This window comes from Gastrolobium bilobum, unplaced genomic scaffold, assembly GCF_033153095.1.
Source record: "Gastrolobium bilobum isolate Gb01-03AN ecotype WA unplaced genomic scaffold, APGP_CSIRO_Gbil_v1 utg16366, whole genome shotgun sequence".
NCBI classification, from domain to species: domain Eukaryota; kingdom Viridiplantae; phylum Streptophyta; class Magnoliopsida; order Fabales; family Fabaceae; genus Gastrolobium; species Gastrolobium bilobum.
Genome location: NW_026897955.1, coordinates 314213 through 386002, shown reverse-complemented (window position 1 = coordinate 386002; position 71790 = coordinate 314213). Strand labels below are relative to the sequence as shown.

General features: G+C 34.9%; 8 protein-coding genes across 8 annotated transcripts in view; 4 read left to right on the top strand and 4 right to left on the bottom strand.

Annotated features, from left to right (window-relative positions):
* LOC133311687 (uncharacterized) overlaps positions 1-170 on the top strand; it is a 2204-nt gene extending 2034 nt beyond the window's left edge. Inside the window, exon 5 of the mRNA XM_061512762.1 lies at positions 63-170. Within this exon, the coding sequence (XP_061368746.1) occupies positions 63-170 (108 nt within the window). The remainder of the gene's footprint in view (positions 1-62) is intronic.
* A 12315-nt stretch (positions 171-12485) lies between these two features.
* On the top strand, positions 12486-12812 carry LOC133311686 (auxin-induced protein X15-like). The gene has a single exon (XM_061512761.1). It carries the CDS (start codon positions 12486-12488, stop codon positions 12810-12812), a length of 327 nt encoding a protein of 108 aa, XP_061368745.1.
* Positions 12813-14028: 1216 nt separating this feature from the next.
* Positions 14029-16036, bottom strand: LOC133311697 (thylakoid lumenal 15.0 kDa protein 2, chloroplastic). Its single transcript, XM_061512788.1, has 6 exons — positions 15494-16036; positions 15313-15419; positions 15039-15129; positions 14839-14907; positions 14418-14527; positions 14029-14322 (listed from the first exon to the last, which is right to left on the bottom strand). The coding sequence occupies exons 1-6, from the start codon at positions 15726-15728 to the stop codon at positions 14230-14232; spliced, it is 705 nt and encodes a 234-aa protein (XP_061368772.1). The 5' UTR covers positions 15729-16036; the 3' UTR covers positions 14029-14229.
* Positions 16037-20048: 4012 nt separating this feature from the next.
* Positions 20049-21958, bottom strand: LOC133311696 (uncharacterized). Its single transcript, XM_061512787.1, has 3 exons — positions 21755-21958; positions 20359-20437; positions 20049-20223 (listed from the first exon to the last, which is right to left on the bottom strand). The coding sequence occupies exons 1-3, from the start codon at positions 21904-21906 to the stop codon at positions 20155-20157; spliced, it is 300 nt and encodes a 99-aa protein (XP_061368771.1). The 5' UTR covers positions 21907-21958; the 3' UTR covers positions 20049-20154.
* A 2674-nt stretch (positions 21959-24632) lies between these two features.
* On the top strand, positions 24633-26339 carry LOC133311699 (transcription initiation factor TFIID subunit 8). The gene is made up of 2 exons (XM_061512790.1): positions 24633-25593; positions 25657-26339. Exons 1-2 carry the CDS (start codon positions 25008-25010, stop codon positions 26061-26063), a joined length of 993 nt encoding a protein of 330 aa, XP_061368774.1. The 5' UTR covers positions 24633-25007; the 3' UTR covers positions 26064-26339.
* A 1159-nt stretch (positions 26340-27498) lies between these two features.
* On the bottom strand, positions 27499-29482 carry LOC133311702 (membrane magnesium transporter-like). Its single transcript, XM_061512792.1, has 4 exons — positions 29349-29482; positions 29134-29186; positions 28952-29052; positions 27499-27714 (listed from the first exon to the last, which is right to left on the bottom strand). The coding sequence occupies exons 1-4, from the start codon at positions 29419-29421 to the stop codon at positions 27621-27623; spliced, it is 321 nt and encodes a 106-aa protein (XP_061368776.1). The 5' UTR covers positions 29422-29482; the 3' UTR covers positions 27499-27620.
* Positions 29483-42150: 12668 nt separating this feature from the next.
* On the top strand, positions 42151-46130 carry LOC133311680 (cell division cycle protein 48 homolog). The gene is made up of 9 exons (XM_061512753.1): positions 42151-42247; positions 42383-42548; positions 42708-42936; positions 43286-44052; positions 44138-44359; positions 44493-44564; positions 44651-44932; positions 45105-45464; positions 45587-46130. Exons 1-9 carry the CDS (start codon positions 42219-42221, stop codon positions 45881-45883), a joined length of 2424 nt encoding a protein of 807 aa, XP_061368737.1. The 5' UTR covers positions 42151-42218; the 3' UTR covers positions 45884-46130.
* A 7890-nt stretch (positions 46131-54020) lies between these two features.
* Positions 54021-54410, bottom strand: LOC133311685 (uncharacterized). The gene has a single exon (XM_061512760.1). It carries the CDS (start codon positions 54408-54410, stop codon positions 54021-54023), a length of 390 nt encoding a protein of 129 aa, XP_061368744.1.
* Between the last annotated feature and the right edge of the window lie 17380 nt (positions 54411-71790).

The following is a 71790-nucleotide window of genomic DNA, read 5'->3' as shown; positions in this document are numbered from 1 at the left end:
AACCTTTTTCTTAAAATTAACTTATGGATTAATATATGTTTTCTTTTTTCCTAATATATCAGGTTGTTGACTTGGGCTCTCCTGGAATCAGAAAGTCCTCCCATGCTAGTCATGACCCTTCTGATGGGCCAACTATATCAAATCAAGCACCCCAACCACCACAATCCTAATTTCACATGATTTGGTAGGTGTTCATTGAACCACTGTATTTTGGATATTTCAGTGGTTGTACATGGAATTTGGTCGTTTTGGAGTTTAACATTGTTGGTTGAATTCCAATGTTTTTCAAGTTAGGCAGTACCTGGATCTTTTTTTTTTTGATGTAATTGATGACCTTGGTACGTTCTACATTCAACCAGCTTGGTCTGTTTTGCTTTTGTATGTTAATTAAGCTTTGGTCAATATGTATGTCACTGTTTCCAAACTTAAAGAATGAATGATGTTTACTTTTTTGCATAAATATCCTCGATCCATGCATGAATGTTTATAAAGCCTTGATTAAAATAATACTATACTTTTTTGACAGGTTATCTATTTTGGTTTTGAATATTAACCTTTGGTAAATATGTTTCGGAATTTAAAGATTGGAGAATGTTTCTAATGTTTTTGGGGTTATGCCCTCCTTACCTAACAAAAAATTGTTTACTTTTTTCTTTACTATTCTAATGCATCAATGTTTATAAACCTCTGATTAAAATAATAGGGGATTTTTTATTAAAACAAAATAATAATTCAAATTAATTTTAAGCTTTTTTAAAAATATTAAAAAGTTTAATATTGGCGGTTATAAAGACCATCCGCGAACTCCAACACGAGGCGGTTCACCCACCGCCAGAAATTATTTCACATTTTTCCGTAAACTATGCTGACCGAGTGACAAGTCACGTTGAACGTTGCTGTATGGAAATAGCAGGCGGTTAGCCTAAACGCCATAATTTTTTGCCGACTACATAAACCGCCCTCATAAGCGTCGAAATATTGACATCTTTGGCGGTTAGTCTTACCGCCTGCAGCTGAGAATTTCATCATTTTTGGAATATCCTACGACGACCTTACCCGACGAAAGAACCGCCCTTGTTATACTGTGGCAGCTGTTCCAGCGGTTTTTCTAAACCGCCTGAGAATGACGTCTCGACCGTGGTAACAAAGGCGAATTGTCAACCGCCAAATGAGTTAAATGCAGGCGGTTTTGACCGCCTCTGATAGACAAAACAACCGCCTTCATTTGCACAGTTTGTTGTAGTGTATATATGCTACATACAAATTAATCTATGTTAAAATATTAGGTATAAAACACATTAGATATTCTTGAGCATTATGATGATTGTGACTTTTACGTGAAATATATTTATATCAGGTTATAAAAAAGTAAAAATCATTTGAATTTTAATTATTCTTCCTTGTAGGGGTGTTCATCAATCGATTCAAACCGCGGTGACCGAACCGAAAAACCGAATAAACCGAAAACAAAAAAAAAATCGCAAATTTTAATTGGATTGGATCGGTTTTCGGATGGGTTGATGAAAACTGATCCAATCCAAACCGATCCAATATATTAATTCCTCTCTATCTACTTGGGCATTTCCCCAATCATAGCCCAAAAATTTCTATACCCAATAAAAAACTTAATCAGATCTCATCAACAAAATTTCATCTGCGTAGAGTTTCGTATCTCATTGTCCAAAAAAAATTATATTGTCGTCTATTGATGCTTTTATATTTCAAAAAATTAAATTTATAAAGTCAATATATACAAAAGAAGTTATTTGCACAATAACCATGAAACAAATTCTAAAATTTTCAAAAAACCGAAAACCGATCCAATCCAAAACTGAAAAAAATTGGATTGGATCGGTTCGGATTTGAAAAAAAATCCAAACCGAATGGATGATTACATGAACAAACCAAAGAGATTGGATCAGATGATCTTTGCTTCCAAAACCGATTCAATCCACACCGCGAACACCCCTACTTCCTTGTATATAACACGGGTTTGGATTTAGATGTGACCACTATGATCAGACTCATCACAAAACTTTAACGGATTGGATTCATGGGTTATTTCATTTATATACTTTTAACTTAGGTCATTATTAATCAATGTGGGACTCATCTTGAATACTCCAACAACAGTAATTGATCTAAAATAAATAATAAATTAATTGAGCAAATCATAAGATTTTATGGTAACCTATTGTCCAATATTATAAACACATTCGATGAACAAGTACAAAGTTTCACATATCTCCATATATCTGGTTTTACCAAATCAACCATCACATTTTGAAAATTAAGTTGAATAGGAACAGTTCGTCTTATTCATTTTGCCGACACCATGCACATTTATATATCCCACAAGGTACCAAAAAACACCACGGATGAACCACCTCCCCTCCCTGTACACCACAAATGCCATGTACCGAGTATTTACACGCCTACTGTCTACACGAATCCAGAAGGATGAAAAAGACCTCCAAAATGTTGCATTAAGTTGCATGTTTCTGCACCAACATTAAGCACAGGCTCCACGCAGTTATTTCTCTCAAGAAATTTCGTGTATGCCTCTCCAACTTATAGAGCTTGTCATTATTAGTATCCATATTCTACAATAATGAAACTGCAAGCTAATCTAAACAAGCTTTCAAGCTCAATAAATGATCACTATATTGATTCTATCAAAGAAAGATATTAATTCGTTAGAATATTGAATTGCTTGTGTTAGGATTAGATTTGTTTCTCACTAAGGGTATAAGTCTTGCGAGAATACTAAGGATGAGGAGGAGGTGTAAGGGCATGGTGGCTTTATGAGTAGCTATATTCCAGCAGAGTGACAAGCAAGAAAAATGGTAATACAAATGTGTCTCCTCAATGGAGAAGATAAGTATTTATAAGGGTAGAAACCTATGGTCATGCTTGAGTCTAACCTTTTTTGCCCTTGTGAACCCCACTGGTGAGTGAAGTAATGCACCTTCACTCGTGGGAGAGGCGCATGTGCGCAGAAGTGGGGATCTAGTTCAGTATGAGAATATCTAAGAGATTTATTAATCTCGTATTATCTCATGCAACAAAAATAAAATTGTGAGGTCCACTACTTTTTAAAAAATAAAAAAAAATAGTGAACTCTACTATTTTGTCTCTGTTGATATGAGATAATTATTTTCCAATATCTAATTATCTCGATTTAGGAATGCATTAATTCAGACCCTATTCAAAAACAAATATACTGTTTTAAGGGAGAAAAGAGTGGCGTACACAACTTATAACCGTTTTTAACTATATATTTCTAAAAATACATATTTACAATAATAAAATTGTACTTTTTTTACTTTTCACGATAGAGACAACTTTATTTGAAAAGAAAAAAAAAATATAACTGTAATATTAGAGAAAACTTTAAAAAAATCCCTACAAGTTTTCTCATAATCACTTACCCCCTCCCCAAAAATTTTAATCATTTACCCTCTTACTTAAAATTTCTTTATCACTTATCCCCCAATTTGATTTTTCATCCAAAATTTTGTTAACAAAGTTAAATTTTTTAAAAAATATCAAAATTACCCTTAATAGAAAAAGAAAAATACAATTTCCTCACAAACACAGTTTAGACGAACTCACGGAATGTCTTCTTTAAGGTAGCCTTATTAGAATTAATAATTATTCAAATTGTTTCTTGCAAATCCCATTGCTATTGAACACCACACTCACAATTATTGGTGCCATTGTTCCAATAAAATAATTAAAGAGGCATTATCTTACCAGGTTTAGATCTTCCCTTTTATGTTATAAGCTTTTCCTCTATTATATGACCAACAAACTTGACTTTATAAATGTATTCAGAGCCGCACTTTATTTTGCTTGCACAACAACTGAAAACCTTTACGTTATGTGCTTCATATATGCCTTGTTTTTTCCTTAATCATATGATATTACCAACTTATACTATTTCGTTGTTTTCTGTGTCGTTGAGAGTAGAGGGAGGATTCAATCGTTGATTTACATTCATGTCTTGCTTACGCGAGTTTGTCTAAAACCGCGCTTGTGAGGAAATTATGTTTTTCTTTTTTCTATTAAGGATAATTTTGGTACCTTTTAAAAAATTAAACTCTGTTAACAAAATTTTGGATGGAAAATCAAATTAGGGGAGTAAGTGATAAAGAAATTTTAAGTAGGGGTAAATGATTACAAATTTCAAGGAGGGGGTTAAGTGATTTTGAGAAAGCTTGTAGGGTTTTTTTTGAAGTTTTCCCTTAATATTATAACTATGTATTTTTTAAAATACATAGTTAAAACTGCTAAAATGACATACTTGTGTTCTTTAAAAAAACACTCACTAAACCCTATATATATATATATATATATATATATATATATATATATATACGCACACACGATGGTTTCGCAGTGTTTGTTCCAAAGAGATCCCCTGCAATAAGCTACTTGAAGGAAGATCAACCGGGTACATCAACAGTTGTGTCATATGGCATTATGGAAGAACGTTTTGTAGTATTTTCTAAAAAGGGTGAAGAAACCTAAACGTTTCTTGTTGAGTTACACTTTTGACTGATCCTGAGTTTTTGGGACTGTTGGAGCGGCGAGCAAAAGAAGAGTATGGTTTCAAACAAAGGGGAACTTTGGTAATTCTGATGCACTTATAGTTGGCTTATTGTACATGGCTCAATCATTGATTCAAGAAATTCGTAGTCAACTAGAATTGTGGCCTAATAAGTATGGCCCAATTGTTGAAAGAAGAAATGATTTGAAATATAATAAATTACAATCGAACCCAAGTCTCACTAAAGCAGCAGATATGATTGTGATTTGTTTGGGAAGAAAAGGAAAGCAACATATTTGGCGTGATTTAAGATTAAAGATTTGTGATGTATTTTGAATTATTTATTTGTAACTTTTTTTTATTTTTAGATGTTAATTACTATTATATTTATTTTAGGAAGTTTTATTATGTTTAGAATTTTAGATTTAGAACTTTGAATCAATTTGTAATTACTTTATAAAAGGGTGCTTATGACCCTAATTCTAGGAGTTGAATTTTGTTATTTGATAATTAGAAATTGAGAACCTGAGGGTTACTCTTTTGAGAAAATTTCAACTTTCTGTTTAGCCACTTTTCTATGGCTTTCGGCATCAAATTCCCTTATACCCTTAAGAGAAGATTCTAGATGAACCATGGGAGGAGAGTGCCAAAAATGGAGGCAGTTTGTGCTCTGCTCGCAGATGTATATTTAGAATATATGGTCTTTTTGGTTAAATAATAGTTAAGGTGTATGTTAGGACATTTCCTCCAATTGAAAGAAATATATCGAGTTTACTTGCAAGTTAATAGATTCGAATCAACCATCTTGCTTGAGACCGTTAATTTAATAGTTTTTGTATTGTAGTATTTTATCTGAGTGTGAATGACATTGATTCGTCAACCGTTAGTGGGGCTGCGAGCCCAATATGTAACAGGGTGTAGTGTTCACTATAGGGGGATCAAAGATGACAGAGGTATAGATCCAAGCTAAAAGATGAAGTCTCAGGTGCAATGTGAGACAAATAAAGAGGGTGGGGGTGTTTAGGGGTACAACAGCTCGTCAATGCAGCAGGGTAACATTATATAAGTTGATCATGCCTCTTTTGTGGAGAAGGGGATATTTATAGCATGAGGTGATTTCTTGCCTGCGTGGCAGAGTGAGGCAGGTCAACTCTCCTGGGGAACAGCCAAATGTGCCATGCTTTGCTGTGGCAATGCACTTTGCCACCTCTATTACGCTAGTAATAGTTGCTGATATCTATTTAAGGGGCCTGGGGAGGCTACAAGGAAGAGGGAAAGTCCTAATGTAAGACATTCTAGTGCTTACGTTGGGGAATCTGTTGCATGGGTACCATGATAGGAGCGCTGTCATGGCAGTGGCTAATAGGGCTGACGTGAATTGATATTCTGGGATTGGGCCTGCCTTATTGAGCTAATCGATTGGGCTAACCAGAACAATTCCAATTCATATTGCATTGATCTTGATAATGACATAACTAATAAATAATAACATACATAAATATACCAATGCCATTGTTAACTCCAAGCGGGAATTGGTCAACAATGACATATACAATTCATGAAGCATCACACGACAATACTTTCTCTCAGCAAAAAAATTAATATATTACTATTTTAATATTTATTTATGAAAACTCAACTATTTTGAAACTAAATACAAACTTATTGCACTCACTCACGCCCAAAATTTGGCATGACAGAGCACGCCTAGAATCAGGCGTGACCAAGGAGATAGACACGCCTAGCATGGAGTGTGACCCGGGAGGAGAGAGACACGCCTAAACTTGAGCGTGAGTCAGGCAAGAGTACTGAAAAATTATTGCTGATTTTTTTTCTCAGATTCCAGGGCAGAAATATGACAGAAACAAGTAGGGATGTCAGAATATATGGGCCTCCAGATTTTGATGCGTACTAGAAGATGAAGGAAAAATCTGATAATTTCTTGAAAAGGCTGAGGGAAGAATGTCTTAAGTTCGTGATTAGCAAGTTTTGGGAAGACATCAAGGATAAGCAAGAAGAAAGTGAATAAGTTCTTTAAGAAGATAGAGGAAATTGGCTTTCTCCGCAATGCTATGGCTATGCTTGATGGTCTATGTAATGATGGTCCTTTTCAAGAAGCCTTAAAAAAATTTGGTTTCATGCGAAAGAAGGGAACCATTCCTAAGGTTGTCCTATACACAGCTGTAGTGGAGGGAAATATATGTAAAATAAGATGGGAAATTTTCTCCTCTCAAGTTTCTTTTCCAATCAAATGATATCAAAAAGAATAGTTTTCTCCTCTAATTTTCCTTTTACTTTCTTCATAAGCATTACCTTATGGGTACTTGTAAGCATGTAGTGTGTGTAATCGAAGTTTATGACTGACCTATTGGGAATGAACGTGTCTAACTGTTGCCAAAACCACAAAAAAGTGAGAAATTCTGAATGGGTGAAATCAAGGATTTTCTGTTTGGGTAATGTAATCACTCAATTTTGTCCTCCCACATACAAAATAAATAAATAAACAAAATTAGAAAAAAATAAAAAATAAATTGCGAACACCTTATTTTGACAGGATATGTTTTTATTTTTTAAAGATGTGTACAACAACAATTGTTTGTTTTAAAATAATAAAATCTATTCAAAAATATTTCTAGTCCTCTTAATTTATTTTTATCTTAATTTGTTTTATGTTTTTAGTTGTAAACGAAAAAAGATAAAAGAAAAAAGGGACACGGTGTAAATCTTGCTTTGTTTTACATAATTATTTTTTATAGAAAAATTATAAACAAAAAAAGAACAAAAATTAATAGAGGCTACAAGACAAACAAGGCCACCGCTCAAAGTCTCTGCAAGTCTACCCATACAAGGCACCGCCCAAGTCAAGTTACAGGATAAAGAGATTTACTCTCTGCAGTAAGATGGGCCGCGCCGCACTGTTGAATCAAAAAGCATATATGATTTGATCAAGGAGGAAAAAGACGCAGGAAATCCTCGTGTGAAGAAATCTCTAAGGATTGCTCTATAAATACCAAGAGGACGGAACTGAGAGAAGGGGCGAAGTTAGGGAAAAAAAGCTACTAAAAATTTTTGTGAGTTAGAAAACAAAAAAAAGAGAGGAGGAGGGGTGAGGATGTTTTAGAAGAGAACGAACAGACAAAAAAAGGAGAAGATCGATTCCTTTTTTCCTATGGTCATTTATCTAGATGCATCAAACCAGATACAAATTTGAAATCTCTCACGATAATATGATGACCAACCCAAGATCAATACATTTTTTTTTGAAGAGCTTATAAGCTACTGCTGCCTGTTAGTTTACCCCCTGCAAGTCTCGCTAACAAGGGAGGGCCTTTGACAATGTTCGCTGCTGCCTAAGCTTCATCCAACGCTGCAAGCAAGCACCAGAAGAAGATCGTCCCTTTCTGCGCTTCACCATCGTGAAGGTTTCACGTTGCTGGGGGACTGGTATGTTGTTTTGGTTCGAGTCATTAATATTGTCAATGCACTGTTATTTGTTTCAAAAAGCCTCAAAGACATAATAGTGGGTGAATGTTATGCTTATTTTTTATTGTGGACCGGAACCATATATCTGGAGTGTGTTTTAGATGCTGGAGAAACGAGTTGCACAGCGTTAATATCAGTGTACTATTTCTCGGTTTCAACTATACGTTACATGAGTGCATGCTTTTATTTTTATCATTTCTACTTGTTGCATTCTGATGTGGGGACTGCATGTTGATCTGAGTATATGAGCTTTGTCTTGTACCCCTTGTTGCTTTCGTAATGAGAGAAAGTATGCAAAGATATCATTAAGATAACATAGTTTGACGATATTACACGCAAAAGACCCCCTGTTGACGAAGCACACCTACAGATGTGGTTAAGTTTATTAGGAAATATGTACAAAGGATACACCATCCACTGTTTGATTATTGGGAAAAGATTAGTTTAATAGTATAGATTAGCAAAATCATTTTTCGGTTTATATGTCTCTGTACATTCACGGCATGTTCTCCTTTCTTTCAATTAACTTATACTCTTTCTCATTATAATACTGATAGCAATATAACACTTTGTATTTTTTTGTTTATTTTATTATAACATGAAGAAAGAAATATTGTAATGCTATAGATTAGTGAACTTTAATTTTGATGGTCTGTATATTCAAGAAACGACATTGCAATTTTTCAATTAATTTTTATATTATACTAATGGTGACCAATATTTCTAAATAAAAATTAACTCATTTAGATTTTATCAATATTTCTAAATAAAAATTATCATATTAAATTTACATGGGTAATTTAATCGTGACGGTTTGTTAATCTCATAGATTTGGTTTTGGATCATTTCGGCCGAGACGGGCCGGTGATTCAAAATTCATTTAAGGTTATCATAAAATAACATGAAATATATGTTAAAAGGATTAGCTGAGCTGTGACAGCTTGTTAATTCTTTAGAATCATTTCGACTGTGACTGTCCGATGATTTTAGACTATTTAGTAATAATAAACAAAAAAATCAAAGTTTTATTTAAAACTATTTAATTCTTGAGTTAATTAAATAATAATAAATAAATAAAAAAGATTAATTTGTTACCAATTGAAATGGGAGTCAGCTGAGCCGTGACGGCTTGTTAACCCCACACATTTTGTTTTGACTCATTGCAGCCGTGACGGCTCGGTGATTCAAAATTCATTCAAATTTATCTTAAAATTTATAATAAATAATAACGTGAAATTTAATTTATTTTAAAAGGATTAGCTGAGTTGAGACAACTTGTTAATCTTATAATTATCATTTCAGATTATTTTAGCTGCGACAGTTTGATAGTCTGAAATCATCAAATCCAAAACTTTCAAATTAAAACTACTTTCAAAAAAATAAAATCAATCAACTCACAATATTTTCTACAGAACGACGTAGCTTTGAGTTCCCTATTGTACCGAGGGATACGTCGGAGCGGGACTCTTCCCGTCAAGCACAAAAATAAAATTTCAAATTTAGTTTTCTTTTCCAACCATCAATTTTACTTATTTAGGGTGAAATAAATATTTCAAATATTATCAATAATTTGCACAACTAATATAAGGTAACCGTTTTTTTAACGGACGGTGTAGGGTGCTAATACCTTCCCTACTCGTAATCGACTCCCGAACCTATTTTTGTTTTCAAAGACCAGTTGTCTTTAAAAAAGGTTTTTCCAATATTTTCCTAAATAAACTTTGGTGGCGACTCCATTGTTTTAACCATTCAATATTCTCTCGTCTTCACGTCGCGATACAGTTGCGGTAGCAAGAAAACAAAAAGTCTATCAAAGTGCCAAAACCACTCCTCAGATGGGGCGTGTCTCTCTTTCTTGTGTCACACATGGCTTTGGGCGTGTCTTTCTCACGCCCCATGCTGGGCTTGTCTCTTTCCTGGGTCACGCCTGATTCTAGGCATGAGTGGTCACATTTAAATCTAACGCAAGTGAATGCAATAGATCCATATTTAGTTTCAAAACAGTTATGTTTTCGTAAATAAATATTAAAATAGTAATATATTAATTTTTTTTACCACTTTCCCTCCTCGATATCTTCATGGTTTTATGATATTCAAGTCTTCATGTATACATCTGGTCATATTGCATTTAATGCCTGAAAGAGAGAACGGATTTTTCGAATTTTGTAAATGACATGATAAAAATCAAACTTTAGTTAATTTCAAGGAAAATTGGGTTAAAAAAATTGAAAATCTTTATGATACGATAGAATTCTAATTAAAACAGAGAATAAACCGGAAAATATTTATATATATTGAATGTGTTTTGCTGTAGACCTGATTCACAAGAAGATGACGATGAACTAAGTATGCACAAGAAGAAAGATGACGATATGACCTAGCTAGAAGATAAACAAAACATTTTTAGAAGTATACAAATATACTATAAACACTGGGAACAAGACAGTTCTTTGATAGATTAAATAAAGTAACTTCCTTTAAATAAGAAATATAAATTTGGCCTTATTTTTATTTATTTCTAGTCATTACTTGAGACAAGAAATAAAAAACCACTTTTAGATAAACTATGGTAATGTGATTCCACCATTTTCAGGAAAGTATAAAAAAATGGGGGCAAGTGGAAGGGGATGAAAATGCACCAAGAACTCCTAAAATTAAAAAATAAAATAAAATAATCACGTAAAACCAGCGAAAATTTTATTAACAGTTGCACTATATCTACTGCCAACGTAGTAAAAAACACCGTTTTGTGTTCTCCAGACATCCGTACATAGCAAGAAATAAAGGTCCCACCAAGCATAGAGTGGGGTTGACAAAACAAATCCTATCCCTGTATCCCGTAAGGGGTAGAGAGGGTGACCCTAAATTGGATTAATCGTGCATTAATAATACCTTTAGTAAAGTAATAAGTGACAAACTGTTTTCGACTTGACACCATGTGATCTTAACCCGAAACACAAAAAGCTTATGGTATTTTCACTTAAAAAGTTTAATATTTTTCATGTTATAAAAAATAAAAGAGTAAACATCATTTTTGATCCTTGGCAATATCTACAAAATCCTTTTTAATCCCTGATAATAAAAAAAGACCAAATTGGTCCCTAAAATTATGAAAAAAGGGCCACATTAGTCATTATGTCAACTCCTCCGTCACTAACGTGGCCCTTTTTGCATACTATTAGGGACCAATTTGGTCCTTTTTTATTGCCAGGGACTAAAAAGGATTTCGTAGATATTGTCAGGGACCAAAAAGGGTGTTTACTCAAAATAAAATTATTTCCTATATACATATAAAAGTGTGTAAGATCTATATTTTCTTTTTGTCTCTTTTCTTTTAACATGGGCTCACATGGACCCTACAGACTTTTATGTGTATGTGTAGAAAATAATTTTATTTCTTACGACATAAGAAACATCAAACTCTTTTACACATAGTTCTTATTGATTCTTAACAATCAGTGTTTTCCCCTTAATGGCAAACTTATGCAAAAGTCTCCAATTATATCGCTATTTGCAAATACTCGGTCCAGCAGCAAAATTATTAGGTCTAATATCACGTTAAGTGACACGAAGCATGATCAACGAGGAACCATGTTTGCAATTAGGAAACAATTGATCTGATCTATTATTAGGGGTGACAATTTGTGTCATGAACACAAAAAATTCATGTCAAGACATTTGACATAAACACGATCCATTTATTTTACAAGTCTAAATGACATGATACCAATGATTTGTTATCTCAAAGTGTCCCACTTAATTTATGGGTTGACACAACACATATCGAACAACATATGTATAACTTACAATAAGATTAACGTGGGTCAACGTCATGTTTGCAGGTTGACACTCTAACGTGACACGATTTTTTTCATATCAATTTTTGTCAACACAAATTTGAAAATAGGTCAATCCGAAAACGAATTTCTCATGTTATGCCAACGAGTCGTGTTAAAAGCAAATTGTTGATACACTAAACAAGGCCATTAAAAAGGAGTTATTTGTGAAATTCAGAAGATTACTAGGTGTTTAAACGCTTATTTTAAACTAAATGTTAGCAAACTTCAATGTAAGGGAGGAAAACGAAATGGGGAAAAGTCAGGGCTTGTGTACATTTCATTTTCTGACGTTGGGTTTTATTATTTAAACCGTTCTGATTTTTATTTTATTTTTTAATTTCAAAAGGCTCTCCCTCAACAATAAAAGTTGCTTAAATGCATATGGAGAGGAAGAAATTGACCTGCCAACGATGCCAAATGAAAGCAATGCATGGCTACACCTACTCGCCAATCGCTAGTGGCTCCGCAACTAGTCCTAGAGTCAAGAAATTTTCTTGTTCTTTCTGCATATAAATAGCCAGACTCAAATTATAGAAGCCACAAGCTCAAAATTCAGAAGCTTTCAAGCTCACTAATTCACTTTCCTATCAAGAATAAGAAATTGCTTCAAAATGCCTAGCTCATTCCTTGGGAAGATACAAAAGGGTCTTTCACTCTTTGCACACAGAAGGCCTGAACTAAGGTACTTCAACGAAGATCTTGTGGAAGCCACAACTGTGATGCCAGATGATGTTAGGGAAGGATATTTTTCTGTTCTTGCAATCAAGGATGGAGAATCCAAAAGGTTCATTGTTGAGTTAAACTACTTGACTGATCCTTCATTCTTGGGACTACTCGACCAAGCTCAGGAAGAGTATGGTTTCGGACAGCAGGGAGCTCTAGCAGTCCCTTGTCGACCTCAAGAATTACAGAAGATTCTAGATGGTCTCAGAGAGTAGAAAAGAGAGAACCAAAGGTGCAGAAACGGATACAAATACTATTGATGTTCCTTACTTCCTATAATAGAAAACTACTTTATAATCAATTAAGCCTTTTGCTACAGCTTGAAGAAGTATATGTAGATGATTCATTATATTCTTCATGTCAAATTTTGGTCATCACTTCTTGCCATTAATAAATGTTAAGCATTATTGTCATCCCGGTACTTTTTTATTCACTACATCGGCTCAAATATTTTGATTCTTGCAGGTTAGTTATTTCTAAGTACTAATATATAAACTTTTGCTGAGGCTGGTGGAATTGCCTTAATTAAACTAGAATGCCTTCTCTCATGGACTATGTTTTAGGAGAAAGGGAAAAAAACTTAAATGACCATAATGCTCAACGATGCATGCACCAAGATGCTTTTTGAGCTGAAAACAATTAAATGATTGCTTGCTGGCTCAGTTTTCCTATTTTGGATGTTGAATCTACAGTTCTACAACAGTATGAACCAAAAAACTAGGGGGGAGGGTGATTATAATGATATACTCCATTACTTTTCTTTCAATTAGGAATGTCTAATTCTCTAGCTTCCAAATACCAAATTGTTTGGTCCTATGAAAAGAAATATGTACGAATGCTTTCATTAGAAACGTGCCATTATGCCCTTTGCGAATGCAATCAAAGAATTGATATCAAAACTGAATCGAATAAATTAAATTGAACCGGCCGACCACACAAGCCTAGTCCATTAGGCCGACCGGTAAAGTCCACATAAGGGGTTTACCTTTGCATTCCTGAAATGAGATTTTTAAACCCTTATCAGAAAGAATCTCACTTCCCTGCGCAATGCACCTCATGCATCAGGTGAGGACGTTTGCCTCACACCTTTTGGGATCCACAAAAGCAAAACGGTTATGGCTACTCTAAGTCATCATTGGGAAATCTTCTCAACCTAAGAGTACAAATTCCAACTATAACTTCCTCCCAATCGATAAGCCTCAAAGACAAAGTGATATTATTACTTTCAGGATATAGACGAAAAATCTGTAGAACAACTATTTAAGTTTGTAGCATCTATGATGTTGAACTTAATTCATCCAACGACTCAAGGAGCCATTGTTCTAAAAGGAAAACACATACTTCAAGAGAACTCTCAACTGCTCCCACAGCTGAACTAATATTAAAGATAAGTAATAAGTCTTAGTCAGCAGATTTCACAAGTCAATAAATAAGACGCTAGAGACTTTATATTACATGACTCCATATGTATTAACAATGAAGTACATAAGATCCTTAAATTCAACATAATATAATTAAAACATGTAACATATTATCCTCAATAGTTTTAGTTCATTTCTATACACCCAAAAGGGATAACAAGCTAATTGACAAGGCTGTCACATGATAAAAAAAAAAATATTAACAATGAAATTATTTCACCTCAGAACAATTACTAGGCCCAACGGGTTCTCTCAAGCAATTAGAAATTGCCATAACTGCTGCTTCAATAGATGCATCTTCCCCCTGTTTCATTTGTTGTTAAAGTTAAACCATTATCAAATTATTAACTAAGCTAAAAAAAAGAAAAAAATTTAGGTATATTGAAAAGCAGAGTCTACCTTCTCTTTCCAATAGAAAATGTTACCATACTTCCCTGCCAAGCGACTCCAGAAACTACGTGGGATGTCCAAATCAACTGAAGCACCAACGTTGAAATTCAATATATTGCCTGCTCAACAAAACCCTTTATATTATCTTAATTGGTAGATGCATATATGTATAAAGAAGGGATAAGTGTTTATGTGGCTTTTGGGGTTAAAACTGGAGAGCGTTTTGGGAATTTGACTTCTCTCTTGCAACATGAATTTTTCCCTAATATCCTCCATTTTCTTTTCTCTCCAAATCGAAATACATCCTTTTTTTTTTTTTTTTTTTTTGCAGAAAATAACTTTATCTCAATGAGAAACACTAAACCCTAAACATAAACATGCCAAAAAGGAAAAACAATAGCAACAAAGAAAAGTGTGGTTGATCCTTTACCAAATGTGGGATCAGCAACAAAGACAACTGTTCTGTCATCTACTTGCCAGAAATCTTTAATAGCCAAACCTGCAGAACTACATTAGTTTCAGCTTTCAAACTTCAATAATAATAGCCTTTAAGTGTGCAATTAAGAAACGAATTACGTGAGATCCATATTATGGTAACTGGTAACCTCCACAATGACCATAATCATAAACCTGGGGTATCAGGATAGTTCTGGGCCAAAACCCTCAACTTGAATCCAGTATCAGTTTCAAGAGCAGCAATCTCTTCTGCTAGCCTTTTCTCCTGAAGACGAAATCACCAAATCGAACATCATTAACATTCTTCCCTCAATTCACAGACACAACAATTCAGACATTCGGTAGTATTTGTATGTTCAATTTGAATAGAAAAATAAATAAATAAATAAATAAAAATAAAAAAGCATTCGACACATAACACCATTTTCATGGTGGGAACAGTATATACCTGTCCATCAGAGAGGAATCCAGCAACATCAATGACAGTAGTAAAGTCCTTAGGAAGCAATTCTGGCTTGTTCACACCAAGTTTTGCTGCCTCAGCCAATCCAATTCCTACCAAGTTTGAAAAAAATTGAAATTTTTATATTCCAGTATTTAAAAATAAAAAAAAGGGGTGTTATTATTACCTCCGAATAATAACCCAAGTGATAGGGCTCCAGACAGAGCAAGATGAAAAGGTTTGGAGTGAAATTTAGTAACCCAGTTGGTGGAGTTGGAAGTTTTGTGTGATGATGTTGGAAAATGACACGACAGCGTCTTAGGTAGTAATGTCCGCAATGGAGGCGAGAGATTTGGGGAAGTGAGAGATACAGATAAAGATGAAGATGATGGAATGTTAAGAAGATAATGATAATGCGCCATTATCTTCCTTCTACTATGGAAACGCACATGTCATCGTTCGAGAAATGCTTCTTCTTCTTCTCTCTCTCTTTTTTTTTAAATAAAAAAAAAAAAAATTAACTTTGATGCCGCACAGTTTTAAAGAATTTTTACATTATTAGTGAACCTGGATTTACCTGTTAAAGAAAATATATTTTTCTGTTTTCATTCAGTAAAAAAATATTATAATTATGTGACCAAGTTTGATTATTATTAAAAAAATGTTACACTAACACGTTTTATACCTGTTCTTTACAATTTAAGGCGGCTTGGGTTAAAAATTTAAATGAATTAACTTCATCATGTAAGCTCAAAGTCGGATGTGAATTTGAATCCTCTTATTTTTAAGTTAGAAGTTACTTATAAGCATAAGTTAGGCCAAACAGATTTTGGAAAAAGCTCTTATAATGAAAAACTCTTTTTTTTATAATGAAGAAAAAAGTCAAAAACTAAAAGCTCCTAGAAGGAGCTTTTTTTTAAGCTCTTATCTGTTTTTCTTGAATTGTGTGTTTTTTTTTTTAAACGAAGAGTTATAAAGATAGAGCGAGAAATAATTTTCTTGAAACATGTGCTTTTAAGTAATTTTTAAGCTAAATTTTTTATGTAATTACCAAACAGCTTTTAGTTTCTTTTTTTAAGCTTTTATTTTTAGCTTTAGCTTATAAGTAGCTTCTAGCTTAAAAATAAGAGGATCCAAACAGGCTCTAAGCATCTCCTAATTAAAAGCTACTTTTAAGTTAAAATTAAAAATAAGTTTTAAAAATAAAACTGAAAGCTATTCATCACAAATTAAGTTTATCACTTTTTATCACTAAATCTTAATGTTAATTTCCGCATTTGATGATTATAATTTATTGAAAATTAACAATTAATTAATAATTATTATTCAATAAATTATAACCATCGTATTGACGGAAATTAATACATAATAAAAAATGATAAAATTAATTGATAGTAAGTGAATCTCTCCCCAAAAATTTTAGCTTTGAACTTCCTAAGATTTTTTTGGCTTTGGACTCTCTTTTTTATTACAAAAAAACCCTTTTTATTATAGGAGCTTTCGTAAAAATCTCTTTGATCTAGTTTTTGCTTGTATGGACAAGAGAAACTGAAATAAAAAAAAAAAAAAAAAAAAACATTCCATACGTACTAAGATAATGAGTAATTATTGGCTTAATTCTTTAAGTTTTTTATTTTTAATTTTTGGCTAACGGAATTTAATAGAAAAAATTTGTTTTTCTAAGTATGAGGTGCACTTTAAATAATGAAGAATCTGATTACAAATTTTGATTAAAAAAAACAATGGAATAGACTTCAATAACTTTATAATTTAAGAATATGATATTATACCTACCTTTTTTCAAATTTACTCTACCTATTTATTTTCAATATCATTATATTAGAATCTCAAAAAATAGGGGAAAATGGTGAAAATTAGTTAATATTATGATATAACAGTATTGTAAAAAAAAAAAAAAAGATTAGTAGATAGAGTATGCATGAAAAAAATAAACATAATATCCCATCCCTATAATAAATTACATATGTGCATTTATTTTATTACAATCTTAACTATTGATTTTCCAATTTAGCATGTTACCCTATGCTTTACCCTCTAAAGTATATATACCTTATTTCAGAAGAGTCAAATTCCGACAATAACTTCTTGAATGCCTAGTTATAAACACTAAAACAAATAATAAAGAAAGCTTTAACATACCCTTTCTATTTTAAAATCGTATGTATTTGAGTTTAAAATATATATATATATATATATATATATATATATATATATATATAGAGAGAGAGAGAGAGAGAGAGACGTAGGATCCTTTGACACCGGTGTCAAATTTGAAGTTTGACACCTCATCTAAGAGTCATTAGATAAAAAAAGATCAATGGTGTCACATGTTTACAAATCAAAGTCGTTGATATTTTTTGATCTAACGGCTCTTAGATGAGGTGTCAAACTTTAAATTTGACACCGGTGTCAAAAGATCCTGCCTCTATATATATATATATATATATATATATATATATATATATATATATGTCAATTGATTGCCAAAACGTGTTTTGATTATTCTGCAAACTTGCACAATCGAACTTGAAATACATTCAAGTTAAAGCAACGAGTTCATCTAGTGATTTTAAAGCAAGAAGTTCATTGCAATAGGAACTTGTGTTTACAAGATTATTAACTAGGAAGGAGAATCGGGAGTAAGTAGAGAGAAAAATCAAGCTCTTATTGTACAAACCATTGTATGCAAGATTTTTAATAAGAAAAATGAAAGTGACCCTCTTTCCCACTCAAAAGTCCCATATTTTTGCCCCTCAAATTGAGAAGGGGGAGATTTAAATCAAACAGGAGGAAGAAAAATGATTCCCATTTCCTAGCTTTAACTTCAATTCCGAAATAAGGGTAGTAAAATTTCTGCCTTGAGCACGTATTATAAGGAGAACTAACTCTCCCTTTGTCCATTCTATTTCCTTTCCACTTCTTTCTCTCTAAAAATTTATAAAGCGGAAAACTAGCCTAACATGCCCCCGTCACAAGCCAGAACTAGGACGTTGAAATCAAGTACCAAGACAGACAAGGAGTGCCTAATTACCTTGTTAACAGCATGATGCATTTGCACAGCAATCCACGTATAACTGATCCTTTAGGGTGTATTTGGTTGGAAGATTTTTTTGAGATACATAGGCATTTGAGAAGTGAGAATATTGAGTGCCCCTGTTTGGTTAAAGAGTTTTGAAGATATGCCTACCTAAACAGAAAAGCCAGCTTAACCATTTGCATGTCTATCTGATGAAAATAGCCAGCTAAATTTTCCCATTTGCCATATGATATTTCATGTTATCTAACTAAATCATCACAATGGGCAAGAATCATATGACGAACCTACCCTTCTATTAGGGCGCGAAAGTCAAAATATCACAGGTGCATGAAGACTTGGCCATACATCAAACCAACCAAAGCACCAGCAATAAGCGGTCCAACGTTGTACATAATGATGTCACCAGTAAGAACAGGGCCAATGTGCCAATGATGAGAGCTGGCCAGCCTATTGAGGTTGCTCCCTCCTATGTGTTTCTTGCCTGCAACCAATGCTCCTCTTACATAACTGCCCAAGTCCTCCACCCCAACGGTGATAAAATGATACTTTTATGCTTCTAAGTTGTTTTTTTACACCAGAATCAGAAGGTGATTGTTATATGGGTTTTATAACAATTTTTTTTTTCCTTTTCAGGTGGAACCGTTGTGAATGCTTGATGATGAAGGATAAATGATGCTTGAAAAAAGATCGATATGTAAAGTGTTTGTGGTTCTTGTCGTCGTGAACTATGTTACAAATGGCAAAACAGCAGTTAGCATAGTACGATGTGTATGAATAAATATGTAATCCAGCAACTTCTATGTACCTTAAAAACAGGGTTATTTTCGTAAAACTAACTTGTTTTCTCATCTATATTTTACCTACAACCAAACATAGATTTCATAAAAGTTACCTAATTTTTCCGGTAAAATTTTTCCCAACCAAACAACTTTTTTTTACATTTTCCTACCTATCTCACTTTCAAACCATTTCTCTATATATAACATTTCCCTATTATTCATAAAATTTCTCCTCAACCAAACGCCACCTTATTATCTAACTTCTAGGCCCGCTCTATCTCTAATTAGCCTTTAATTTGATAAGCTGCCCAACGCTCATAACGAATCCGTTTAAGGTTACTGACCAAACCACAACTAGAAAAAGTTATTTATAATTCCTTGAGAACAGAGTCAGCTATCCAAACAAGTTTAGCAGCTGGTTATACATGGGATAATGAGAAAGACAGGCTCCTAGGTGTTAATAAGAGAAAATTATGCTTACCTCCCCACATAGTTTGTAAAACTTTCGGGAACACAATCCTATAGTTTTTTTTCTTTTAATGTTACACTCGCTTTCTTTAGTTTGAGTTTCATGATGCTCACACCCTTGTTCAAAACAAATTTCCCTTAAAACACAAATATTTCCAAAGTTTAAGTAGTGTTTCTGTAGCTTCTACAAGCCGTAGAGGAGGTCAGCATAAGTTACTCTAATGATGATTATTCCAACACAAACATAGCAGATAATTACGCCATTGACAAGGAACAGACGTACCCTTCTATTTCAGTCATTAGTTTTATCTCAACGGATTGTGTTTCGAATAATTTTGTATTAAAAAAAAAATCTCAGTAATCCAAAGGCATCATGTAGACTGAAACCAAGAAACACATGCTTGTAATTGTTTTTAAGTCACATTCAAAATGTCATATTCGAGAGTGCATGCAAGGGGGGGTTGGGGGAGCATCAATTCTCTCCAGGTTTGCAACCAAAGTAAAGATAAGACAATGCCAGCAACAAACCAAAAAGGAAGGGACCTAAGCAAAGTAATAAGGCCAATTGAAGTAGTACGAGTCACGGAGGGTCCTGTCCCAGGTCTTGTTAAACTGCAAAAGCACAAGTTTTTATAAGAACATAACCATTTGCTCATATTAAAAAAAAGAACAAAATAAACAAAGTATCAGCTCTGTTCAGCTAAAGCTCTCAAGAAAAATAAGGTAGAGAGAAGTAAAATAGCATACCTTGCACTCATATGGCTGGTTCTTCTTCATTGCCTGTTTCCAGTGATATTGTTCATATAACATTTCCCTATCATGCCAACTGCACATTAAAGGATCTTAGCATATGTGATGTAAAAATTAGATGATGCTAAAGAAATCTTCAAGAAGAAGAATAATAACTAAGAAGAGAGAAATTATGTAATCAGATTATCCACTCTGCTCAAATGTCCGAAGCAGGATAGAGGGAAAACAAATCGAGAAGAAAGCAGCAGATTAACCTTGAAGCAAGCAACTGCTATACCTCTATCTCCCACAACTAAGGGGGTGCATGCATGGTGACCCAAACTGATTTTTTATTTAACCAAACCAGTTTTATTTTTCCCAAAACAGTTCACAACCGGTTCCAAAACAGTTCAGAACCGATTCATGTTTCAAAACCACTTCTTGATTTATAACCGATTCAAAACCAGTTCAGGTATGTAAAACAGTTTCAAACTAGTTTCAATCAAGTTTCGAACTGTTTGAAACTGGTTCTTTTGGTTAAGTTCAATTTTTTGAACTGGTTTGTAAAACCAGATCGCTTCATAAAACTGGTGCAAAAAAATACAATTTCGGTTTGATTCAGTTATTTAGTAGAGCCCTACCCAAATCCATATGTATACAAAGAAAGGAATCCTCTTTATTTTTATTTTTTAATTCATTGTTGAAATCCTAGTAATATACATTACATTCCAATGGTCCACTTCCACCTTTTGACTCATCTGTATTTGTTTCAGAGATATAAATATGAAATTCTTTCTTTGCAGGTATACTCAAACCTGACATGATAGATTTCATTTACACTATGAAATTATAGGGTTTAGACATGGAAGGAGGAAAAGAGAGAAAAGTGAAGCTTATTAGAGTGGAAGCCTTTTCCACTATCTTCTTTTACCTTCCCCCACAGTGTGTGCTTGCATTTGTGATATTAAAAAAAATAAAGGAACAGAAAAGCGGTAGTGGAGTAAACAACAGTTTAACTTTGAAGCATTAAGGAGAGAATCATAAAGCGAAAACCAAATACTAACTACAGAGAACAAGCATAGGGAACAACATCATCATAATAACACGTTGTTATCAATAGATAGATTTTCAAACAAGAGCATTTTCAGCAATTGAAGAAACATAAGATGCCAAACATATTAATGCAATAAGAATTTTCACATAAGCAAAGGAATTCGTTCAATTAATTCAGGAAGCCGTCACATCAAGGCAATTAACCTAATTCATACACTAGAATATATATATATATATATATATATATATATATATATATATATATATATAATTTCAACGAACAGAGGCTCTTTCCAGAGTTTCAATTAATTGAAAAGATAAAAAACAAAACAAAAGGGGAAAAGAGAGAAAAGAGTGGTACTTGAACTGAGTGCTGAGCTGCCACATATAGGGATGGAAGTAAGTGAGAAGAGAGAAGGCAGAAGACCCGACCCAAATGTTGACGAATCGCTCCGCATCCGCATGGGGCACACCCGGGTCACCACGATAAGCATTCCCGAAATACTTCTCCATCTTCTTTCTCTTTTCTGTGTCTGTCTGTTCCTCTTCTTTCTCAAAGCTTCCACATCTATCTTGTTTTATCCTTTCACCCTAAACCATCTCACGACGTCGTTTTGTCATTTTTTGTGACATAGAATCTTCTTAACATATATATATATATATATATATATATATTAAAAATGGAAAAAATATGTGTCATTTAAAATGACACATCTCACATGAAAGGACCCTCATAAAAAGGAAAAGGTGGGATCCACATTTTTAAAAAAATTTCCTCCCACTCTCTCTCCCAGGATTTATCTCTTCATCTCACTTAAAATGTGTCCTTTAAAATATACACATTTTTCCCATTAAAAATTTAACTCTGCTTATATTTTTTTTTTTTTGGTGAAGCAAATAACAAATCCACGTTGCATTTTCTAAAATGAAGGAGACTGATTTTACACAAAAATTCATCACTTGGATTTTAATGTTTCTATAGGAAGTATTAAATTATCATTTTAAAAAGATTTAATTTTTAATTCACTCAAACTTTTTCATATTTCCTTTTGTTAGAAGGTATACACAAAGTCGTGTATCATTTGACCAGTTTTTATATCATTGTGAATTATATGGAACTGTAAGATATAAAAATATAATAAGAAATAAGGATAAAAGATTTCTTCAGTCAATGAAGATAAATTATCTCCGGTGAGCTCAAAACGACATCGTTTTGGGACGAAAATCAATGTGTTTTTGTAATTATAATATATTGCAGGGTTATATTAGTCTTTATCGTTATAATTTTTAAATTTTATAACCTCAAAACGACAACATTTTGAGCTCACTAGAGATAAGTGACTGGAGAAATACTTTTTTCAAAAAATAATTTAAAAATATATAATATAATTAATATCATACAAATCCAAATTGCAAAAAGAATCCAATAAGCAAAATACATATGTAATTAAAGTGCAAATCAGTTATGTACCAAAAAAAAAAGTTCAAATCAATTATTGTGATACTCATCAATAGGAGTATAAATGGGTTATGCCGGCCTACAGGTAGCTTATATTAGACCAGATTTGCCTTATTATAAATAGTAAAATAGAATAGGCCTAGGCTTTTAAAAAAAACTATTTAGAAAATAGGCCATAGGCCTTTTTTGTTCATGTCAGACCTATAAGCCTATAGACCGGCTTATATTATATTATTTATTTAAAATATAATAATAAAATTATTATTTTAATTATTTTGAATAATAAAATAGTATTATTTTAGTTATTCGTTTAATTATTGAATGTTTAATAGGCTTAAACAGGCTAACAGGCATAGGCCCAGACTTTTATTTTTTATATATAGACCAGCTAGATTTGTAATTTGGGGCTTACACAAGGTAATAGGTCAGGCTATACACAATTTTTTTTACACAGGCCTGGTCTATTTAAGCCAGAGAATAGCCTAGTCTATTTACACCCCTACTCATCAATCATTAAGACTAATATTATCACTACTATCACCATTAGCATCTATCAGTGACATATCTAATCTATCATTCTTTTTCAAAAAGGACCATTTTAGGTTTTTTTAATTTAAACCGTAAATTAAATTTTTATTTCTTTTTTTTATATATTAAAAATTATAAATTTTGATTTAATTTTTGTAATATATGATATACGTATCGTATTGTATTATAAGATATAGTATCGTATCGTTTGATACAAACTTCTTTGAGATATATCCCATGATATAAATCGCTAGACGTGTGAATCGTATCGTATGAGTTGTATAATGCGTCGTAAGATATTTAACTACATATATTTTTGGTATTTTTTGAGAAGTAACCTGATGCGAGTGTAAAATCTTTAACAAATAAATCATACGCATAATTTAAATAAATAATTAATTATAAAAAAATTCGAACTTATAAGTAAGAATATTTTCACAAACTAGAATATTATTTTTCTTATCACAAAGAGTCAGTGTGACAACCAAACTGATGCAATTTAAATATATATATATATATATATATATATATATATATATAATATCACTTAAACTGTAAAATAATTATTTCTGTTTTAAATTTATTAAAAACAAATTTTGAAATCGATTTCTTAAGATTTATTGATATTAATACAAATTTTGATATGACAAAAATAGCATTATGATCTATCTTTATATATTGAAAACAATATTCATAAAATAATTTTTATATTTTAAGGTTTCAAAGTTATTTACACATTAACCAAATTATTTCAATAATCAAATGATAAATATAATAAAAAAAAGATAGGGTACTTTGACACCAGTGTCAAATTTTAAATTTGACACCTCATCTGATAGTCGTTAGATCAAAAAAGATCAACGACTTTGATTTGTAAGCATGTGACACCATTGATCTTTTTTGCTCTAACGGCTATGAGATGAGGTGTCAAATTTAAAATTTGACACTGCTGTCAAAGGATCATACCTCATAAAAAAATATCAATATATTCTCTTTTGCAAAAAATTTAGCACAAAACAAATCATGTAGGATACCAAAAAAAAATAACAAATCATGTAAAACATAAATAGTATTGTAATAAATTTTAAATTAATTTGTCTAATACTTATCCATATCAAACACAAATTTTGTGCTATTTCTAGACTAACAAAAAGTTGTGTTGACAGAATACACAAGGGAAGAATTGAAAAATGAACTTGCATATACAGGTACCAGTTCATGTGGCTCTTATTGCCCAAACCACTTCACTACTCTATAAAAAAACATCTTCCCCTGCTTCCTTCATTCACTTCAATCTCCTTTCTTTTCTTCTTTTCAATTTCAATTTTTTTTTAATAATTTTTTTCCCCTTCTTCTCATATTGAGATTGAGAGTGTTCTTCTTCTACTCAAACCCATGATTCCCAAACTACCCTTCACTTCGATGCCTCCGAAATTTTCACTGTATCCACCGTTTCTTCGAAATTGCCCTGCAAATTTCACTCTTTGAGTTAGGTTTTCTTATTTCTTTTTTTATTTTTCAAAGTTGTTTTCTTGGACATTTTGGTTGCTGGGGGTGAAGGAATTCGAAATCCATGGGGGTTAAGCAATGCCGGTCACGGAAACCCTAATTGTGGGTTTGAAGAACAATGAGCCATGGAGGGGGAAGAGCTGCAGCCGATGAATACGGCCGAGCCGCGGCGAAGGTCGCGGTGGCGCAGCTATGTGAAGCCGCGGGATTTCACGGCGTCAAGGACTCTGTTTCGGAGGCCTTCGCCGACGTGGCAATCCGGTACCTCGTTGACTTGGGGAAAACGGCAGTGTTCTATGCTAACCTAGCTGGTAGATCTCAATGCAACGTGTTTGATGTGATTCGAGGGTTTGAAGATTTGGAAGCTCCTCAAGGGTTTTCCAGCGCCGGCGCCGGCGTGAGGGAGCTTATGAATTTTGTGGAATCAGTTGATGAGTTACCGTTTGCACAACCTATACCTCAGTTTCCGGTGATTCGGGATCGGAGAATAATCCCGAGTTTCATACAAATGAGTGAAACGCCACCGTTTAAGCACATACCAGCTTGGTTACCAGCATTGCCTGATCCTCACACTTACATTCACACACCCGTGTGGGATGAGAGAGCCTCTGATCCTCGTGAGGACAAGATTGAACAAGCGAGGCAACGTAGAAAAGCTGAAAGGTCTTTGTTGAGTTTGCAGAAGCGGTTATTGTCATGTAACGGTAATGGTTCAGTGGAAACAACAACAACAACAACATGTGCAACTACTTCAGCTGTTGTTCCAGCTAGTGGTGCTTCAGATCCTGAAGGGAACAAAAACGGTTGTCCAAATGCCTTGCCCTATAAGGTTTCGGGTGAAGGTGTTGATGGAAACCGTGTTTCTGTTTTGGATGCATTTGGTCCTGCGATTGAGATGCTTAAGAATGGTGGTTTGTGTGATGATGATGATGATGATGATGATGGGGTTGAAGGGAGAACGGTTCTTCCTGCTGCAAGGCCTACTGTGCACTTCAAGTTCAAAACTGGGAAGAAGCTCATTGGGGAGTCTTTGGATACAAGGCTTCAGAAGAAGGATGCTTCACGATCTGCAGCTTTGGCTGGCAGAGAAGATGAGAGGGATGATAAGAAGAGGAGAGCTGAGTATATTCTCAAACAGTCTATGGAAAACCCACAAGAACTCACTCTTTTGTAGATTTGATTAATTTATTGACTACCATTTGCATTGGAGTTGGCATTATCAGGAGGGCTAAGGGGAGAACTTAAGTTTAAGGGCTTACTGATCTTCTGGTGAGGATTTTGTGACTTACATGTAGAGTCACTCTTTTAACATATTTTTAGAGCAGTTGAATTTGTTTATTTCTTTCCAGTTTAGCTCTAATTTGCTTACTGATCTTCAAACATAAAGCTCTTGTCTCCACACCTCATTGTATTTTATATACTGAATTCAATTTAATCGATATACTGAAATTTTCTGTGCCTTTGCCATGTTCTTCATGTTATGCTGTAATGACTTGTATTCGTTTCTGGTAAATTTGTCGTTTCTGATAATTTTGTGGTGATAAGTTCAAAAGGAAAGGAAAATAGGAGATGGAGAAAATTTATTAGTGCCAATGAGTGGGGATTTTGTAATCTGTTCAAATAATGATGTTTTTCTTTCTTCCTTCTTTTCGATGGAAACGCAATTCTGCATCCGTTGCACATTTTTCTCCCCTTTCGTATGGCAAGGTATAACTTGATGCCATTTCAATCATTTATTCCGTCCATGGTGTGATAACATGACTATGGCCATTGTGTTTCAAAACCCACTTGCAAGAACAAATATAGTGTGTTCCGGGAATGTTTGCTGAATTTTGGTATTTATCAAAGCTTGTCTTCTTTAGCAATCATGGTCCCAACTTCCAAGAGGAACTTTTTTACTATTGTGGGCAAGACAGTTAGACAGATGAACGTTTAATCATGTCAGGACGGACAAGGAAATATGCTGACAGAGTTTATGATTGATTAGTTTAGTAGGGCGTGGAGGTTCTAGCTGTCGCAGTGATAATGGAAAACCAGCATTTGGGCCGTTTGTGTTAGCTTGTGAGAAATATGCACAACTTTATTTGTTTATTTATGTTTTTTGGGGGGTGGGGGTCCCATAACATTATAAGCATCAATGGAATAGTAATCTGAACTCGCTCCAATTACTTTTCCACGTTATAGTCGCTTGCATACTTGACAGCGGATCTGTGTATTTCACCAGAGCCTGTCATTTGAATGCGTATTAGGCCACCAGGAATAGAGCTACAGAGAACCCTAGCCTTCGTCTCTTACATGTGTGAGGCATCACTCTAGAAGGATAATATGTTGTGCCACATGCATAGAAGGAATGAACGCATTATTTGCAATCTAACCAAGCTCACGCAATTTTTAACCTGGTTAGACGAGATCATTTTATTTCATTTTGGACATTACCATTCTCTATAGTCCCTAATAAGTTATCCCAAGGCTCAAGCAAATCATTCATGTATGGTCAAATTGGAGGCCACCTCATCATAAATGCCTCTGGTAGTAACATCCTGTTAAAATTACAAAGATACGTGCCCAGTACAAGAAATGTTGAGTATGAAGCTACAAAAGAAAACTGCAAAAACTCATACATCAACCGATACTGATATCAAATCCACAAATAGATTATTCAATTTTCGTGAAAAGAATTCTCTTCTTCGTTTAAGAAACCAAGGTACTTGATCCAATTCCATAAAAATCCTCAATGCCTGAGCTTCACATCCATTTCCACAGGAAAGACCTTGCCTCGATGGTTGAAGATCATGAAGTCCAAATTGGAAGGTAAAGAAACAATCCTGCATCCAAGGTAACACATCCCGGTGATTAGGATCCAAGTAATTCCATACAAGTGATATTGCCAGCAGACTCAGACTGCGTTACTACATTATAAACTTCTATATCTCAAGTATGAACAGAAGTGCAACCAATGATAGCTTAGCAATTACAAAATTTTGGAAAGAGAAAAGTCATGACAGAGAACAAATATATATTTGAACACTTTTTGCACGCTACTCTTAACATCCTCTCACATGCAATGTTTTACATGAAATACCACTTACATCACTTATTTTTAATATCCCATACCAGTGTTGACAACAAAAGATCGTGGTTGAGAGAAAATGCTTTTGTTTGAAAAATCTATCCATTGATCTGTTAGCTTGGTATGGCATATTTGTTACTAAAATGAGAAACGAGTAAACGCTACTTTAATGGAGCTCCAATACACGCAACAACCAACTCTAGCGCCAATAGAATGTACCCACAATGGATGCAGAAAGAGCAAGGCAGCAGCCATACCAAGAATATATCATAAGAAGGGAAGTGGGTAGACAGCTACCATGTCAAGAATATATCACAAGAAGGGAAGAGGGTAGGAGTTTCCAATATGGCCAGCCATTTGGTCCCAAGAAAAGAGCCCAGAAAAAAGTACGAGGATTAAAATTTTCTATACTCAAAACATAAAACCCTCTCTTCCAAAATTAATTTTCTAAACTCAATTCTCCTCGAAAGTCATTCTCACCTCATTATCTTAACAAGAATAACAAGCACAAGCACACCTAGCTTATGTCAAGTATATTGAAAAAGAGCAACTCTGTGTGTTGCAACTATAGTATAACCTTTATTAGAACTAGAAGCTATTCAAGAATTAATTTTCTCACTTCATATTGACCTCTCTTCCCAACCTTCTCTATTTCCATTCCCCTATTATTTCAGCCCTCTCTGCCAAGAAAAGCCCAAGACAGAATGGACAAGCAACAGAACTTGATCAAGGTATACCAAGCATAAAAGGGAAAATACTATTAAATAGCAAGAGCAACTTATGCCAGGCATAACATTACACATAACTCACTAGGTTAATTTCATTCCAAAAGTCAAGGAATTGTATCAAGCTTTTTGTTGTACAAGGATGATGCTATCAAATTACAATGACCTCTTGCTAATAATAATCGTTGAGATGACAAAACCAAATCAAACACTGAGCTTCAATTCAAAAGAATCAAACTTTCAAAAAGAGAAACAAGTAGGAATTACCTGTTCTCTTCAGAGTCAGGGTGGATGGACAAAATTTTCCCAGGCACAGTCAATGCAGCCCACATACAAAGCATCAATCCTAGAGACAGCTCAATTACCACCTGCATTCCCAAAATCTCAGATTCACAAAGTTCCCATAATACACCAAACACAAATAATCAGAAAAAAAGAACAACACTCACATTCAAAGGAGGCCCTGAAAACTCTTCCTCCGTAATCTTCAACAAAGCCCTGTCTGCAACCAAACCCAAATTTTAGAGAGGCATGCATCAAATCTCTGAACCTTTTTTTTCTCTCAACAAAATACGTAAATTAAAAAAATAATAATAATAATAATAATAATAATAATATTGGGATATAAGAACAGGTATTCATAATCCTAGTGAGTGGTGCATACATTGGATACTTGAATAAGCGGCGTGAAATAGAATCAGAACCCCGACGAATCCGACGATAAAACCTAAAGCCATTGTTTTTCAGTGCGATCTACTTTGGTGACGATTATCGGACGGGGGAAAAACTAGAGAAAGCCCAACAGAACGTGCCAATTGTAAATTTTACTCCTCCCTTTGAATCATGGGTGCTATCTTTCTTTGCCAAAAAAATTAAAATATTACATCTTTAATGATTAATTACAAATATGTAGCAGTTTGGAAATTATATTCAAATTTATTGCAGTCATTCACGTCCAAATTAGGCGTGACTCCTATAGCATTCACGCCTAAATTAGACGTGATGTAACATCCCGAGCGCTGACGAGAGCGGGGAGTGATCGCCGGTGCGAAAGGGCACGGACAAGGAGCGACTCCTGACAGGCTTCCAGCGGGGGTTACATGCACGAATGAATAAAATCGACACCCGAAAGAGAGGGATTTCAAAGACTGTGCAGGTATGAGACTGCACAGTTTGAGATAGCTTATAAGAATTAAGGAAAAAACTAGTCTTATGTCATAGGAGATAGGTTTATTTTCCAATAGAGACATCGATCCTTGAGCTTTTTTATTTTTTTATTTTTTTATTTTATAACTATGTGGGTCCCACCACATGATTGTGAGAGTGGTAGGAGATACTTCTCTCCTATTGATGGAGATTAATAAAGCCCAAGAATTAATTGGTATTACCTATGCTAACAAGATGCATCTGCTTTTCGGTAGCCCGGAACGGAAGAACCCTATAGTTAAGCGTGCTTGACTTGGAGCAATTCTGGGATGGGTGACTTCCTGGGAGGTTTTCCCGGGAAGTGTGCGAGTGAGGAAAAAAGCACACTGAAAAGTCTCGTGTTAGTATGTGGGGATAATCATTGATTCTTGAAGCGGCCAGGCGTTACAAGTAGTATCAGAGCAGGCCTCTCTTCCAGTACGGTGTGGTTCGAGAACGAACCAAGCGGAAGCTGGTGGGCATGTAACATTCTGAGCGCTGACGAGGGCGGGGAGTGATCGCCGGTGCGAAAGGGCACAGACAAGGAGCGGCTTCTGACAGGCTTCCAGCGGGGGGTTACATGCACGAATGAATCGAATCGACACCCGAAAGAGAGGGATTCCAAAGACTGTGCAGGTATGAGACTGCACAATTTGGGATAGCTTATAAGAATTAATTGGTACTACCTATGCTAACAAGATGCATCTGCTTTTCGGTAGCCCGGAACGGAAGAACTCTATAGTTAAGCGTGCTTGACTTGGAGCAATTCTGGGATGGGTGACTTCCTGAGAGGTTTTCCCGGGAAGTGTGCGAGTGAGGAAAAAGCACACTGAAAAGTCTCGTGTTAGTATGTGGGGATAGTCATTGATTCTTGAAGCGGCCAGGCGTTACACGTGACTCGTCTGGTGTTGACACGTGGCACAAAAAATTAATAGTTTAACCGTAAAACTTTATAAGACCATAACTTTTGACTCGAGTATCCGAATGAGGTAATTCTTTTTTTGATTCCACGTAACATTTCGAGATTTACACAATGAGATCTTATTTGATATATTTTATCTCTCACAAACACAATTCAAATTTACAACAATGATACTATAAAGATGGCACCAAAGTGGATTAACTCATCTATAAATAAGATGGCTTCAAATTTCCTATTAAATACAAAACGCAATCAGCTCCTATTAAATACAAAACGCAATCAACTCCTATAACATTAAATTCAAAATTCAAATAACCACCAGCAAATTTATTTGAATTGGCGACAATATGTAACCAACTCGTAAAATTATAACGCAATCAGCTCCTATTAAATACAAAACACAATCAACTCTTGTTAAATACAAAATGCAATCAACTTATTGGAGGTTATTTGAATTTTGAATTTTGAATTTAATGTTATAGTACCATTATTGGGCGTGAATGAGTGCAATATATTCGTAATTAGGTTCAAAACGGCAACTTATTCGTAATTATTTATTAAAAAAACAAGTGTTTAGAATATTTATTTAATTATTTTCTTTGTTAATACATATTTTTAAAATTGATTTTTGAGTTTAAATCACAAATTAAATCTTTATTTTCTTTTTCTTATTAATAATAATTTCTAAATTTTTTTTGGTAATACACTATATAATACAATTATTGCAAATTTGAATTGTGTTTGTGAGAGATAAAATATATCCAATGAGATGTCATTGCGTAGATCTCGAAAAGTTATGTAGAATCAAAAAAAATTAACTCATTTGGATACCCGAGTCAAAAGTTATGGCTTTTTAAAGTTTTACGGTTCGTAAGTTGACTTTTTTTGCCACGTGTCAACACCATATGATTCACGCCTAAATTAGGCGTGAATGCCTTGGGAGTCACGCCTAATTTGGGCGTGAATAGTCACGCCTAATTTGGACGTGAATGAGTGCAATAAATTCAAATATAGTTTTCAAACTGTTACCTATTCGTAAATCGTAATTAATTATTATAAGTGTAATATTTTAATTTTTTTGCCATCTTTCTTTCTTTTCCATGATACATATTTTTTTAGCTTCAATTATATGTCTCTCCTCGTAATTTTATTTAATTTTTAAATAAACTTTTATTATTTAGAAGTTTTTACAAGGTTTGTATCAGTGTTTTAAAACTTCACCCCGGCCCCGGATTGACCCGGGCCGTGACCCCTCTCTTCTAAGGGTTGAGGTCACAAGTTGGACCCTATATACACATCGACCTCTTCAACTCCCAAAACACGACCGGGTTTCAGTGACTCCCAGGTTAGAGAAGAGTCAAAGCGAGTCACTGCATATTTTTTTTTTTTAGGAAAATTCCATGAAACAACGTCGTTTTATTAAAAAAAATAAAAATAAAAATGCTTGGAAACCTAAATCTAATCGTTCTCTTCTCTCGTAGCGACCTAGACTTGTGGTATCTTGATACTTTAGTATCATTAGAATATAAGTTTTGTACTTTGATATCTTGATACTTTAATTAGGTTGTGTAATATTGACTTATGGTTGTAATTGGTAAATTATGTTAAGTATATTTTGAATCTTTGATGATTGATGATTTATTTTTTAATATTTTCACATAGGATATATATATTTATATTTTTTTAATATATAAAATCGGATCAACATAGTGACCCCATGACTTCCCGATTAAATCTGTGACCCCTGACTTCGGACGGGTCGATGGCCAGGCCGGATTTTTAAACACTGGTTTGTATACTTTTAAAAGGAAAAAAAAAATTAAAATGTTGCTCTTTTAATAAAAAAAATTATCAAAATATTATTGTTTTGAATCAATTTATGGATCTATTAGATTCACCCATGCTTAATTTGGGCAAGATCATTCACGCCCCACTTCGACGTGATTTGAGAGGCACTCACGCCCAAGCTCGACAAGAGTTGGTTGGCCTATATATACCCTGTTTTTTCACTGTTTCATTTCACATCATATCTCTATCTTTTTTTCTAAGATTTTGCTCTATTTCTCTCTAGATTTCTCTAAGAAAAAAAATAAAGTTTTTAAAAATTTTATTTTTATCTTGTATTATAAATTTTATATAAATATCATTCACTATTTTTCTTTAAATCCTAAAACGATATGATTTTGAAATTATAAGAGATAATTTTATCTCGCATTTTATTTATATCTATCCATTCAAATGTGAAAAATAGCTAACTTTTATTTTAGGTATCCCATATCATTAATGTGGAAAATAGCTCACTTTTTTTTTTTTTTGTAAATAAAATAGCTCACTTTCACATCATATGTCCTTAATAACATATCATTAATATCATTATCTCCAATTTTTAATTTTTTTCATTAAACTTTTTTTTTTCTAATTTAAATATTGTTATCTTATAGTATATAAAAATATTTAAATGAGATCATATAATATTTTAATTATATCTTTATATATAAAATAAATTTAACTGTTTAAGTATTATGTAGTATTATAAATTTAACAAATCATCTTTCGCAGTTTGAATCTGGATTAGTTGGCATCCAATGATAACCGGTTAAGTCAAATATCAAATAATTTATATTAAAATATTTTTTTAATATATTTTAAAATTAGTTTCTATATTTATTCGTAGCATATCTTACTTTTTCTTTCCTTGTATTAGGAGGGAAGAGTGACCATTGTGCCACTGTTCCTACACAAATATACCAAAATGCCACGCGCGTGAACTAATTTCCCAAACTGCCACGCATGCAAGGTCGCTTGGAGCAGTAGCGAACTATGCATGATGAGGTGTCAGCAAGCTGGTGGTGTCATAGTTCGCTTCTGACACAAACGACCTCTATTGCAATTAATGCCTCACCTGGCATGACACGTGACTTGCATGCAACAGAGGTCGCCCCCCACCTGGGCGACCTGTGTGCAACGGCTAGTGCCACGTGGCTGACATGCACCAAGGTCGCTCCCCACCTTGGCGAACTTGATTCAACGGTTACTTTTCCCACCCCTATATAACCCCCCCTCCCCTCTCCCCCCATCATCCCCAGCGCCCCCTCCCCCTCCCTTTTCTCTCTCTGTCTCTCTCCTTTATTTTTCTTCTTTCACTTTCTTCCTCTTTTAATTTTCTTTCTCTCTCATTTGCCTTCTTTGTCTTCATTTGAGGTTAGTGATGTATAATATTGTTAATTTTTATTTTTGTTGTTATTTAGTTCTTGTTATATATATTATATGTAACATAAAACATTAGGTTAGATGACATATTAATTGTTTTATTATTTTAATTAGTTTAATATTAGTAGTTTAGTATAATAACATATAGTTTAATGTTAGTAGTTAAATAACATATAGTTAAATTAATGTATGTAATAAATTGTTTTATATGCATTATTTATTCATAGGATTTTGGGTAAGATAATTTTTAGGATTAATGTTATGACACATTGGGTTAGATGACATATTATTTATTTTATTAGTTGAATTAGTCTAATATTGATAGTATAGTAATTGTATGCTAATGTTAGTAGTTAAATATTTTATAGTTTAATTAATGTATTTAATAAATTATTTTATATGCATTATTTATTAATAGGATTTAGTTTAGATTTTTATATTTTAATGTTGTTAAATTATGTATTTAATAACATAATTGTTAAATATGCAATAGATAATAGTATTGAATTAAATAAAATCACTTATTTGTTGGATTGAAAAATATGTTAGAAAATTTTGAACATTGACTTATATAATATGTATGTTAATGTTATTAGGTGTAGTACTTTTTATTAATGTATTATTAATAATATTAATTGTTTGATATTATTTATAGGCTTGGAATCTAGGTTAGAAAAAAATTATTTTAATTTTGTTAAATTATGTATTTAATAAAATTTTGATTATGCAATAAGTAAAATATTTGAATTAAAAAATAATTATTTAGTTATAGGATTGAAAAATAAATGTGACAAAGTTCTTTTACCACATAATGTTTGTAGTTATTTATTTATTTATTTATTTATTAGTAATTAGTATTTATTTTTAGCATTTATATAATTTTTGTATAATATAATATATATCCTTGTATGCAATTATTTAATTTTTAGATGTAATATAATTTAAATTTAATATTATTTATATGTAATATATTATATTACATATAAATTATATTATTCAATTGTTGTATATTTTAATGTGTCTAATTATGTATTTTATAATTCAATTGTTGTATTTTTATTAGTCAATTGTTTGTGATCTAATAATGAATTAACATTATTTTGTTATTTTCTAGTATGTAATATTTAATTGATTGTGGAGTATAAAATAATTAATTAAACTTGAAACTTGAAAATTTATTTATTTCTTAATAATTTTTGTATTTATTATTTGTAAATAGATTCATGGAGCAACAAGACCCGCACCAGACCTTCATTGACCCTGGTCCAAAGGTGCCGTCTCTCCTGACGTTGCAGGACAAACACATTTCGACGCATGTATGGAACACATCTGCTAACGTAAATTCAGATGGTCGTGTCCTCAACGTCAGACACGCTGGTACATGGGATAATTTCAATATACCCGATGATATCCATCCTTACCTGCAGCAGGCTGGGTTTTATCACATTGCGTCGTATGCGCAACCATGAGGTTAGTGATACGTAGAGTATATAAAAAATAATAATTACATGTTGAATTGTTAATAAATTGTGATAATATGTAATATAATTTTTTATTGTGAGATTGATCACTCACTCATTTCGGCCCTTGTGGAGAGATGGCGTCTTGAGACGCGCACATTCCATATGTCGATGGGTGAGGTTACGATTACCCTAGAGGATGTCCACCATCTGCTTGGATTGCCTACAGATGGAGAGGTTGTATCTGGCCGCGTTGGGCATCATGCCTTCGATCCCCTTATGAAAAATTTATTGGGTGTTGCGTGGGAAAGGCACCGCAACTTATATAAGAATCAAATTTCGCTGAACTTTCTGAAGGAACGGTTTCTACATTGGCATGATTGGTCTGGCAATGAAGTTGACCGTATGAGATACACACGTGCATTGATTTTGCGCATTATCAGTGGTTGCATGTTCGTGGAGACTGCATCTAGCTTCGTGCATGCACGGTATCTCACTTTTTTGGATGATTTTCGGAGGACGGGGATGTATTCTTGGGGTTCCGCTGTCCTGGCTACTTTGTACAGGGAGTTGTGCAAGGTTACTGACCCAGGCCGATCGGATATGGGAGGCTGTGCTCTGTTACTACAGTTGTGGGCATGGACGCGTTTCCCTACTATCTCACCAGGACTCCCTGTGATCACTGACCTGGATGCTCATTTCAGAGCAAGGTAATCTGCCTTTTCAACTTTTTCGTTTTCTTCAAATTTGATGTCTATTACGTTAATTTGATATTATTACTGTGTTATTGTTTTGCAGGTTTAATACATGGTTGTTGATAAAACGTAAGTTCACCCACATCAGACGATATCGTCATCACATTGACGTTATGCCTATCCGTAGGATACGATGGAGGCCATACCACAAATTCGTTGGACATCCGTCGTCGTCCGAGGAGTCACGCAGATGGTTAGCTGTATGCCCACTCATACACTACCAGATCATTGTCTACTAGCAGCCCGATAGAGTGCTGATGCAATTTCATTTTAGGCAGCCGATACCTAGCCATCCATTAATGAGTTCAGAGCTGTATATTATCACCCTGACGGGCAAGGATGATGTAGACTGGAGGGATCGACATGGACTTTATATAGCGCAGTGGCATTCCAGGCATGCCCTCGTTGTGCAGGGTCTAGAGCCCATGCAGGGAGATGGTCATCTGTCTATCAACAGCCCATACATGCAGTGGTATTTTGAGCATACGCGTAGATGGATGATGCAGAGATCGGCGGTTCATTGTCATGTGGTATGTTAATTTTAGGCCGTGTCATTACTATTATGAGAACAATTTTATTTTCTTAATGACATCATACATTTAACTTTACATTCGCTACACAGAGTGATCGCATGGAGACTATTTTGCATATGACATCAGACGAGGCGCAAGGAGCATTCACATACCGTCAGATAAACGATGAGACCCTCCAGATGATGTCTGCATTCGACCAGTTTGGGAGACTGACAGAGCCTGGAGAGCCTGCACCTCCGCCGGCAGTGGTGGAGACAGTGGAGCCGCCTCGTCAACCGCGTGTTAGCCAACGTGCACGCCACGAAGGATTGCCACTACATCATCAGCGTCCCGCTATGGCGGATAGGCCTGTGCTTGTTCAGTCTCTTCCACCCCGTCCAGCTGGGCAGTTTTACGCACTAGCTTACCTGTCAGACGGTCCGTCGCAGCCGTATTGGTGGCCTCCGACAGGCGGTCCGTCTCAGTCTAGTTTCCCATCATCGCAGTACGGGTACCCTTGGTTTTTAGCACCGTCACAGCCGTACCCTTCGATATCAGCAACATTTCGGTCAGCCATTCTCAGGTCAGCAGTTTGCAGGTGAGACCAGTGGACCATCACATGCGCATGCTGAGCCTCCTGCACATGAGCACAACCAGTTTCCTGGACAGTCCAGTTCGCAGCCTCAGCGCGGTCTGGAAGATTTCTCAGAGGATTACATATCGACATTCGACTCCCCAGCCGTCGTGGCCACACCACAGGCATACTCGACTGACTTCCTTCAGTCACCCTTATCTGGTCCCGCGGGTGTGCTCTCACAGGAGGACATTGGGGGTTTAGTCGATGATGTGCCTGCGGATGCACCTGCAGAAGCAGCCGGGGGAGACGGTGAAGTCGGCATCAGGCGTAACCCAGATAGACAAGCCAGGGAGCGGTGTTTCTTGTCACCATTTGAGCATGACATGGCGCGTTGTGCCAAGTTTCATGGGCGGAGGCGACAGCAGTGAAGGCTGGGTTTTATCATAGGACGTTTCTGTTTTATCACTATTACATATGTATTGACTGTCTTTGTTTTGGTACTGGTTGTATGTTGGACTTAGTACGCCTCGTTCATTTGCTATTACTGCTGGCTGACCGTTATGTTATTCATATTTCGTGTGGTGTTATGTGCTATTGTTTTGGTCACTAGATTAAAAAAAAAAAGTTAACAGCAAGCACACGATGATAATATTAAGCACCATATTGCATTAACTAAACATATTTTATTCACTAAACTTCACGACCAACGACAATAGCAGAAAATAAAAACAGGCATACTAAAAAACATAACAAAAAAATGCGTGACAACACACAGGCAGGAAAGCGGTACAAACGGTTCAACAAGTTTGTTTCACACCAAATTTATGTGCCTTGCAGGCGAGATGGACAACGACGTCTGTCATGACCAACAACCCTACAATAACCACATCTTACCTGCGTTCTCACACCCTCGCGCTGATCCATTTCGTTACGGATGCAGGTACTTCGCGACCTGCCTTTTTTATGTCTAAGTGACACATCCGGGAGAATGGTTGGCCCTTGGCTGGGTGGGATGAAGTTTTCTTTACCAATTGGATACCATTGCCCGGAATAGACCTGGCATTGATATGATGCACTAAATGCAGGATCAATGTATTGTAAGGGGTCATGATTTACTGATTTGCATGCAGCAATCACATGACTACATGGGTACCTAAAAGCAGTAAATTCACCACACTGATAGGCCCGATCAGATAATGAAATCCACCATTTCTTTCCGCCTCTATGAGTTCTTTGATTGTAAGACTCTTGAACTTCAAATCGTGTTTTCTCTCTGTCATACGACATAACAAAGTGTCTTGCAACATTTTGTTGATTTTTAACGTATTTTACCCAAAACACTTTGGCGAAACGATTACCTTTGTCCATCTCTTCCCGAGCCTCCTGCCCGTGGGCCAAAAAATATTCATTTAGCCTAGCGTACGTGATGCAAACTAAAGACGTGATTGGTAAGTTTCTGGCACCTTTAAGAACCTTGTTAACACACTCCGACAAGTTTGTAGTCATGTGGCCAAATCGCCTTCCTTCAGCGTCGTATGATATACTCCATTTTCCTTCGGAATTCGATCAATCCATGCTGCAATTTGTGGACTTGATTCTTTAAATTTTTCCAAACTAGTGTCAAAATCCAACCGCGATGTAGTGTAACCTGTAATTGACAACACATAATTGTTAATCAACAATGACATCAGCGTCGTTCGATGATTGCAACGCGTACGCAAAAATTCGAGTAACAACCATACCTAACTTCTTTAAATGCTTCTTCAGCTCCATGTTTTTGAACTTATGATTGAAAGTGCTTGCCAGATGTCTCAGGCAAAAAACATGGAACCCTCTGGGTGGTTGCCACCCTAAGTCAACATTATTGACGGCCGCCAATATGCCTGCATGTCGATAAGAAATAAGACATATTCCATCTTTCTGGGTCACATGGATCCGTAACATGGCCAAAAACCAGGACCAATTGTCAATTTCTCACAACTAACAACAGCAAACGCAACAGGCAGGATGTAATTGTTACCGTCAACAGCTGTAGCAATCATTAGCGTTCCGCGGTATTTTCCATACAAATGTGTCCAATCGATTTGGAGCATAGGCTTGCAATAATTAAAGGCATCACAACACTGTTTGAATGTCCAAAAAACCCTTTTGAACACCTTGTGCGATCCATCGAGCCGACCGTCAATCCCATGTTCAGTCACATCCAGTTTATAGGCAGACCCTGGAGAAAACAATACATATAATCCAACCACCTCGGCAGAAACGCGTACGACTCATCCCAATCCCCAAAAACCCTCACAATTGCCTTCTGCTTTGCTTTCTAGGCCTTTCTGTATGATATATGAAATCCTAGATTTGATGCAATCCTCTCCTGTATTAACCCAATTTTAATGCTAGGCTCTTCACGTATCATTTCTGCGGATTGACAAACAACAACAGCGTATTAGCGTAACAAAAACTCAATTTAATTAAACATAGAGCAGATGCTTGACTTACCGATGATCAATTCACAAATGAAACTAGAGTTCAGATGTTTGTGATCCTGTGAAAGTGTTTGGGATACATATGTATGGATGTTGTTCCATACGCCTATTATCCATTCATGACCGCCTTTTTTCAGATATGCCTGCATCCTCCACGGACAACCATCATTGTGATTTTGACAAATCATGATCAGCCTTTGCGTATCACTTTTTAGCACGACAGTTGTGCGATTATTTGCCATACAATATTGTTTGATGGTCATGTGTACATCCTGCTTGCATTCAAATTGCTGGTCCTTATAAAGCTCTTGACCCATTTGCCAATTTGGTAATTGTGCCCCTTGCATGTCTTCACACTCTTGGTCGGGGTGTGCCCAGTTAATGTTCGTGTAATGAGGTATTTGCGACCAAAATGGAACATTATCCTCTCCTATTTAACACACGTTTCGAATGTTGTTAAATACATATAAATATAATAAAACTCAAACAGTAAACTACATAAAGACTCAAACAGTAAACTACTAACCTGCAGCAGGTGGTGGGTCATGTGCACCAACAATACCCGGTGATGGAATCGGTTCAACCAAAGCAGTGGATGTTTCCAACTCGAAATCACCATCAACGTCTGTATCCGAGGAGTCACTGTCAGGGACTAGACCTTCATCAACCTCCTCCTCGGAACTATCAGTACGCCACGACGGATCATACATGTCATTGGCAGGAATCACATCTAAAGGTTGTGTTATTGGAGGTGACGGTGGTGGGGGTGACACATTCATATCTTCCAGATTTACTTCCGGCTCCTTGTTAATGTCTATGGAGTAACTGGTAGGGATGAAAGTTTGAGTGCTTGCCTCTCCACCAGTGTTTGATGTATGAGGACTCTCCATGCTGTCGAAATGCATCAACCACTAGTGACACATCTTCATCCTCAACCACCTCCACAGCAACCCATTGCACGGGGTTACCAGAAGAAGCACATCTAGCAATCAGTCGAGACAGGGATTAACCTCGTTGTAATCTCAACTTCTTGTATATTATTTTCTTGAGCTCAGTATATTTGCAACGCGGACTCATGCGAAAGATCTTCGTATCTCCTTCAAACACTTGACCGTTTGGTCCAAAATATCTCCTCCCATTGTAATATAAAAGGCATATTACATCGTTGTTATTCTCACTCATTATGTACTGAAATAGACAAAGCAAAACAAACAGAAATGGAAATTTTCTTCTAAGAAAACGGACGAGACTGATTTTGGGAGAAGAGGAGGAGTGTTTATATAACACTGAGTTCGCTGCCTGGGCCAGTGCTATGTAACTGTCGGCATGTAGTTCGCTTACCTAGGCAGCGAACTTCTGGGGAACTGCCACGTGTCACCAAGTTCGCTTCCCCTGTCCAGCGAACTAGTGCAGTGGCTGCCACTTATCACCCAGTTCGCTTGGGACCCCAGCGACCTTGGTAGGGGTCTGACACGTGGCAAATTAAATTCGCCTGGCACTTCAGCGAACTCATCATACGTGTCAGCATTTATTGTAGACAAGTTCGCTTGTGTCAGAAGCGAACTCTGACACCACCAGCTTGCTGACACCTCATCATGCGTAGTTCTCTACTGCTCCAAGTGACCTTGCATGCGTGGCAGTTTGGGAAATTGGTTCACGCGCGTGGCATTTTGGTATATTTGTGTGGGAACAGTGGCACAATGGTCACTGTTCCTATTAGGAGTTGATCTGTTATTTAATATAAATAAGAGTGAAAGTTTCTTTTTTCTAACACATGAATGAGTTCATAACATTTTTTTTTCTCTAAATCCTAGATTCCTAATAAACTTGTTTCTGGTAAAGTGACCAAATCATTGTTTTTTCTTAACATGTATATAGTTGTCCATACATCATTATATTATACGTAACTTTTTTTGAAAAAATTAATTATAATTGTTACTTTAATAATATATATAGATAAACATATAAATAAATGAGGATGTTATATTTATACATTTTTCGTTTATAAATTCTTATAATTAAATTGTAACCATTAATTTCTTTTAATCTGATAATTATAATTTATTAAAAATTAATAATTAGATAATAAATATAAATAGAAAAGTATAAATACAGAGATAAAGAATATTTGAATTGAATTTCAAATGAGTAATAACCGTTTCAGAAGTCAGATATCATCAGAAGTCAGGTTAAATAAATAAATATAATCTATCTCTTCGAAATAATAATAATTTAATATCAAATAAAGAAAAAGAAAATAGTGTAATTCTTTTCCCTTGGGAACAAGAAACTGAGGTTACCCCACTTTATAAATATCCACTGACCTACCCTCACATTCTCTCTCAACTTTGAGATCCCTTTTTCTCATATCGTTTCATTCTCTTTCAATTCTTTTCTCTTCTACTCTCATTCTTCTTCTTTCCTCTCACCATGGCTAATCAAGCTGAATCTTCAGATTCGTAAGCCTCTTCTTCTTCTTCTTTCTTCTCAGATCGCAATTCAATCGCGTTCTCTTTTCAATTTCGATTTAAGTTCTTTTTCTTTTTCTTTTATGTGATCGAATCTGATTGGTTGTATCTCTTTTTTTTTTTCAGCAAGGGAACGAAGAGAGACTTCAGCACGGCGATCTTGGAACGCAAGAAGGCGCCGAATCGTCTCGTCGTTGACGAAGCCATAAACGACGATAACTCCGTCGTTGCGCTTCACCCCGATACCCTGGAGAAGCTCCAGCTCTTCCGCGGTGACACCATTTTGATCAAGGTATTTCAGACTAGCATTAACCGTTAGGGTGAAATTGTTACTTAAAAAATAATAATTTAACATGGTGGTTCACTTTACTTCCAATGATATTAATGTTAGTATTGTAGGGTTTGGGGTTTTTAATCATTTTGTGTTTCCTTGCTGATTTTGGTAATTTAGGGAAAGAAGCGGAAAGATACAATCTGTATTGCGCTTGCTGATGACACGTGTGAGGAGCCAAAGATAAGAATGAACAAGGTTGTGAGGAACAACCTTCGGGTTAGGCTCGGAGATGTTGTGTCCGTTCATCAATGCGCTGATGTCAAATATGGAAAGCGAGTCCACATTCTTCCTGTGGATGACACTATTGAAGGAGTAACTGGGAATATCTTTGATGCCTTCTTAAAACGTGAGTTACTATTTCTGTTCTCTTTTTTTTTTCTTTTCTTCTCCTTGTGTTGATTTCATATCTATAACAATGCCTGTGTACTTGAGCTTTGTTGTTAAGATGTTTGGACAACGGCTCAATTATTGTTCAGAAGAATACTTCGTTTTTTAAGCATTGAAAATCAATGATCCTTATAAATAACTAATGGCTTCCCTATGCTGACCTCATAGATAAAAAATAACAATCTCTTCGTTGAAGTTAAATGGAAGCAGGACATATTATAACTAATGTTCCATTTGGTTCACTGACATATATATGCTTGTTGCATTCTATTTCATTATGAATATTAATTCCATTTTTACTTTTGCAGCTTATTTCCTGGAGGCATATCGTCCGTTGAGGAAGGGAGACTTCTTCCTTGTGAGAGGAGGGATGAGAAGTGTAGAATTCAAGGTTATTGAAACCGACCCTCCTGAGTACTGTGTTGTTGCTCCAGACACTGAGATATTCTGTGAAGGAGAGCCTATTAAAAGGGAAGATGAGAATCGATTGGATGAGGTTGGTTATGATGATGTTGGTGGTGTTAGAAAGCAGATGGCGCAGATTAGGGAACTGGTGGAACTGCCATTGAGGCATCCTCAGTTATTCAAGTCTATTGGTGTTAAGCCACCAAAAGGAATTCTGCTGTATGGACCGCCAGGGTCTGGTAAGACTTTAATTGCCCGGGCAGTTGCTAATGAAACTGGTGCCTTCTTTTTCTGCATCAATGGCCCTGAGATCATGTCAAAACTCGCTGGTGAGAGTGAAAGCAATCTGAGGAAGGCATTTGAGGAAGCTGAGAAGAATGCACCCTCTATCATTTTCATTGACGAGATAGATTCAATTGCTCCAAAGCGGGAGAAGACTCATGGTGAAGTTGAGAGGAGAATTGTTTCCCAGCTCTTGACTCTCATGGATGGGCTTAAATCCCGTGCACATGTAATTGTTATTGGAGCCACAAATCGTCCTAATAGCATTGACCCTGCTCTTAGGAGGTTTGGAAGGTTTGATCGGGAGATAGATATTGGTGTTCCAGATGAAGTTGGGCGTCTTGAGGTTCTTCGTATCCATACAAAAAATATGAAGCTTGCGGAAGATGTAAGATTGAATCCTTTACACCTAACTTGTGATTTGGTTTTGAACGTTATGAAATTGAGAAGTTTGTCCATTGTGTGATTTGCAGGTTGATTTAGAAAGGATTGCTAAGGACACCCATGGATATGTTGGTGCTGATCTAGCTGCTTTGTGTACTGAAGCTGCACTTCAGTGCATCAGAGAGAAAATGGATGTGATTGACTTGGAAGATGAGACCATAGATGCTGAGATATTGAACTCAATGGCGGTGACAAATGAGCATTTCCAGACTGCTCTTGGATCAAGCAATCCTTCTGCTCTCCGTGAAACAGTAAGTATTGTATAGCAGTTTTCTTATATCAAGTTTGCTGTACTCTTGTTCTCGCTCCCTTTGTCAACACCTTTTGTGATTACACCTTTTACACTTGGATATATCTGTAACTTTGTCTATGTTAATGAGCCAGGTTGTTGAAGTGCCCAATGTCAGTTGGGAAGATATTGGTGGTCTTGAAAATGTTAAGAGAGAACTCCAAGAGGTAACTTGAGCTCTTGCATTGACTTATGTTACTCTATGTGTGTGTTCTCATCAGCCTGTGCATTTTACTAATGTTCTCTTTTTCAGACTGTTCAATATCCAGTGGAACACCCTGAAAAATTTGAGAAGTTTGGAATGTCACCTTCAAAGGGAGTTCTTTTCTATGGTCCTCCTGGTTGTGGTAAAACCCTTTTGGCAAAAGCTATTGCCAATGAATGCCAGGCGAACTTCATCAGTGTCAAAGGTCCTGAGCTACTCACTATGTGGTTTGGAGAAAGTGAGGCTAATGTGAGGGAAATTTTTGACAAAGCTCGTGGTTCAGCTCCATGCGTCCTATTCTTTGACGAACTTGACTCTATTGCAACTCAGGTTTGTACCATGCTAAGCTATGAATTGGGCATCAGATAAAATTTATTGGTTTCTGAAACAGTACTGTATTCATTTTAAAAATTAAAATATAGAGCTAGTTAGTGTGCCTATAGACTACAATTAAAATCTTTTATTCTTTGGTGTGTTTAAATATTGTGTGTGCCTCTTGCAGAGAGGGAGCAGTGTAGGAGATGCTGGTGGTGCTGCTGACAGGGTTTTGAATCAACTGCTTACTGAAATGGATGGTATGTCAGCAAAGAAAACTGTGTTCATCATCGGGGCCACTAATCGACCAGACATTATAGACCCTGCTCTTCTGCGACCTGGCCGTCTTGACCAATTGATTTACATCCCCCTTCCAGATGAAGACTCCCGTCATCAGATATTCAAAGCTTGCTTGAGAAAATCCCCCATCTCAAAAGATGTTGATCTTAGAGCTCTTGCTAAGTACACTCAAGGCTTCAGTGGTGCTGATATTACTGAGATTTGCCAGCGTGCATGCAAGTATGCTATAAGAGAGAACATTGAAAAGGTACAATTCGGGTCACCTTTTCCTCTTTGTGCCATTCACTAATGTGCCTTGGCAACTACATCAAAAATTTTAATCGGATTCAGTTTAAAGATAATTTTTTTTTCCTCAACTTCTCTTGGCAGGACATTGAGAAAGAAAGGAGGAGAAGGGAGAACCCTGAGGCCATGGAAGAGGATATTGAAGACGAGGATGTTGCTGAAATCAAAGCTGCTCATTTTGAAGAATCAATGAAGTATGCACGAAGGAGTGTAAGCGATGCTGACATTCGCAAGTACCAGGCATTTGCCCAAACATTGCAGCAGTCAAGAGGTTTTGGAACTGAGTTCAGGTTTGCAGATAACAGCTCTGGTGGTACTGCTGCTGCATCGGATCCTTTTGCGAGTGCTGCTGGAGCCGATGAAGAAGATCTTTACAGTTAGCTCAACTTGTGTTTTTGTTTTTAATTTATGGACGACAATGCTATCGAATTTATGTACTTCTCATTTTCTGTATGAAGTTAGGCTTCTATTGGATTATTGTTCCCATTGCTCTGTAAAAGGCTTTGGTTCATGTGTGGCTTGTGTTAGGTGCGAGCCTCTTTGAAAGATGGAAAGAATTATTTGAAGATAGATTTAAATGCAGAAGTGGACAACTTCTAATTCTAAATCGTTCTATTTCTAAGACTCTACTTACTTTTAAAAATAATGTTCTTTGCTATTGCAAATTTTCTTTAAAAAAATCACATTATTTTTCATCGCGTCATTTATTTCTCTTTCGCTCTATTTTTCCTATTCATGAATAACACTGCTGCATATTTCTGATGAGTTAACATTCATCTTATTATAAATGTCTATTTATTCAAGCGTTTGACATTTTGAAACCTTGTTGAATATGATGGGGACGCCTGGCCCAAATATCAGTTTGACATTATCGACAATCCAAGATTAAAAGAGAGAGAGAACCGTTAATAAGGTTCAAGTTATAATTTCATTTTCTGGCTTTATGGCAAATCGAGTCTTGATTTTTATTCGTTTTTCCTGTCAAGTTGAAACATTTTATTTTGAAAATAATAATAATAATAATAATAGTAGTAGTAGTAGTAACAATAACTACTTTCTAATTTTGTTTTCTATTTACTGAATTACTTTCCTTTTATTATTCGTTCATGTTATGATAAAACCTAGAACACTTTTAAATTTGTATTAACCTTAATGTTTGGTTGAACATATGACATATCAGTATATCACAAGGGGGGCCGGGGGAGAACATATGACATATCACAAATTTTTTTTTTTGATAACAATATCACAAATTTTTAACATAACACAAACTACATTAAATTATTTTAGTTCACCCCCCTAAAAATAACTAATTAATTATTCTAAAATAATTAAAATTAATATACACTGAATTAAACTAAAATAATTAACATTAATTTAATTTATTTAAATCTTTAACAGTACTCAATTATATTAAATTTTGTAACCGTTACAAACAATTTCAATTAGCATAAATTAATTTAAATTAAATTAATATAGTTAACACTCCTAAAAATTATCAAAAGATAATTGTAAAATAATTTAATTAAATTTATACTAATTTACACTACATTAATTAACAAACATAAAAACTCCTAAATTCATTAACACTTATAACTTATATTAAACTCCTAAATTATTTGTAAATGTTAAGTAATTAAATTTAAGAGTGTTAAATTAATGCTATTTAATTTTATTTAAATGACACGTGTCACACATGCACGTAACCAGCTGCTCAGTCCAGCGGGTTTACCACAGTGTGACACGTGTCACACATGCGTTGAGTGTTTTAACATTCGCCACGTAAACAGCTATGTAGTCCAGCGGTTTTGGCCAGGTAAGACGCCACGAAGCCCAGCGCTTTAGGCCACGTGACAGACGGTGGCAAGGGTTGTCAGCCACGTAATCTAGCTGCACTATGCAACTAGTTATGTGGCCTACCAGGTAGGGGTATAAATGGGTCAGGCTGGCTGGCCTAGCCTACATCCCGACCTACATTGAGTCTGGCCTAGCCCAGCCTATGTTGAAAAGTAGTGTAGGCTTAAGCTTATAAGAAAACCTTTTTAACAAGTAGGCCATATAGACCAATCTTGTCAAGCCTGGCCTAAAGTCTTGTAGGCTGGCCTATTTAATTTTTTAAAATAAAATAAAATAAAATATTTATTTTAGAGTATATGATATACATTATAGAGCTGAAGTATTATGTTGACTCTTTCTTGTTTGTCATTTTTTATGAATGATGAGAAGTACTAGTGCATGCATGAATGAAACTTTGCTCAGTATATTTTTATAGTTATTTTTTTTACTATTGTAAAATTTTTAAAGCTCACTAGTGAAATTTATATCTCGTGTAAAAAAATGCAGCAATTTATGAACACGTTAATGACTTGTAATGTCAAGCGAATATTTTAAAAATTGTTACAAATAGTTTTAAAAATATTTCACTAGGGAGGCCTACAAGGCCTGTAGGCCATATAAGGCTATCTAATTTTTAAAAATAGGCCAGACTTGGCCTATAAATAAAGCCTTAAGTAAGCCGATAGGTCGAATATTTTTTACGTAGGCTTAGGCCAGGAAGGCCAAAGCCCAGCCCAGCCTGACCCATTTACACCCCTACTACCAGGTATTGCCACATGGCCAATCCTAACTCGCCATGTGGAGTAGCGAGACTGATGACGTGGCACTTTTGTAAAAATTTTCTGGAGCTTGGCATTCTGGTAATATTTTAGGTTAACAGTGGCAATTTGGTCGTTGTCCCTAATTATTAACGGTTGGTGTTAAATGAGGACTTAGATGAAAAAAAACTATACGGGGATAATTGATAGGAAAAAAAAACATAAGGGTGTAAGTGATAAAAGAGTAAACTTAAAAGGAGTTTGTGATTTTTTCCTTTAAAAAACTAAATTGAGATGGCAAGTTCAAAAACTAGTATAAATTCAAAATTAGTTTATAATATAAAAATGTTTGCATGTTTAAATAATTATCAATCATCTTATATTTAAATACGAACTCTCAGCGTAGTTAGATATTTACGTTTAAAAAGTGTATTTAGGTTTTAGAAGTTTCAAACTCCCTATGTGACTTGAGTGTAGAGGTGGTAAAACAGACGACTCTCCTCGCCATCAACCTCGTCTGCAAACAAGTTAGCCTGTTCCGCCCTCATTTTTTATGATGGGCTGAGAAAGCCAACCTACCCCACCCCACCAGCCCGTCTAATTTTTTTTTGAAAGTTTTCTTTCTTTCTTTCTTTTTCTTCCCTTTTTTATATTAAAATAGAGAGAGGGACTGTCAATTGAATTTAAAAAACTTCTTTAACAGTCTTAAACTTATCCTATTTAATTGCATAAACTTTTTAAAAGTTTTAATTTAACTTTTTTACTGAATGAATTAAATAAGGCCTACTTTAAATAGATAAGACCTATGTTGCACCGACAGCGACACGAGACGCGAGATACGACACGACATGACACGCCGACACATTAATTCTAAAAAATGTCATATTCTGATATGTTGGGACACGTTTTGATATTAAATAATATTTTTAATATATAGCATAATTTATATTTAATACATATAACAGTCCATAATAAGTCATATAACCAATCAAATATTCAAATTCAATAACATAAATATAAAGCAAAAGTAATTTTTCATATCTTGTTAAATTTTTATGTCAAATTCTGTAATAGAAAAAAATTGACTTATAAAATAACTTGTCATTTTTAGTTAATAAAATAAAATTTAGACCTAAAAAAAACGTGTCGAAAAAACGTTGATCGCATGTCGAAAACACGTGTCGGAGCGTTGACCGCATGTCCAAAAATACTGACCGTGTGTCAGACGCGTGTCGGAACGTGTCATAGCGTGTCGGAGTGCGACACGTGTCCGACACGCAAATTTTTTAAAAGAAAGCGTGTTGGTGCTTCTGAGGATAAAACTATTAGCTCCGGTTAGCGTTTGTGCAGACGTGAATATCAATCTCCTTGATTTCTCGGTCGTGGTTTAACCATGGGGTCATTAACATAGATCCAAAAAATTCAAGTTGCTATCTTCAAGGCCTGATCATTTACTTTACGACATCGAAATGTTTCCTGTTTCCCACATAAAGGTGATGGATTTGAACGCACAATTGGATCTGGGAAGCGTTTTATACTATAATGGTTTGGGATGCAATAGATCATCGTTGTTGTTCTGATTACCTCTTATAGCGCAAATCATAGATGATGCTCCACGAATCGGTATTCTCTGTGTCACAACACGAACTCACGAATAGATGTCTTCTGCATCACAACCCGAATAGATCTTTCTAGGTTCTGGTAAACCTTCCAAGCTATCTCTCGAGGGAAAGGGGAAGTGTGTGAGCACTCTTCAGATCTGAGCTTACCTCTTCTGTTCAATGACCTAGAAGCTGATGACTTGAGTGGTAGTATATATATGGGTCCCAAAAAATCTAACTCTAAGCTCTCTCTGGACTCTAGACTTATTGGGTTCTTCCCATACTCTTAGCTCAATTGAGCTTTAGTAAAAGAGCACAAACCCAACAATCTCTCACTTGCTCTTTTGGGGTACAAACTTGAATCCAAAATCCAAGACCATGTAATCCATAAGTCATCATTAACTGAAAACCACTCATCCCGTGTTTCAAGCTAGCCTGAGGATCTACCATCTGTTATTAATCAAGGCTCCTGATAATCAACTTGATTATCTACTTCGGTTCTACTCCACTAAAAGCCTGAACTTGAACTCCAAGATTAATACCATCTTTATGACATGAATATTCATCGCCCCTTTGTAGAATGTCAATAATTGATTTATTAGTTTTTTGTTACTCAATCATTATTTATTCCCTTGACTCTGTTAGTTTCTTAATGGATTACATACACTGACCAATATCTTCAATATCCAAGTACTAAAACATATCAAGGGAATATATCCTACAAATTCCAAGTTATTTATCTCATAAATACTGATAATCAAATAATCTCACTCCCAAAATACTGAGTTATTGGCCGTCAATAGATCGAACCTCACTCTTTGATAAATCAAAGAATGAAAAATATTTGATTACTTATTTAAAATAAACTCAGGATTAAGAGCAATCACATAACTATAGTTATTTGGAGATTTGATAATTTATGACAGAAAAATAACCTTAATCAAATCTTTCCTTAATCCTTTCAATGTGAATATTAATTCACATCAATATTTTAAAATGATTCGGATAAAACTATTTCATAAAATATTGTAGCGTAAATAAAGTGCCCAACTTTATTTAACAACTGTGAATCTATTCATCAATTGTGAGAACCTATGATAATATCCTCCATGAACGTATCCATATGATCATATACTACATATTGATTCGGACCTTGATGTTTGTAAATAGTGTGCAAAATAAACGAATAATACCTCATTTATAACTTTCAGAAAAAATTACAATGTCATAATGTCTTGCTCAAAGAGCATAAAATTAACAAAGTAAAATTCCAATCTCCTAGCTACAACAAGTCTGGAATCCTCTTAAGTCATATAGATGTAACATGCCTCTCGAACACATGTTCAGGCAAACTCTTGGTAAAATGGTCAGCAAGGTTTTCCTCCCATTTTATCTTGATTACCACTGTGTCTCCTCTTTCAATGATGTCTCGGATTAAGTGGTACTTCCTCTCTATGTGTTTTTGTCTTTGGTAACACCTCGGTTCCTTGGATTGTGCTACTACCCCATTGCTGTCACAATAAAGTGTGATGAGATGACTAGCACCTGGTGTCACCTGAAGATTCATAAGGAACTTCTTCAACCATGTGGCTTCTTTTGCAGCTTCAGATATAGCTACATACTCAGCCTTTGTGGTAGAGATAGCCACACATGATTGTTTGACACTCCTCCAACAAATGGCCCCGCTTTAAGAGTGAACACATAGCCTGAAGTTGATTCTCTTGAGTCAATGTCTCCTTGGAAATCTGAGTCTTTGTAACCAATGGTTTTAAGACTCCCACTAGAATAGACCAACATATAATCTCTCGTTATCTGAAGATAGGTGTATATACTTAACTTCTATCCAGTGTTCCTCTCCGGAATCAGATTGGCACCAGCTTACTACTCTCACTACATAGCAGATATCTGGTCTGGTACACAACATGACATACATGAGACTACCTACTGTTGAAGCATAAGTTATCCTATTCATGCATTTACTCTACTCAGGAGTCTTGGCGAATGCTCATTACAAAGATCAATCTCATGCCTGAAGGGTAAAATTCCCCTCTTGGAATTCTCTATGCTGAACCTGGCAAGGATCTCGTCAATGTAAACGGCTTGAGATAGTGCCAATAACCTATTCTTATGGTCTCGTAAGAGTTTAATATCAAGAATATAATTGGCTTCCCCCAGGTCCTTTATATCAAAATGCTTACTCAGCCAGGTCTTTATTTCTAACAATACCTCCATATCATTTGCGATAAGGAGCATATCATCTACATAAAGCACAAAAAAGATACCACTTTCCCTTGGATCCTTTTATACACATATGGCTTATGAGAGCTTTTCTCATAACCATAACATTTAATGGGTTGATCAAACCTAATATTCCATGACCTAGATCCACTCCTGAGCATCAACATCTTCTAGTGCCTCGTCGTAACTAGTGGGATCATCATCTCTTTCAATGGTGACATCCTGAGATGATTCACCCAACAAGAGATATCTTGCGATTTTACGAATCAATCTCCCACTACCACTTTGCCGCACTTGTTATTATGCATCTATAGGAGGATCCAAGTTTGGTGGATCAACAATTTCTTGAGGACCCTCATTAGGTGGGTTAACCACTTCTTGATTTTGTTCTTCCACAAGTGGTATTTGTATTTCTAGAGGTTCCACTTATTGATCATCATGCTGAACTTCTGGTTTTGTATCTGGTTCCTGTGTATGTTCACCTTCAGGTATATATTACCCTATTTGAACAACCCCAAGAACAAGAGCTGGAACCACCTGAGGTTGAGGTAAAACTTGATCTGAGACAAGCTCATCAAGAATAACTGTACTCCTTGGTTTGTAATTTGTCATATAGTCCTCCTCTAAGAAAGTCACGTGAGTACTCACTAGGATTTCTCATTTTTCGGACTATAAAACATATAACCTCTGGTTCTTTTAGGATATCCTACAAACATGCACACTTCTATACGTGAGTCCATCTTATTTGGCTTCTATTGTAAGATATGTGCTAGAGCACCCCAAATTCGAATATAGTTCAAAGTGGGCTTGCACCCTTTCCATAATTCTATGGGTGTCTTTGAAACAGATTTGGATGGAGCTAAGTTTAATAATTACATGGCAATTTCTATGGTATATCCCCAGAATGAATCAGACAGAGACAAATAATTGAGCATAGACCTTGCCATTTCTAAAAAAGTTCGATTTCTCCTTTCAGCAACTCCATTTTGCTAGGGTGTCCGTGGAGAAGATAATTATAAAACTATCCCCTCCTTGATCAGGTAAGACCTGAACTTTCCATATAGGTATTCACCACTTCAGTCATACTGAAGAGTCTTGATTTGAACACCAAGATACTTTTTCTGCCCAAGCCTTGAACTCTTTGAATTTTCCAAAAGCTTCAGCTTGTGACATAGCAGGTACACGTGTCCAAATCTTGAGTAATCAGCAATAAATGTGATGAAATAGTCATACCCGCCTCTAGCTTGGACATTTATTGGTCCACATACATCAGTATGTACTAATTCCAGCTAAAGTATGACATGATTTCCTTTGGCCTTAAAAGAACACTTAGTCATTTTACCTTCTAAATAAGATTCACATAATGGTATCAGTTCAAAAACTAGGGATTTTAAAATCCCACTATTGACCAAACCTTGTATCCTGTTAGAGTTAATATAACCCAATCACAAATGCCAAAGATGAGTTTCATTGAAAATCTTTCTTTTCTTAAGTAAATGAATATGCTTATCATCTCCAAATTCAACATGATTAACTTCATGGGGTGTAAGACTAAGGAAATAAAGACCATTAAACCACTCACTAGAACAAATAAAAGAAGATGAACTTCTTATTAAAACTGAGGAATTAAACTGAACTGTCAAATCATGTTTAACCAAACAACTAACAAAATTTAAATTCCTTTTAAAATCTGGAACAAATAAACAGTCTTCCAAAACCAAAGTTCTACAATTATCAAATGACAAAATAACTTGTCCTAATGTTAGTGCAGACACAAGCTCCCCATTTCCAAGATTCAAAACTCTTCGTCCTTGACTGATAGTAAAGTTATGTTTGAACAACTAAAAAGAGTAACAAACATGGTTAGTGTCTCATGAATCAATGATCCATTTATCATTGTAATTCTCCATTAAGCAAGCCTCAATCACAAGTAAATTACCCATACCTGATCGGTTTACACGTGGGCACTTTTTCTTCCAATGCCCCTTTTATCCGCACTTGAAGCACTTGCCTTTTAGACGCTTCTTTGCATCTGGTTTTTCTACTGGAATATCTGATCTCTTCTTCTTATTCTTATTACCTTCATTAGGCTTCCCCCTTAGGTTTAATAGAACTCTCAGCAGCAAAAAATGCACTTCTCTTCTTGATCAAAGACCGTTCAGCACTCTCAAACTCGTGCATCAGTTGAGTAAAATCCAGATTCATCTTGTTCAGGTTATAATTCATTTTGAATTGGTTGAAGTATTCAGGCAATGATTGTAGAAAGAGTTCAACTTTTACCTCATGTGAAAACTTAATCCCATGGCCATCCGTTCGTTTGAAGTTTACTATCATTGTCAAACAATGATCCCGCACACTTCCTCCAATCATCACAATTTTGGTGACCATAGTTAGTGTATTCAGCCTAGCAAAACTTCTAGAAGTAGCAAACATGCCATCAAGAGTCTTGAGCATTTCTTCTCCACTCTCAATCATGCCCACTTGCTCCTACAAGTGATTGGCGAGGCTGGCCAGAATGTAGCGACGAACTGCAACATTCACCTTCTCCCAATTTGAAAACCGTGTCTTTGTTGCCTCAAACACATTTTCAGCAAATTGCGCTGCCTCAGGGGTAGTCAGGACAAAGTTGAGCTTTTCATATTGCAGAACAATATCCAAATTGGTTTTCCATTTTTTGTAGTTTGTACCATCCATAGGCTTTTTGACTCAAGATAGTAGCTAAAGGATTGAAAGATGACATTTTCTGAAAAACATTTAAAGCATACAATTTACAAACAAGAATTGCAATAAACATATTAATCGCAAGTGGATTCTAATAACTACTTATCATTTATTGTTAACGTTCCTTCAGTTTTCTTTAAATGGCTTACGATGGGCAAGTCACTTGTAAAAACCAAAATTGTTATTTGGTTATTCGGTGCCATTGCCAGAGCCTCGATGGAAGGGTTAACAACTTTTCAAAGTTGAATGTAATTAACCATTGTTTGATTTCAAAATTATCCTTAGTATCCAAGTATTGCTGAAAATGGGTCGTACAATTTTTTTTGAAATTATTAAGGTTTAATCTAGTGAAATCCGACCACGGTTATCCGATGGGGCTTCAACCATGATCATTTTACCAATAGACCCATAAATAGAGCCCACAGATTTTAAAATTAATTACTTAATTTAAAACCTTCACCCACTCAATATTTTAAAATTTAGAAATTTTTAATTTTTAAGAATTGTTTAATTGAGAGTAACCTTTGTTTGATTTCAAAAACTATGTAAGCAGCGCCTCGATAAACATGCATCGCTTAGCTTATCGAAGTTTTGAAATCATTAAGCTCCTAAAATATGGTCATGAAAGGCAGAGTGTGCTTCGCACTATCATGATACATGATTGTGGTATGCAGCTTGTGTTTATACATGCCAATTTTAGAATACCCACAATTTACTCGCAAAATAAACAATTCTCTTAGGAAATTTTCTGGATCATTTGTCTCGATTTTTATTATCAAAAATTAATTAAATCAATTATTAATCTAGATTTTTATTAAAAAAAATATAATGATTATTAATTAATTTTTTTTAGGATAATATCAAAATCAAAACAATCTTATAATAACTATCATACTAGTCACTGAAGACATAATAACTATTATGCTTATGTAGTTAATAAGTTATGCAACAATATGACACCACCTATTTTATATGGCATGTTATCACATCAAACATGTTATTACATCATATAATTCATTCATTCATAAAAATAAAACAATTATAAATTATATTTTAATCCATGGTTCCTTAAAAAAAATTACAAAATAAAAAAAATGAAACTTTTTAGCTCATCTGCTCCTTCCTTTTGGTCCATAGGTTCTGTTTCAAGCCCCTTTATGGTAACCATTAGTCCACAAGGCCCAAAATACCAAACTTTGGTAAGAAACCGTAAGCCAACTTTCAAGAACCCTAGCCATCACGTCCACAACATCGTCACTTGAACTCATCTCAGCATGAAACTCTAGGAGAAAGATCACTGTGAAGAGATAGACACAATACCGTTGAAACCACCTGAAACTGATCATCTACGCGCTAGATTTGTACCGGCGAGTAAGGCCCACTCGCAGCCACTTCAAACAACGGGTGGCGGTGCATCCGGTGTCCTTTCCAGCCATTTCGGCCATCGTTCTTCTCGTGCTTCTGTCCCCTTTCACGCCATGTGATTGGTTTCTCAGATTCGGCCACCAGAAAGTCACGAACACGTCCGAACAGTGACAAATGTCCTTGTATTCGACTTCTTTTGGATCTTCTTTTTATTACAATTTGTAATACAAAAAAATGTAGAAAAATTGAAATAAAAAACAAGGAGGAAACCTAATCATATGGGATTAGCCTCCTTGTTACAACCCAAGAAAATACAAAGAAATTTCTACCATGAATTAAAGCCAAAACCAAATAAAGCATTATTTTTAACGAAAAGAATTATAAGAATACACATGCGAAATACATATCAACAAACATAGAACCCTAGGTGCCAAATTTCATGAAGTAAAACTAATTATATAAAAATTGTAAATCAAAACTAGATCCACATCCAAACACGTAATCCGACTCTGAGATCAATTGAATGCGCAACTGGATATGTAGAAGCTTTTTATACCATTACGGTTTAGGATGCAATAGATTATCATTGTTTTTCTGATTACCTCTTATAGTGCTGATGTAGATGATGCTCCACGAATCAGTGTCCTCTGTGTCATAACACGAACTCACGAATCGATCTCTTTTGCGTCACAGCATGAACATATCTCTCTAGGTTCTGGTAAAACTTCCAAGCTATCTCTCGAGGGAAAAGGGGAAGTGAGTGAGCACTTTTCAGATCTGAGTTTACCTTTTATGTTCAATGACATGGAGGTTGATGACTTAAGTGGTAGTATATATATGGGTGCCAAGAAACTCCAGCCCTAAGCTATCTCTAGGCTCTAGGTTTCTTGGGCTCTTCTTATACTATTAGCCCAAATGAGCTTTAGCAAAAAAGCACAAACCCATCAAGATTCTTTCAACAAGTGATGACGATAGGTGCTTGATAATATAATAACACCCAAATTAATTCAAAGTTATTCGTTTTCCTTAGGTTAGGTTAGGTGTTAAAAAAAAAGGGCGGGGCGAGCTGGACCACTAGGTTGAGCTCATTTTGCCACCTCTACTTGAGTCTATGATTTTTAGGACTATATAATAATGAAAAAACAAGTATCATGTTACAAGAAAATTGATATTTTATGTTGTAGAGACAATAATTATGGGACCCAACATTGTTTTTTTGTTTTAAAAAAAATTCCTCACAAATTTTGATGGGTTAGCTGGGGAAAATTTCTTGTTCGAGCAACATGAGACTAACCTTGCCCATATAACAACTTAGCCTAAATAACTTATCAGTCTCCTATATATTCGTAAAGAAATGGTGACGATAAATTCTTTATGTCTAATTTTAATATGATCCCGTCATATAAATATGTTCAGATATTTAGTGATAGATTAATTATCACAATTTTAAGGACAAATATATATATATAGTTGAGGAGGAAAGACGAATACATATATACCTTCCACCCTCCATCATTTGTCTCTTTTTCTTTACCATTTTTTCCTCCTTAGTTCAATTATAAGATACAGACCAATCTTAAGGTAGTCATGTACCTATAAGTGTACGTGCTACTAAAAGCATTAATTTGACAAACTTTTTGCAAATATCAATATCACTGAAAATTAAATAGCGTTACAATTCTAAATTGTAATGAAACATATGTATATCATGTTTCAATTAATTAATTTATTAATAAATTATATTAAGGGTTTAAAGTTTTTAAAATTATTTTAGATAATTTTATCTAATGTTTAACAAAATATACACAAAAAAGTGTGTGGGGTACATGTGTACCCATGTGAAAATATGACCTCACATACTTTTTGGGGGGTGTTTGTTTCAAGAGTTTTGGTTTGTTTCCCATCAAACTGATTCCTACATAATAAGTTGTCCACGTTTGGTTCGCTAATCTTATTAAATTTACCCATCAGTATCAGTTGCCCAGCTTTTGAATTTGCATGTTAAAAAGCAAAAAACCACTGTTCCAGAAAGCAAGTTTGAAGGTGGTATTTGTGTGAAAAATCGGAGAAGTTAATAAAGTGGTTTATATTTACAAAAAAAATAAAATAAAGTGGTTTATAAAGTAACACAATTATCCCTTACAATTGGTCCTACATGGTTATTTTTAAAAGGATAATTTTGTAATTTGATTAAGTTTTCCCATCAATATTTTATCTTCAACCAAACACACATTCAAGAATTTCTCTCAATTTTCCTAGTAAATTTTTTTCCAACCAAACAACATTTTTTACATTTTCCTACCAAACTCACTTTCCAACCATTTTCCTATCAATTACATTTTTTTAGTATTCAAAAAATTTCTCCTCAACCAAACGCCCCCTTTGTGTATATTGTGGTGAAAATTAGATAAAATTATCTAAAGTAACATTAGAATTTTAAGCTCTTATATTAATGTAATATTTTATAATTAGAGTCTAAATAATAGATTTTTTTTTTTGAGTTAATTAACCCAATCTTATACAATAGAAACTTTTAGTCCAATAAAGCTATTGAATATATAAGACTAATAAGTGTACTGTTACGAATGACTGATTTGCTAATATTTAACTTAGTAAATTCAATAGATATAACCAAATAATAATGATAAAGTAAAATAAAAGTAATTATAATGATATTAGTACATAATTCAGTTTAAACTACTAAAGCGTATTTTTTAAAGGGCAAAATGGACAACCAAACTTAATTTTTAATGCATGGTGTTAAGAGGTGGATTGGATTGAAAAAATCACAGTGGAGTCAAGTAATAAAAAAAAACATTGAGAATTAGTGATAATAATTAAGTGAAACTATAGCAGGGGATTTTAGACCTTTTCCTATTTTTTGTGGTTAAATTATTCTGATTCTCGTAAGTACTAACATTTGAACCTGCACCATGATGGAATTGTTCTACAACAATTACCACATTGTCCGGGATTGCTAGTTGTGGTTAAATTATTCTGTGATTGTGTATACATTTTAGAAAAATTTAAGTTAGTTTCTATATCTTAAAAGTTCGAAAGTAATCGTTGTAATTTAAAAAAAATTAATTGAACATCTAGCCTAACATTAAAAATGTAACGACACTTCAATGGAAGGACTTAGCAAAATTTTTAATTTTATGGAGTACAAAAACACTAAGATGCCACTGTCTTATTTAGGTAAACATCAATTCATCAAACAACAGCAATGATACACATTGCAACTCGACAAAGCATTCTTATGTACAAAATTGTGAAAGAAAGCTTTTATACTTAAAATTAAGTAATAAATAATTACATTTTTTTTTCTTTTTTAGTTACGATTGTGGCAAGGTTACCTTGGACCAAATAACTCAGTTGCATACATATATATTTTGTCAAGTCAAAAATTCGGGGGTAGATCATCTTACACCGATGTAAAAATAATAAGTCAAATATCATATCTTAATTGTTGATTTTTGTGCATCTAATGATTAAGATTTATTAGATCCACTCGTTAATTAATTATTAACTCAACCGTTATATACACGAAAATCAACGATTAAAATTTAGTGTAAAATTTATTGTTCTTATACCGGTGTAAGTTGATCCTATCTTATAATTCAGATATCTAGTTCCCTAAAGTTAAAATTTTATAATTAGATTTATTCCGGCTCGTCTCCACAATCCAGTATACTGGGCCCGATGACAAATTCCAATAAAAGGACCTTCTAGATGATGTTCCACGGTGAGTCATAGAGATTTTCCATAAGGGATTCCCTTTTCCTTGCATAACTCACAATCGCACACACGCGATGAAGAGCGAATGCCGCATTACGATAGTGGAAGCAAGGCTAATAGTTTTGATTAATCTTTTTCTCATCTATCTCATCATTAGAGAATATTCATTCCCCTATATAAACCCTTCTACTACAATAGAGAAGACACCTGATTTTCTATACTTTCATGAGCTATTACTCTGCTGGATTTTATAGCCACCATAGCCGATACACGACCCCCCTTTCATAGCTCCTTTTTTGCGACAACACTAGCGGTGACTCTTCTTGAGCTTTGGTTCATTTCATTGCTACTTTGAGCACCTCCACATTGGCATTGTAAAGAACCAATTCAACCAAAAAGTTTAAGTTATTAGGTGAGATTACATTAATTATTTTAAATATCTCTAACATGTCATCTCACACGAGAGCCCATTGGACTTGAAGGATGGATGATGCATCAGGCTTAGCCTATCTGTGCTAAGAAACTCCACAACACTTAATTTATTATTAATTAAATGGGGGCGGTGAGGATTGAACTCGTGACCCTTGGTCTCGAAGGCTCTGATACCATGTAAAAAATTAATTCAAACCAAAAACTTAAGCTGTTGGATGAGATTACATTAATGATTTTATATATCTCTAACAAACATACTCCACCCTTCATGGGATACATACCTAGTTCTACATCCACAACAGTTTGTTGGCACTATCTATGGGAATCGAACCCACGACCACATGTGTATCGACTACAGTGACTCTATTATAAATGCGAATGAATATTTTTTAATGATAAGAGATGGAGAAAAAAAGGTGAGTTAAAACTATAAACCTTGCCTCTACTATCGCAGTGTGACATTTGCTTGAGCTATGGAGGGAGAAAGGCATCTCCTATCGCAAATCCCACTACAAAAATTCAGGCATTTTGTGGAGGTCATATTTTCATATTGTGGGGGTCTTTAACCTCCACAAAGTATATTTGCGGCATCCTCAATAACCCCCAGTTTTACCTACGCCACAACATATTTTGTGGAGGTTTTATGTGCAATGCCACAATTTGTTAAAATATTTTTTGGAGGCTCTAGACCCCCACAAATGATTCAGTTTCTGGAGGTTTAAGACCCCCACAAATTTGTTGAAAATTTAAAAAAAAAAATCAATTTTTCTGTAAAATAAGAAAAATTGAATTTAAATTAAAAAATAAAGTTAAAATAATTATGATATCAATAAACTTGGCCTTGGATTACTCGATAAATAGTTAAAACAAATTTAATCTCAGAATTTAAATAAAACCAAGCAGTGAATATTCAAATTAAAAAATAAATTTAAAATAATTATGATATCAACAAACATGAACCCTCAAAATATTAATGAAGCTTTCAGAAACCATTAACAAAAGCTCAACCTAGAAAAGCAATCCAAACACAAGCATTATTCATAGAATGGCATTTGTACATGTTTATTATTGCACAGACAAGAATACACGCATCTATTCCAATAGCTTCATAGAATTCCCCAACCTGGGCATATATATATATATATATATATATATATATATATATATTAAAAAATGAATAAGAATTTACTGCATGAAAGGTAGAAATGGGGAGTTAACTTTAGTGTGCCTAATTGAGAATTGGCAACAGTGTTTCCTTCTAACTAAAATATAACATACTCTGCCGAGCAAAACTTGACAAGAAAATTTGGACATAAACTGCAACATTTCCCAGTTTAGTGTTCCATCTTTCAGACTACATCTGTGTAAGCAACCCCAAAATATATTGTAGACTTGCCCCCCCCCCCCCCGTATTGTTGTAAAGCAGAAACATTCTGATCCTTAAACATTGAAGAAAGTTGTTCGAGCCCAACTGCGAAGTCACCACCAACTGGAGTTGGGGGTGTCACTGCTGCACCTGTCACTGGATGATTCAAAATACAAATTGAAAGATCACAGTAAGTAACTCAAAATGCATAAGCTTTAGTGCTAAAACAGGAAACAAGAAAACTAAATGTATGCCAAAAACAGATAAATTAATTGAAAGCAAATCAAGATTCCCGCTACAGAATACAGATTGATTTATGCATAACGAATGCCAAGTAGGACTAGAAACTAAAAGCAATTCACATTACAACAGCTCTATAGGGGTGTGTGACATTCACCAGTTAATAATTGCTAAATTTCATATCCGCCTAAAGATATCAAATACATTAGAATCTTTTATTCCAGATACAAAAAACCAAATAGCTTAATTATTTTATTAACCATTATTAATAGTCTGCCACTAGCTTTACTTGTGTTACCTTAAAAGAAAAAAGAAAAAAGAAAACGAAAAGCATCAATACCAATTTATTTTACTTTTTTTTAGGATTTTATGTCAATAACCACTCTGGTTTGTTTTTGCTAACTATGTTTATGCTACAAACTTACCATTGCCGCGAATACTTGATTTTCTAATTTGTATTAGAGTGGCAGCAGGTTAATGTTTGATAAAATTATTATTCTTTCCAAGTTAGCTCAGTGAATATACACTGAAACACAATGATGTAGTAACTACACACTGAAACACAACAATATCTGCATAGCATAAACCAAGTAACCTTACTTTCAAAGCATCACAATGAAACTGAGCATTGAGGTTGGTATGAAGAGCTATACCCATCCCTTCCAAAATTATCTGCCAAACAAAGAAAGCTTAATTAGAATATGCTTGTCTTGGATTTTCTCAAATCCACAGTAATGTTATAAAATAAACAGAATGATTCTCCCACCAAATCGGTATCTTTTGCCACAGCAGCAAGCTCAGAGCTGACCTGTCGTAAGATTTAAAGGTAAAAATTTAAAGGTCGCATTACAAAAACACTACATAAATCATGGGTGCAGCGCCAACAGTACCATAAATTTCAAATTCAGTTTAAAACAGATATTCTAATTGTTGAATAAGTTACCCTCAAATAAAGTTTTAAGATCATTAAATTGAATCAGAATCTGACAAAATTTACAATTACATGCCAACAAAATTTTTGTATTTGATTGAGATCAACATTTGAGGCACGAAATATGTCATGCATGTTGCTGCAGCATGCAACGAACTGGTGCTCTTGCACAATAGAATTTGCCATTCTCATTGGTTATATCGACCCCAATCAATAATGTAAAGTATGTGCATGAGTAATGAAGAAGTCAAACAGAAATAGAGGACATTATACCCTCCTACTAGAGAAAAAAGTAGAGAGGAAGTTTCACTTAAATTGCCACAAGGAATTTTTCCTAATTCTCCAATTTCTACAAACTAAAACCCACATGTTCTAAAACAAAGGAAAAATTGAAATCATTCTCCAATTTCCCCAATCCAATTTGACAAGCGCAACAACTCAATCTCCAACATCCTAATTCTGAAATTCGCTACTGCCCAAGCAATCCTGCAACTAATAAACACCGTTGCACCGCCATCGGAGTTTGAAAGAAGAAAAGTCACATACCTTGGAGAGATAAGAAACCGTGCACGTTGCTCGACGAAGCGAAACCCTAGAGATGGTAAACGAAGGGAGAGGGAATAGGAAAATCCAAGAAAGACAATGAGCTTGAGGCGTTAATGCAATCGATTTTGGCTTCCTCATGTACTAAATAGATGCAGTGAAAATGGTTTAGCAGAATGTTATCAAAAAAAAAAAAAATGGTTTAGCAGATAATGGAGAATAAAAAGATCGAGAGAGATGAGAGCGTGGTTTTGTAGAAAATTTACAAAAAATTTAAAATTTTAAATATTTTTGGGGTTCAAAGCCCTCCACAAAGTTATAAAATTTGAAAATATCGTGTAGCATTCTTTTAAAACGCCAGAATGCACATAATTATTGAAGGTTTCATTAACCTCCACAAAATAACCTCCACAAGTTACCTATTTTTTTGTAGTGTCCCTATGGCTCACCATGGAGCATTATCTAAGGAGGTGTTTGTTATGTAGATTTTGTTTAGAATGATGGGGAGTGGGGTGGGGAATTTTTTTTGTCAGTGTTTGGTATAAGCTATTGTGATTTATTGCCTGCAAAAAAGTTCTCCTATTAATCTCCATTTGCACTAAGCAGTGGATAAAAACTAACCCCCTCAGCCTATGGTATTTATTTTTCTCCAAGTACTTAGACTCTTATTGTAATGAATTCAGACCATAATGCCCTCCTGATATGTTGCATTCTAAATTTGTCTCTCAAGTTCGTTCTGTTTGAAAGGGTTAAAATAAACTATTGGGCAGCTTGTGGTGCGGTATTGCTGTGGTGTCAGGGGAGTTGAGAGTTGATAGTGTGAAAGGCAAAGAGGACATGCACAATTTTTGGAAGTGGTTAAGACAATTTTAAGACATGGAGGGATTCAAAAGGACACAATACACAGTTAAAAAAAAACGTTTGATGTCAGAGCTACAATATTCAAAATTAATGGGTAAATTGATAATTTATGTTAACTTTCCCTTCAGTATTTTACAATCAACCAAACGCATCATCAGTAAAATTAAGCATATTTTTCCAGTAAAATTTTGACCTACCAAATAACTTTTCGTTATTTTTCAGGGCTAAATTATTTTCCACCATATTATCAGATTTTTTTTTCCCGGACAAAAAAAATATCTCTCATACCAAACGCCTCCTAAAAGATCCTTTTATTGGATATTTGTCATTTGGGCCAGCATAATGGGCTTGTGGAGGCCGGCGAGAAGAATATTCCTCTAATTTTTCAAAAAGTTTAATTCAATTGTGATATCTAACTTACTGTTAGAAATTTATAATAATACTTTAGTAATAGAAACCTAATTAAAAAATTTAAAATTATAAGAGCTCAATTATAAATTTTTATGATATAAGAATTATTGAATTTTTATTTTAAAAATATATATTCAATCTTAGAAAGTAATTTAGTTTATTCTAAATTTAGTTATCTGACCAACTTGTTCCAGGTAAACTGATAGTGAAATCCATGAAACCTCTAACCATTTCAACGCAGATTCCAATTTTACAACTATTGCAAAAGACATGGTAAATGGGAAGACTGACAAGTGGCCCTAGGAGATAAACTAATAATTATAATATATCTATTTAATAATGATCAGTTGTAATAGATAAAAATTGTGAAGTCAGATAAAAAAATTGCTAAATAATTTCAAAGATAATTTTACCTAAACACTATCTTCCCCAAAGGATTAAGGGTCCGTTTGAATGAGCTTTTTTCAGTTAGAAGTTAATTCCTCCCCCCCCCCCCCCCCCCCAAAAAAAGCACTTTTATTTTAAAGTACATTTGGATGCTGCTTCTAAAAAAAGCAGAAGTCATAAAAAAAGTCAAAACTTACTTTTTTCAGAAGCTAAAAATTTTAGCTTTTCAAAAAAGCAAAAGTCAAAAGCTAATTTTTTTTTTCAAAAACTAAATATTTTTTCAAAAATAAATAGTTTTAACTTTTATAAAAAGCACTTTTAAAATAAGTAAGAGATAAAAGTAACTTTTTTAAAATGCAATCCAAAAGTCTTGTAGCTATATATAGGGGAATAATTTATATCGATATAGCAATCAATATTTGTAATTGATCATAATTATATTTAGTAATTCTAATTTATTAATTATATGACTTATTATATATAAGTGGATTCAATTGCTAAGATTTAACATATTTATATATGTGTGGTAGAATAATTTTACATCAATAAAAATTACACTTTCAATTTTAATTATTGATGTACTTGTATTTAATTTTTCAACTACTAATAAATTAAAATAATTAGATATTGCATGAGAAATTTTTAATTCTTATATCATTATTATAAATTGACTATATATATAAGTATATAATAATAAAGAAATTATAACCTTTAAAAAAAATATTATAACCATTAACCAACATATAGTTTAATAATTCATGTTAAAGGCTTCTATTCTCAGCACAAGGGTTTGAAAGATGAAATTTAGTTAACTTTCTCAATAAACATTATTGTTAGTGATCCAAATTTGGGTCAGCAGAGAATGACCCAAAACTTTTTGGAATCTAATAAAAAGTGAAGGAAGATTGGGAAAATAATGATGTGACGGTGATGAGAGAAAAGAGGCCGCACGGGGGAGCAATTGAGCATCTTCTACGATTCTTGTTGTCGGCTCTTTCTACTTAACACAAAGTTACACATATCATTCACAACTAAGACGTGGACAGAAGCTCACGGGACATTGACTAAACTGACAGTCCTTTAATAAAAATTTACTGGATTGCCACGCCAGGAAAAATTTTTGCCAAAATGTCACGTCACAATCTCGCTGGTCTGAATAGCGGGAATGAACTGGATACGTGGCAGCGTCTGAATGGTCAACCATTCTAGCTAAGCAGCCCAGCGCGAATGACAGAATGCTGACACGTGGCAGAAGTACAGGCATCCTGTACTTTTGTAGAGAATGAATGTACTTCTGTCACGTGTCAGCATTCTGTCATTCGCGCTGAGCTGCTTAGCTAGAATGGTTGACCATTCAGACGCTGCCACGTGTCCAGTTCATTCCCGCTTGTCAGACCAGCAGGATTGTGACGTGGCATTTTGGCAAAAAAATTTCCTGGCGTGGCAATCCGGTAAATTTTTGCCTAAAAGGTGGCAATATGGTCATTGTCCCGAAGCTCACTTTACAACTTGGGACTTTGAGCTTACCACCATCTTTTTTAAAAAAATTTGCCGGAATGTGATGAGGCTGAAAAAATTTGTTAAATTGTCATGATTCCAAACTTGTTACATTTACCAGCGAGTACATTTTTACACGTGGCACTTTGTTTAAGGCTACTATATTCACTGCCAATTGCGACGAGTATAGTGATGAAAATGCTCAGACTGCAACTCTAAAAGTGGAACACGTGACTTACGTAGACGTACTCGAGAATGTAGTTAGTAAAATCTGTTTAATAAATGCATGCATCGCAAGGGAATTCAACATTTGCAAAGGTTACTGAATCTACTAGTCTGTCATTCCTTTTCACTGCAGTCAAATCTTATCTCTCTCTCTCTCTTTGGTTGAAATCTTATCTCCTTTATTCGTTAATCTCACCGTTTTAAAATATTCATCATTTTAGTTGAAGGAATTTATTTTATTTGTCATTTAAAATTTTTAAAAAATTAATTTTAGATTTTAGTTAAAACATAAACATTAACATTAAACCTTATATTTCTTTTGATTGATACATTCTTTTATGTGTTTATTTTGGCTAGTTAGCTGGTCAATAACAAGCTCAGTATAATTAGTCCATGTTTGAAATCTTCAGAGGATATCCCAAAGTGGGACATACAATATCTCACGCAGGATTTTCCCATCTCTTTTCCCTGTACAACATGTATTGTACACTTGCAATGGCTACAAAACATTTGCCTTGTCCCAAATAGGTCAGGCAATAGTGGCACAACATTATCCCCCATTGTCCTCACTCTCTCTTCTACACTTAGGGAGTCTTACCTTACCTATAAATGCTCATTTTCTCTACCAAAGGGGTATCATTATTCGTTCACTTGTATGAGTTGTTATTTTGCTAGTATAGAGAGCCATTGTAGCCATTTACATACTTCCCCTTTGAGATATAGCACTTGAGAAACTCTAGCAGAACCTTGATCTTTAACTTTGCTACTAAAAGTACCCCTAAATCGATATACTATACCTCTTGAGGGATAATACAAACGTGGTTCTCTAATACTCTAAATAGTTCAGTGTTAAATGCCAAAAGTAAGTTCTTCATTGTAGTTTTCGTACTTTATTTTGAAAAATTATAACAGATTAATCTAATATTTTAAATTATGCAATTTTAGTCATTTATATATAAATAGAAACAACTGAGTTAAAAAAAGGTAAGAAAATCATATTGACAGAACCATTTTAATATGATCGAACAGTGTTCGAACAAATTATTTCAATTTGAATAAATTTTTTTATTGATGTTCAATCAATTAGCAAAACGTTAAACTAGCAACTTAGAATATTGTGAGATGTTATCGTAATCTTATTATGACATCAGTGGCGCACATATGGTGTTTTGTCCTAGGGACAGAGATGTCTAGTCAAGAGACTAGTAACTTTATCTTGGACCTAGATGCTCTCTCAGTCCTCAGATATCTATGGATTAGATAACTTTGAGTGTAGCAGATCACTGTGCACGAATAATAACAGCTTTAGGCAAAGGGATGGTCTATGTGCACATTGATATCATAACAGTAAAAAAGTAAGGGTGTCCATACCTATATGCTTTACCTCTTATTTATAGGCTTTTACCTGATGGTAGTGGAATTTTGGACCTTGGGTGACTTTTCTGAGGGCCTGTGTCCAAGTTCGTTGATGTCGTATTAGGATTAACATTCTTAATTGGTGCCTTTTGTTATTTGTCTTAATTTTCTCTTTTCATTGCCCTTTCTTGGACCTTCTAAAATATGGGCCTCATGTAGGTCCATAACAGTTGTCCCACAACCTGGTAGTCAGGGTGTATCCGAGCTTCTGGGTGCATATTATGTCATATTTACAATAATGGGGCTGACAATATAACCCTAGATTGTATGCTGCATTCTGGCTTGAGTTGACCGGGTATCTGTGCCTTCATTACCTATTGTTGGCTGCGTTGCGACATCATCTTTCTTCTTTGAGTTCAGCCACTTATTCGGCCATTTCGCCTATGTTGATTTCTTCGTCAAGTCTCATTTTCGAGATATAAATTACTTGTCTCCTAGCCCAGCAATCTGGGTTATCGGGTTACCAGGATGTATCCAATGAAGTTGACCACAAAGTATATTTGTTTATGCTCAAATGTTCTAAGACTTACTATTGATTACACATGAATATGAAGCTCGGTCGTGTTTGATCCGAGTTTATCAAGCTTCGTACCTTGGTATGCATTGTAGCTGTCGTTGAGCTCAGCATCTCCCTATCTTGAACTGAGACTCGAACTGTGCTAAGCTTCATGTCTTTGCATTTTCTGGGTGATGATTGCTCCTTTACACGCAACATTATTTGATTGGTGGGACTTGCTGTGATGATTGCATGTCGTCTTTGCGCTCCGTGTGCATTTGATACATCAGTTTTCAAGTTGTCATGTCCCCCATGAATTTAAACTTTTGCCCTTAACCTTTGCTCTTCGCGCCTTGAACTATTTAGTTTCTATGGATCTTTTGATACTTTATTCTTTTCATTTTCATTTCTCTAACTTCTTGTGCTCCTCTTCAATGCTTCTTCTTCTTTGCTTCTAGTTTTCCTTTGCAATTTTAGAGGACTGTTATATTTCTCCTTCAAACTTTTGCAGAGTTTTTTTTCTACTCATATTTCAGGTACTTTTACAAACATTCTTCATGATATCTGATTTTTTTTTCTAGAACTCTCGTATATTTGTTTGCTTCGCCCATTTTTTGGATATGTTTGCGTTCATTGTTGGATGAATCTTTACTTTTCTGGGTTTACTGGAGTAGTTAGGTAGCTTGTATACCTAGGAACAATTTATATCTTTCCCTTTTATGGGAATTTTACTCCCTGGGTAGATAGGCCTGTACAAATATTGCTGAGAATGAAAGGGCAAGGGGAGATAAGAGGACGAGGTGAATCAAGTTGTCTGCATGTCTTCGGCCGAGGTGACGATATGGAAGAAAATGAAATGGAGTTTGTAGAGAATCTTTATGCTGGGATGAAATATTGGTTCTGGGACATAGAATGAATCGAAGCGAAGAAGAAAGCAACCATGCTTTGAGGTTACCAAAGCAGGGGTGCTAAACAAATCTAGTTTACGCCTTTTCGCTGGCCGAGGTTCTGTTCGTTCTCAATCGTTCGGCCGGGGTTCACATTCTACATTTTCGAGTTCTGACTCTGGAGTAGCAAATCCTTTTGGATTAACTCGGATTGCCTATATTCCTCCAAGTTTGAGCCAACTTATCGCTTCCCTTGTCGTTGAGAGTAATCTAGTAGGGGTGGAAGCCCCTTCGTTCACTCCTAATCTAGGAGCAATGAATTCTAACAAGGGATCTGTAACTGACCTTTGCTTTTCTCTTGTATATCTGAGTTCCAAAATCGTTGAACATGAATTTGATTCTCTAGCTGAATATACTTTGATAAGTTGGCCCCATCAAAAACATTCTATAGCGCCAGGTTCGGTTTCTAGTTATATGGTTCATCCTATAGAGATTTCAGATGAGATATCTAGCTCATCCAATAGTAGTTCTTTTGATTCAGGAATGTGTATTTATTTATGATCATAGCCTTCCCTTTTCTAGGTATTTATGGAGTCATCTTCTGCAGAAATAATAGCAAAGTCTCACTCTTCCAAGTCAGGATCTGAGCTGCCTCCCGCTGAATTGGTATCCCGATACCCTTGGGTTAACTTCAAGGTCCTGACCACATTGTCCAAGATGAGTTTGGAAGAAATATCCGAGCTTATTGTCAGTAACATGGAAGGTTAGAACATTATTTCCCCTTATGAGGATGAACCATATTGTACTAGGAAGAATTCAGATGAACCTTCATTTTTCTACTTCTACTGGGACCTGATAATAAAGATTAGTCTTTAATTTCCTTTAACCGAGTTTTAAGTGGGTGTGTTGAATCATCTCTATATCGCCCTTAGCCATCTCCACCCCAATAGATGGGGTTTTGTGAAAGCTTTTGAACATTTTAGTGCCTATTTAACTTTACCCCATTCTATTTTGCTTTTCTTCTTCCACTTCTCTACTTTTACTTCTCGCACTAGACGTAAACTGCCAGAAAGAAAGGGCTAGACTAATATTAGCGGTCGCCCTTCAAGGAAGCTTTTTAATGCTTTTACTAATTGTTTTAAAAATTTCAAGTACCAATTCTTCAAGGTAGTGGCCTAAGTTGGGCAATGACCCTGGTTCATTTCCTCTTTTGAAGGAACAGAGGGGAAATTCCCCCAGTATTGGTCACATGATCATCACAATTTTGCTCCATCGAGTTATCTTTTCAAAGAAACCTAGTTGTCCAATGCAGAAAGTGCCACAACTGTATCATTTCCTATGTGAAACAGCACGGTCATGTTAGCGCGGCTTCATTTGTGTTTAAATCTCAAGCCGAGTTAGATTTAGAATTGAGTATAATTTTTATTTTTTGATGATTCGAGATGGACGACTTATACGCCTATTTTATTTAGTTGTTCTTGTTTTGCTTTGTTTTTGCAGTTCCAAACATGTTTAATGATCAACCTAGATTCATTACCACATTAAGTAGAGGAAAATCCACCTCAACTTCTGGTTCAAAAGGAGAGAAATGCAAGGTTCCTGATTCAAAAGTAAAAACCATTTCCACTAGGGAAACGACTAAGAAAATCCTGGCTATACAACTCGGTATCCCTGCTTCCGACAGTCCCTTCATGAACACTATTGTACTCTAGACAAAGGCTCTTTCTGGGAGTGAGGAGTATCTACCGAGCTCCGTGGTGAGATTCATCTTCTTACTTATTTTTATGATCTGCAGTTTGTCTCTGATGCTGAGGTCAAAAAGCTCGAAGAGATTGAATTGAATACCATGAAGGCTTCTGGTATGGTCAAACCCTATGCCTCCATTTGATATAAATATGCTAAATTGTATTCTGAAGTAGCTTCTATTCGAGCGGAAAAAGACAAGGTTATAAATGAAAGGAACACCCTGCTTGAGCCTTCTCAAAAGTTGGAAGAGGATTTGAAGGAGGTTAAGGTTGATCTGGATTTTTCTAAAGTGAGCTTGTCTTTTAATACTGATTCTCTCAAGTTAACCAAGGCATTGGTGGAAAAGAAGGAGGCCGCGCTGAAGCAATCACAAGCTTATCGCGACTATTTTCTTTCCGAGCTTCGAAAAATGGTGTTGAGTTCTTTTAATAATTCTCTTGGTCAGATTAAATTTCTCAACCCAGATATCCAGTTCAAGGCTGAGTGGATGCACCATCCCACTTATATATGAAAAATTGAGAACTCATTCCTCCTCCTCCTGAACTAGGATCTCCAACCCAGGTCGATAGAGATGATACCGAGGAAAATGAGGA

Coding starts and splice junctions, on each gene's coding strand:
- LOC133311696 (XM_061512787.1), bottom strand. CDS start 21,906: ATGGAGAAGTATTTCGGGAATGCTTATCGTGGTGACCCGGGTGTGCCC. Junction 20,438..21,754: donor CAGCTCAGCACTCAGTTCAA/GTACCACTCTTT, acceptor TTTAATGTGCAG/TTGGCATGATAGGGAAATGT. Junction 20,224..20,358: donor ACCAGCCATATGAGTGCAAG/GTATGCTATTTT, acceptor GTGCTTTTGCAG/TTTAACAAGACCTGGGACAG.
- LOC133311699 (XM_061512790.1), top strand. CDS start 25,008: ATGAGCCATGGAGGGGGAAGAGCTGCAGCCGATGAATACGGCCGAGCC. Junction 25,594..25,656: donor GCGGTTATTGTCATGTAACG/GTAATGGTTCAG, acceptor CTGTTGTTCCAG/CTAGTGGTGCTTCAGATCCT.
- LOC133311685 (XM_061512760.1), bottom strand. CDS start 54,410: ATGATTGAGAGTGGAGAAGAAATGCTCAAGACTCTTGATGGCATGTTT.
- LOC133311686 (XM_061512761.1), top strand. CDS start 12,486: ATGCCTAGCTCATTCCTTGGGAAGATACAAAAGGGTCTTTCACTCTTT.
- LOC133311697 (XM_061512788.1), bottom strand. CDS start 15,728: ATGGCGCATTATCATTATCTTCTTAACATTCCATCATCTTCATCTTTA. Junction 15,420..15,493: donor ACTTGGGTTATTATTCGGAG/GTAATAATAACA, acceptor CAAACTTGGTAG/GAATTGGATTGGCTGAGGCA. Junction 14,323..14,417: donor TTTTCTATTGGAAAGAGAAG/GTAGACTCTGCT, acceptor CAAATGAAACAG/GGGGAAGATGCATCTATTGA.
- LOC133311702 (XM_061512792.1), bottom strand. CDS start 29,421: ATGGCTTTAGGTTTTATCGTCGGATTCGTCGGGGTTCTGATTCTATTT. Junction 29,187..29,348: donor CGCTTATTCAAGTATCCAAT/GTATGCACCACT, acceptor GTTTGGTTGCAG/ACAGGGCTTTGTTGAAGATT. Junction 27,715..28,951: donor CCTGACTCTGAAGAGAACAG/GTAATTCCTACT, acceptor CCTTGGATGCAG/GATTGTTTCTTTACCTTCCA.
- LOC133311680 (XM_061512753.1), top strand. CDS start 42,219: ATGGCTAATCAAGCTGAATCTTCAGATTC. Junction 42,549..42,707: donor GTGACACCATTTTGATCAAG/GTATTTCAGACT, acceptor TTGGTAATTTAG/GGAAAGAAGCGGAAAGATAC. Junction 44,053..44,137: donor ATATGAAGCTTGCGGAAGAT/GTAAGATTGAAT, acceptor TGTGATTTGCAG/GTTGATTTAGAAAGGATTGC.